The 61,505-nt window shown below is 33.0% G+C and overlaps 2 protein-coding genes and 1 pseudogene across 2 annotated transcripts; 2 read left to right on the top strand and 1 right to left on the bottom strand.

The window, feature by feature from the left end:
- Positions 1 to 812: 812 nt before the first annotated feature.
- Positions 813 to 7,886, bottom strand: LOC125064303 (cytochrome P450 6B2-like). Its single transcript, XM_047671268.1, is given in 3 exon segments — positions 813 to 985; positions 2,586 to 3,984; positions 7,845 to 7,886. Coding segments are annotated over 3 exon segments (1,614 nt in total).
- Positions 7,887 to 8,108: 222 nt separating this feature from the next.
- LOC125064023 (dual specificity protein phosphatase 14) lies at positions 8,109 to 10,995 on the top strand. The gene is made up of 4 exons (XM_047670788.1): positions 8,109 to 8,481; positions 9,098 to 9,326; positions 9,608 to 9,744; positions 10,057 to 10,995. The coding sequence occupies exons 1-4, from the start codon at positions 8,378 to 8,380 to the stop codon at positions 10,241 to 10,243; spliced, it is 657 nt and encodes a 218-aa protein (XP_047526744.1). The 5' UTR covers positions 8,109 to 8,377; the 3' UTR covers positions 10,244 to 10,995.
- A 48,054-nt stretch (positions 10,996 to 59,049) lies between these two features.
- On the top strand, positions 59,050 to 59,178 carry LOC125064443 (annotated as a pseudogene).
- The last annotated feature ends 2,327 nt before the right edge of the window (positions 59,179 to 61,505 follow it).

Here is a 61,505-nt window from a genome sequence, read left to right as displayed (position 1 = left end):
TGCACCGAACGACAATAATTAACATAAAAATTATTTACACTGAGAGCTTGAATGCATACAAAAAAATGAAAATATGTAAAATGTATTGTCCTTAGCTTATTATAACTGAAGGAACATTATTAGACAAATGAACAACGTTGACATTGAAATCATATCTGTAAGCTTTGTGTTGGCATTCGAGTGTTGGCAGTTGAGTCGAAGGAGATGAATCAAATTGTATAATGCTTTGAAAAACCCATGACCTTATATATATGTTGTGATTTGGTGTTTAGGCTTCTATTTGTACAAGTTATGAACACATCACTTTAATTTGTGGATTGATAGAATCCTTTGAAACGAGTGTTCGATGCTTTAGGGGGAAAATTATTAATGAATTATATTTTGTTAGAAACTGTAATTTGAATTATTAACAAGAACCACATAACTATATGTGTGTCGTCTACCGCAGGAAGAAAGAAAGAGGTTGAAAGATCATCTGGAGAGGGCGAACTTTGTTCCAAAAATTGGAGTTGAGTATGGACTGTTGCAAATATTTATGCGAGGTTCAGATACTGAGTCTATAATATTATTTATGGTAGCGCATTTCGTGACCATTAAAAAAAGTGATAAAACTATCAGCAAGACATTTTTTTGCGCTACCGATTTGACAGGGCCCTTGTTGAGACCTTAAGAAGACCACCTTTGTTTACTTTTAACATATTATTGGTTATATCTATGCTATCGGTTTATGTACGCAAATTAACAAGGTTTAATTTTAGTAGTAATATATTAAAATTAATTTATCAAGTCGATCTTTAATTTTTTTTTTTTTTTTATTTCTTACGTAACTCAAGTTTAAGAGGGATTCCATTTAAAACACCTTGTATTAAATTAAGTCGAGGATTCATTATTAATTTCCTCTTGGATTTCTCTGATGGTACCACTGAGAACTTGTGTAACACAGCCGCAAGTCCAGCTAGAGACTGCATTTGACCCAGCCGAGCGCCTGCAACAATAACATTAGATTAGATACTAGTTGATTATTCGCTGATACCATTTGAGCAGACCGATTGGGCGACACTTATTCATCAGTTATTCTACTTAGAATATAGAAATGAAGTGAAAATCTATACAAAAAAAAGGAATAGGAGTAACTGCAAGTACTTCTACACTAAATCCATATTTTATTTAAACAAATTTATGGTTATATTATTTAGATAAGTTTTATCGTCACCAGTAGGAAATAATTATATTTGGTTATCACTGTCGAAACTGATAGTTTTTGAATTAATTTAACCAGTTAGTTAATATGGTAGAAAATGAAGACGACACGTGAGAGCGTTTTGTCGTTTACTCCCATAGAATACGAGTTGATTTTACCCCCAAAGTGCGCCTAAATTTTTATACATCAAAATTGAAAATATTTAATGATTAATTTAAGGAGGAGAAAATATGTTAATATTTTTAAATAGGATTTTGTTTTAATACACTATTTTTATGTTAAAAACTTACAATCGTTTTCTTTATTAATTCTACAAAAAAAAAAGTCTTAACACGTTGTATGTAAAGCTAAGTAAAATTTCTGCTGTAAACTGTTTAGAATTTTGAAGGCGCAATGCAAATGTAATTTTTATTGTAATAATATTTTCATCATAATTCAGAAAAAAATCGCGCGACAGTATTTCAAAATCGCCAGTTTATATTTCGAAATCAAGCAGTGGAAATAGGTCAGCATTCTTTACATACAGATAATAAATAATAAAACTTTACTAGTTGTTCAAACAATGTTACTGTAGGTAAAAAAAATATATTTAAAATACAACAATACATTCGCAAATCTGTGTCCGTCAATCCTACGTACATGTCTATTGTTAGTTTATCTTTGATTTCTCTAACATACTCAAACCGACAATGACTGAAATCTCATTATCGAGACCGGCGTTTAATATATATATATAAATTATTATACGAGATTTAAAAAAAGTAAATTTACATTGTAATTTTTGTTTTCTTTATAACATTGATAACAATTAAATCGAAATTATATCTCTTACTATTTAAATAGTACGGTCGTACCCTATAACACTAAGGAATAGTGTAGTTATCTATTAGTGAAAAAAAAATGCAGTATTGGATCAACGGAGATTACGCCCTATATATAAGCAAACAAGTCAACTCCTAATATGAGTAGTAGAGATAAGATTTATATGATTAAATGCGCTTATGGCTTGAACATTAAGTCATATTTGAAAAAAATGTTTTCGTATTATATGGTCCTTTTATTGAGGATTGCTGTATAATTTCACATGTCAATGATATACGGTTGCTTAATTGAATCTGGCCGCAAATAAGGGTTGCTGGCTGTTAAAGATAGTAAATATTAAAAGTAGAGTGAAAGAGAGCTAGTGCGTAACATCACTAGTCAGACGAGGATAGCGATTGTCAGATTTAAATTTAAAAATTAAAGTAACAATGAAAAATAAGAAAAAAAAAGTAAATGACAAATTTAAAAGTTACAAAAAAAAATGGTTATTGATTGCAACCGGATGTTAGACTATTACTATTTAATACGATTAATGACAATTATTAATAGAAAAAATAGATACCTATGCACGCTCGTGGACCTTCTCCAAAGGGCATGAAAACATATTTGTTGATTTCATTCGTTCTTAAATTTACAAATCTTTCTGGATCGAACACTTCGGGATTTTCGAAATAAAGCTTGTCATTTTGCAAGGCTTGTATAGGAATTAATATTTTTACACCAGGATCTATGGTTATTCCAAGTTTAGAAATTGTATATTTATAAGCACACATTCTATTCAAGTTCCCCACTGGCGGTAGAATTCTCATCGCCTCTTTAAATGCCATTTCTAAAAGTGTCATTTCTGCAACAGCCTCATAACACAAACGATTATTATACTTTAAAAGTACCCGGTCAATCTCGTCTTGTACCTTTTCCTGTACGTCTATGTTAAACGCAAGTTCATGTAATGTATAGCTAGTACTTGACGAAGATGTTTCAAAGCCAGCTATAAAAAATAGAAATATTTGGGCAATGAGGCACGATAAATCAATTTCTAATTCGATTTGTTTAGGAGAACCGTCTGAATTTCGGTGTTCGACAGAATCACCTACAATTTTTCCCTTCCCAGCTAAATCTAACACAAGATCGACGAAATCATTCCTTCCGGAAGGCTTAAAGTTTCGTTGTTCAAAAATTTTCATCATTATGCTAGTAAACGTTTCTTCTAAATTCTTATCAGTGATTCGGATGAATCTTTTTATCTGTGGAAAAATGTCCAATAGCATTAACAGAAAAACATCCCTCAGTGAACGAGCAAAAAGTTTCTTTCCTAATTTTCTAAAAATTGAATTTTCATTGTTTATTGTGTCCATTTCAATGCCAAAACCACAGCTTCCTATGAATTCTGTTGAGAAACGCGCCATAAGTTCGCGCACATCACACTCTCCACCTGCATCTATAATTTCTTTTCCAACGTGTTCAAGTTTCTCTGCACACTTCACTATAAGTGGAAACATGTTTTTCAATTTAGAAGTTGTAAATGCTGGAGTCAGTCTTTGCCTCAATAATTTCCATAAGTCACCATCAGCGTGGAAAATATTTTTGAACAGTGGCTCTATCTCGGTATTTCTACTTAGTCCACGTGGATGGAAGTATGCGAAGTCTACGCTCAAAATATCTCGAACAATATCTGGATCCCTGATTATTAACTCAGGAGTTGGTCCCCGGAAGTATCCGAACACTTTCTCTTCTGGATATTTGTTGTAAATTCTAGTTGAAATGTCAACTAAACCTTTCATTCCAAAAAGTGTTTTAAAATGATTTCCGAATATTGGTAAGGGTCTTTCATATTTAACATTCCTTTTTTTCCAATAATCGTGATTTCGTGTTGAATAAATATAGATGAAAATAAGTATTAATAGTGTTAATGGTAAAATCATGTCTATGATCCGAAATATGAAACGCAAATGAAATAAAGTCTGAAATAATTTATTTATAAATGATCAACTCATTACAAAATGCAATTACTTCTTTAAATGTTGACTTGTATAAAACTTGTATAAATAAATGTACTGTGTGTATGTATGTAACTTGTAAAAATTACTTCTGTAAATGTAACACGTGTAAATAAATTCGTCGATGAAGTAATTTTATGTCGATAAAAAAGTTGTACGTTTATATCGTGTAAACGTACAACTTGATTATTATTAATTAATGCCAAAATTCCAACTATCATTGATATGGAATATTTACGTCGTAATAAATAATTTTATTCTTAAAATATGATATATATATATTATTATTATTTTATGCAAACGGGGAATAAGTCTGCTGTTATCAGCATTGAGTAAAAGTCAGCTTACCTCGGTAGTATCGAGCCGAATGTGGATAGAAAGCTAGGGCAACGTTCGCGCAATTTAGAACCGGTAATCTAGGTAATCTTGTATTGACTAATATACAAATTAAATAGTATTTGCGGAATTTCAATAAAATAGCGTATGCGTTGCTCACGGAAGATATTTACAGAGTCAAAATCCTGACCTCTGTGAGTTGCTCTTATCCAGGGTATGGGAGTAACTCGTTTTAATTTCGACCTCATCTTCCTGTCACTCTCATTTTTCGAGCTGAGACGTTAAGAGAAGGATGATGATTTTTATAACGCGATTCAGTTTGTATTATAGTATTTTTTTTATAAATAAACAAAGCATATGATAATTATACCTAAAAGTTTTCATATATCAATATTTAACATTTAATTAGAAATATAAATAAATGAATAACATACTTAAGTTAAATTATTTGACGTTATCTTATTGGATATGCAAAATAGAAATAGAAATGAATAATAAAGGATATTCGTGGACTATATTGCCATCAATATAGACCACGAATATCTTTTTTTATTTTTCCATATGCTTCGCTTTTGCTTTATAATAATACGATATTTAATACGCGACTATAAGATTATACTTATATTTTTATTTTTCCTTATGAGTAACTTTCGTCCATAGAAGCATTACGTGATGTGTTATCCATCCTTATAAAAAAATACTCTTATTTATTTCCTCACTCAACCTTAAAATTAAATTAGCGTGAACTATATCACTCTATCTTTTCTTAAGCGAGCTCAGCTGCTATACAAATTATATAAGTTATACAAGTCAGAGCTATACAAGTGGGATACGGCAAGGGATATGTATGATAGAATATTTTTTATTATTGTATAAATGGCATGTAAATAAAACTAGCTTATTTCTTTCGCAGGTTTCCGAACCGGTTTTAGTTTTAATGCCAATAAATAAGCAAGTGTAATGTTTCTATATTGAATAAATATTTGGTATTTTGACTTTAACTTCGAAGAGGGAAATAACACGTTAAAACTGTATTATATCTGTCAACGCATACCTCCTAACCATTAATCCAGCCCAGTGATTGGAACGCGTGCATCTCAACCGATGATTTCGGGTTCAAACCGAGTCAAGTACCACTGAATTTTCATGTGCTTAATTTGTGTTTATAATTCATCTCGTGCTCGGCGGTGAAGGAAAATATCGTGAAGAAAGCTGCATGTGTCTTTCTTGAATTTCAACGAAATTCTGCCACATGTGTATTCCCCTAACCCGCAATGGAGCAGCGTGGTGGAATATGATCCAAACCTCCTCCTCAAATGGAGAGGAGGCCTAAGCCCAGCAGTGGGAACTTTACAGGCTGTTAATGTAAATGTAGTGTGATTAAAGCTTTTATACTCGCCTGTACTGTTATGTATGACGTTTATCGAACACACGTGTCAACGTGTGAATGAAATAATTTGCGCGCATCCTTGAGCGTGTGTAAGTATATATTGGCCTGGTTTGGAATTTAACATCTTACATGACTCAGAATATTTATGGTTTCATCATGAGTTTCCAGTCGAGTCAGGGAGGAGGTCACAGCGTCAAGGCTAATCGGTTAGATATTTTCGATTAGGATGTTTTTTGTGGTTCTGGTGCTTGTAAAATAAACAGCTTAAGCATTAGAACAAACGTTTGCTATTAAAAACTGTCAGGAGTTATAATAAAATAAAAAAAATATACATTATAATTACATTCGCACATTACATCGTTTTCACTACTGCCTTAAAATTACATTTTTTTATTTATAAGTGCGGACGTGTGTCATTAAAATAATTAATAATCATATAGAATTCGGTGTCGCAAAATTCTGATTCTGAAGGTTGATTATGGGGAAAATTTATGAAATAATTCTTATGAAAAATACAAATACAGTTCTTTTAATGCTATACGGTAAAGTAGAATATATATTTTTGAAATTAAAAATGGGGTACAGTAGGACGCTGACTTATATTCATACTACGAAATTTAGTTCAATGTCCAGTTTTTGTATTTTCTTTTAATGACTTGTCGGGTTTGTTAGCTTTTTATAAATAAAAACAAAGAAAAAAAAGACTTTTCTTAGCATTATTGATTTGTTTTATGCGAATGAAAACAAATACTGACTTCACGTGTTAGTATGTGCTGGTAAAATGTTTAATGATAATAAAAAAAAATGAATTAAAAAATAAATTAGTAATAATTATGTATATGGCACAAATAAAATCGAAGGTGACGTTTGACGTGTTCTTATTTTTTTTACTTCAGTATTATAATTTTATTATTTTCGTTTTTATATCACACTAGCGACCCGCCCTGCTTCGCACGAGTCCAATACTAAATATTCTACAGAATGTCTTTATATAAAACGTTCACAGCTTTTTTTGTCATTAGACAATGCAATCAGCTATATCCCTGCATTTTTAATCTGTAATATGTTCGTATATATTGATTTAAATTTTTATGCTGTAAAGATATTGGTATATATTAAATGCAACATGTATTTGAGTTACTTAATTGGATAAGGATAAATGCTGTATTGCTTAAAATTGCTTCGTAATTGAGTCATTATTTATCGTAAAAAGTAAAAGATAAAAAATATCTATAGTGGGTTCTATACTAAGAGATAGACATATATATACCATCGCGGACTTTTTTGTAGACCTTTTTAATGTCTACAATACTGTATTACATTATTCTAATCTATCTCATAAGGTACAGCCAGCGTTTGCAATGCAATTCTCTTAATAGCGCCTAACTATCAACTTTTTCTTTTTTAATTTAGCACCGTTACTTTTGGGTAACTATAAAGGAACTAATGATATTTAGTTTTGATTTTGTCGCAGTTGGTAGAGATTAGACGGAAAGAGATTCTCTTCCTTATTAACAATACTATGCCACCTATTCAATTTTCCTTCTCTGTCTGTTAGACTTTGTGATTCCTTTCTTCGAATGATAGTTACTTTCGAATTTTTTATCTAATTTAAGTTATTGACTACTGTTTATTTTCAACTTACCAAAGTCTTAATAAAGTAATATCTGAATCTATTTCTATCCTGATTTAGGTTAGGCGTCAGTATATCTTGTATAATCTATGATGATTTTGTGACAATGACTCTGTTACGATGGTATAATGTTGATCTCCTAGATTTTTCGAATGTTCTTAACATCAAACACTTTCATATGTTCTGGTTTTATAGACTTGACTTGATTTGACGTTGACATATATTAAATCGAGAGCAATTTAATGAGAGAATGTAGTTAATAGTAGGTATTTATCTCAGTAAGGACAAAAATTGTGACTTCCCACTGGGTAATGTCTTTTCTCATCTTTAACACTTTCTCCATGATTTTTCTCCCCTTATCATAAATATTTATGTGTCGATCTCTAAGTGAACCCAATTTTAGTTACTTTTTAGGGTTTAGGCGTAAATATTTTGAAATTACCAAAAAAAGGGTCGAATATAAACTTAAAGTGCTGTAATAATTTAATGTACATAAACAATAAACATGTCGTTTGTGGATAAGACGTTAACAATATGTTTTTTAATTGCATACATTGTATAATTTTTAATTTTATTATGGGACACCCAAAATAAATGCACGAACCTTCGTCCAGGGACCAAAAACAGTAATTTTCGTATTGTAAACAAAATAAGTCACCGTCGTCCGAGAATAGCCCTGGAATGCCGGATATTGCAGGCGCGAGCGCTGAGAAATCACAGGTGAACAAGCGCGCGCTGGCGTTTCAGTGCGCGTTGTAGCCATCGACGCGTGCGCACGCATCTTCCCAATATAAAGCCGCGTATCGACGTACGAGACTACGAAATATTAAAAGAATTGTTATCAATGAAAATATGCGAAATTTTCATTCTATATGCTCTTATAAATATTGTTGTTGATTAATTTACGATAAGCAAAAGCTTCCCTTTAGTGAAGTGGTAAAAATTTTTATTAGTGGAGTGATATTAATTTCGAAACAGTGTCCATTGTTTTGGAGAAAATGAAGGTCTTGACAGTTGAAGATAAAGTTGCATGTGTTGGAATTGAAAACGAACCGAGAGTTGATGTTACAGAAGCGAAATCAACGAAGGAGGAGTTAAATAGGTTGGTGATAATAAAGAAGCATTTAATGAAACAAAATAAATAGTCAACAGGTGGATTTATAAAGAAATTTTATTACTTACAGATTCACGCGAATGTCTTTACATACATATATTTTATTTAGGTGTTTTTTTCTGTTTTATTACCAGAGTTTATATTTTTTTTTTAAATTTTAATGACATTTTATTCTGTAATATAAACGTACCAGCTTTTATATTTGGTAAATTTTATCAGTGTTGATTCGGTAATGATAACTTGATTGAAATGTTCGTTAGCTTGTCTTAAAAATATTTAGAGTTAGAATTTTGCTTCCAAATCTGAAATTACGCGGAGTACGCAAGTTCGCGCTAGGTCAGACGTGCTGGCTGCCCGCCAGAATGACACAACAGCGTGGTATGCTGTTTACGCGCTGGATTGTTGACGTTTTTTCAGGACACTTCCAAACGCATTCCTGTAACATACGAAAGAACTCTTCAAATACAAAAATACGAAAGAAATTTTCTTGGATATTTTCTGTGTTGGTGTCTGTTTGCATTTCTCTCAGCTGTGAATTTATTTCTTGTTATTGTATAATTTATAGATAAACACAATTCATTAAACAATTATCTGTTGTCAACAGAGGCTGCCCTCTCGGAGTATCTCGCGTCATCAACTCGGTATACATATGCGGTGCCCATGCCTTGCCTGGAGCTGTGAAGGCGTTACGACCAGGACTTGTAATAAATGCCGCACCTGAACTGCCACCTCCACCGGAAGATTATGTTCCAAGACAATACATACCACTGCTGGATACCCCAAACTCTGATATGTATCCATTCATGGAACGGGTCGCTGACCTTGTAAATGAGGTAATTGAAGAGAATTTATTTTAATATAGTCAAACACTACATTACATTGTATCATAGTTAAAAATGTAGTAGTGTAGAAACAGTTATATATACATGGCATATATTGGCGCACTGTTAAATTGGCCACCTGATGCTGCCGTAAAAAATACAACCATTCCTTACATCACCAAGCACCACCGAACTAGGTTATTGAAATGTCATATCCCTGTAGTTATACTGTATTAACATAAAACGAATATATGAACTTTAGAATACGTCTTTTAAACGATTTTCTTATGCAGGTCGTGTCAAGAAACGAAGTGGTGTTGGTACATTGCGTGGCGGGTGTTTCGAGATCTGTCACTCTCTGCTTAGCTTACCTTGTCAAATGGCACAAGATGACTTTGTGCGAAGCTTATCATCACATGAAGCTTAGAAGGTTAGTAATATTCATATGCATTCAACGCAGGCTAGATCTAAATTTTTTAAATATAGCTCAAATACTTTTTAAATAACTTAAGCCTGAATAGAAGATACCATCATATTTATAAGTAAAATTACAATATTTGTATTCCGAAAATATTTTATAAATATTTTATTACAAACTTGTTTGATAGCAGTTGTAGTCGAGTCAGTAAAACATTAAAAATATATAGATTGGATTTTTGTTTGTTAAAATGAGCTGCTATAGTTCAGTGAGTTAAAGCAAAACTTTTGTGAATCGAAAATTAAACGTGATTTAATTTTTTAGGCCACAAATTCGACCGAACACGGGTTTCTTCAAGCAATTAATAAAATTCGAAGAGAGACTTTTTGGTGAAGCGTCTGTGAAGATGGTTTATTGTGAAGCTATTGACAAAGAGATTCCTGATGTATACGAAGCTGACTACAGTGGAATGACGTGGTTTAGACAAAGATATGGTCCAATAGAAAAATGAAATGAGATCATAATTAAAATGTTAAGTAAAGTTTAATATTAATATACGTTAGTTATATATAATTGCAAAGGTTTGCTCCGATTTATAGTTTATATTAGGAGAGATCTCAAAAAAACAGGAGATAATAATGATATTCTGTCATTTGTATTCTAGAAACTCAGACTCAAATTTTTCAAACTCAAATTCCTTTATTCAATAGAAAACCATTACACTTACGTATTGATTGTCAAATTAAAAACTAATAACGGTTCGGAAAAGAAAATATCCTGACCTGAGAAGAACCGGGGAAAGAAACTGTAACTGGTTAAAAAAATGTTTAAACAGTTACAAAAACAAAATATGCACGCTAAAATTAAATAAGGCATCTGTTATGCTAATGATATAATATAGATGTTTATGTATGTTGATTAAGACTGAGATACGAATGAAATAGTTTAAGTTACCTGTTGAAGAAAATCAGCGTCTCATGTTATTTGCAGAAGCGAAAATTAGAACTGATTTCTGAATTCAGTATGATTGTATTAAGTAAATAATTGTGATTATTATTCATAAAGCTAACGATTCATTTCTTATTGCATGTATTTTAAATATCTTTACGACTGGCTCGCACAAAGCGAATGTAGATATCAATTATATGAAAAATTACAATTTTAATTACATAAAAAGTATTTTATAAATGCAGATAGCTCATCATCTTCTAAGTTTCTAGATGTTCTTAGTATTGTGATAAATTATGAAAAATGTTAGTTATAATTTTAATGAATATGGGACCAAATAAACATATTTTAATTAAAACGCCTTGTTTCATTATGTTAGCTGATATAATTAATTTTAAATATAATGTTTGACCTAAAATACATCCCTGAGGAACTCCATCTTCAATATTTGCCTTGGACTAAAAAACATGCAGATTTCATATTAAGTAATTGCGAAGTACGCAATGACTATTTTCATTAAAGAGGAGATGTTGTTGGCCTCGTGGCATTGAGCGGCTGAACTAAAATACATTTGAGTTTTTCTACTCGTCCGACATATGGGTGATAACAATTTGTTGAATAGACAATACGCGTTCGCTTCCTGGTTCTGATGTAACAAAATCGAAAATAGACGAGCATTATGGCGCTAATTGAAAATGTATTTCTTTACACCGTGAATTTATTATTTTAAATTGAATTATTTACACGGAATTTTATAATTTTCATTCAAAGTTTTATGCGCACTAAGCAATCGAGTGGGTGTAACAAATTCCATAATTTAAACGGTGTTAAAGCTTTTTATTGCAATTAATTTTTTTTACATTGTTATTTTTTAAATAGTGTCACATTTTTCTTTATATATTTTTTATTTTTTTATGGCATAGTTTGGTGGACGAGCATATGGGCCACCTGATGGTAAGTGGTCACCACCGCCCATAGACAAAGGCGCTGTAAGAAATATTAACCAGCCACCAACCTCGGGAACTAAGATGTTATGTCCCTTGTGCCTGTGCCGGCTCACTCACTCTTCTAATCGGAACACAACAATACAGAGTAGTGTTATTTGGCGGTAGAATATCTAATGAGTGGGTGGTACCTACCCAGACGGGCTCGCACAAAGCCCTACCACCAAGTAAATTTAAATTTACTTTTTACATAAAAGCCAGTATTGTTTGGTTTTAAGTTATAGGTAATATTTTTGACATTAAGTGCTGAATTTGAGATAATTGTTAAGCGTTAATTATTAAAGCCGAGATCTTAAGTATAATTAAATTATTTATATAAGCCAATTTTCAATCAACACCGCTCTTAAGATGATTAGAATATCGATCATTCATCAATTAGCGGGCAGGTCATCGACATTATGTTTTTATATTTGGTGCTATGATATAAATACGCATTTTTGGCTTAAGCTTGGCATATTTTTGCCAAATGCCTAATGACTGCAGGTGGTCAAAATTTGGCAGTAATATGTGTTCAAGTTCAATGTTTATGTTAATTACCTCCATCGTCTACTAAAATTAGAATTGGCAAGATCTTTTTATATTTGCGTAGTCACGACATAGAAAAGAGTATCTCAAGTAAGATTAACACAAAATATGAACTTCATAATAATATATTTTAATTTTTTAATCTATTCTATATTTAAATTGCAAAATGGAACAAATGTACGAATTTTATTTACAAACAGGAATTATTTCTTGGCAATTACTGCTATCACCTTGACGAAGGTACTCAAATGAATTTGGATTAGACCCAAGCCTTTGACCTTCTATTATCATAAAAAAAAAAAAAAATAACATTAAATGCCAACATTGTCATGTGATCTGTTATTAAGGTACTTATATTTGATATACTTACACAAAAATATATATCATGATCTTTGTCTTTAGTAAACATTTTGTAACTACTGCGAAATTATAAAACCGGATAAGTGCGTTTCCGACTCGCGCACCGGGTTTCGTACTACCAGACAAATAAAAAAATATACACTGATGTAAAAACAAATTTACGGTTTTCGTAAACAATATTGCTTCTAGTCCGATTTCTTGATTCTAGGTTAACGGAAACTCCCGTATAGGTTTTCCAAAATATATTTTGTTTGCGTAGACGCATTCCACAGAAAAAGGATCCTGATGGACAGACGGATAGACAGACAGACGGACAGACCTTTTTCATTGAGAGGTAGGGAACTCAAAAAAAAAATTATACTGTCAGATCATTTTCTCTTATCTTTAAATAATATCAAGACCGGCTTTTTGACACGCGCTTATTGTTTTCAAATTTTTTAAACAGTTATATGAGCTCGACACGATTAAAAAATTAGAAAACAATTCCGTTCTAAATACGTTGCAATGAATATTTCGCCAATGAGAAGACATACAAGACGTCCTCCTATATAATATATTTAAAATAATATTTTTGTATAAAATGTAATGGATAGCAAATAATTAAAATTATAATAAAAAATATGAGCCGAACATAGTTTTTCCGAATCTGAATAGTTCGGATCTATAGTTATCCAACTTCAAAGTATGCAGATATCATTGCCATAAAATGGCACTAATTCAACAATCCAAGACTGTAAGCGTACTTTATAATAATGTAATAGCCGGCTACAAAAACGTGTTTGGCTATTTGTGACGATATTAATACCAAGCATACCGCTTGTATCATCTGATAACGCATTTCAGTATCGAATAATGCAATTAAAGTTTCTTAATTCAAATGCCAAGAATAGTTGATGAATCGTCAAAATTTAGCATTGAAACTATTTAATTCAAATTTAGTTTTTCGTATATATCATTTATTTGACATACTATAACTAAGAATATATCGATATACGTATTGAATTTAAATATTATAAGGTAAAATTCAATGCATATTTTAAATGATTAATTGAACCTCCTATAATTAAAATCAACAAATCTTGCATAAGTTGCAATAGAAATAAAAAAAAATTTAAAGATAAATAAATTATAAGATAATTTATTTAATTCTCACATACACACGTGAGATCATCTTATATACAATATACACATAGATGTGACAAACATTGACTTATATTTATTTAAATAACATAAATGTCATCCTTTTCCTACCGATAGTCTGTTTTAAATTCTTCTTTTCTTTCAGTCGCGTCAAATGTACTTTTGTCCAAATTAGAATTATATTTGAGGTTGGACCTCGTTGATGAGATTGTACAGACTAGCTACAAGGCTGCAGTTCCATGGGCTCCTGATCCCTTGTTATTCCGTCAAGATATTCTCAGCCCGAAGTATGGAAATTGCGGCAATGTTTACACACTTCCGTTCCTTGATAAGCAATTAAACCGTTGGTCCTGTCGGATCATACGTTCCGTGGGATTATAAGAGTGCACCAGTTATTGCACATTCACTTGTGCGTTATCCTGCGCAATTCTAGACTAGTCTCTCTTGAGAAATAGGTCAGAATCAAAATCGTCTCTATCAAATTTAACCCCAATATTTGATCTTTATTTAAATTTAAATAAAAAAAACACTCTAAAAATGAGAGTCTGAGTTATATGTCATTTTCTTTTTTGAAACAATATTAAACATTCGTATGACACAAAAAAGTCGACCTAAAATAATAATTGAATTTATTTCCTTGAAATCGGCCTTGAATGAATCAACCATTTTATTATAGTAGATATTTTGGAAATTCTGGTCGCATTTGATTAAACTAAAGTACGCAACTGAAATATCATGACCTCCATTTTGCAAGCGTTCTTCACTATTCACATCCCATTTTATGACAACGACCTTTAGAATAGTTAATCATAATTTAGTTTTATAAAAAATAGTATAATGAATAAAGAATTTGTTTAGGATGTCTTTATTATACTTTCTTATATAGAACTCCATCGAATTTCTAAAGTGTTTTCTGGTAATCTGCATTACCTGAAGTCATATTTGGAATTTTAAAAATTTCAAACCTTACACCGTGAATTTTAATCTTTTGAGAGAAATTTTCAAAAACTATCTTTTTCTCATTAACATAAACCTAAATCCCAATTTTCGTATTCCTAATATCAGATATCAAGATATCATTTCCATACAAATTTTACGATCCTACTTTATCTCCCGTAGTGATAACCTACATTATTTAAAGGATTCCAAGGGAGTGCAAAATTCTTTCAATCTGACATTTTATAATTTTATTAAGTAGATAACTTATAACACTCGATTGATTATCTTCATCGGATGACCATTGTCATCATTTCGTCCAGATAAATTCGGAATTGCGCTTCAATGTTGCTGCTAGCATTCTTGCCACCATTCCACGCGGTCATGATTTTTACTCTATTTTTAATCTGGGACTGTATATATATATATATATATATATATATAATTAATATGTAAAGCATGTTGTAGTAAATATACGCAATGACTCCAAGTCACAGTAAAACGGTTTTAATAAAGTATTCCAGCTTTGTTCCAAATACCATGGAGTTTCAAGTTTCCAGATAGGAAATAGCAAGAACTATTTCAATAGTAAAAGTTTGTATGTCTGCAGCATTATCTCGAAGTAATATACCATACTCACAGATGCTGTCTATCTTATGGTATCTAAAAAAGTAATATAAATATACAAAGTATATGAATCAAACTGACTTTCATTGTTTTAGGTGGTAGGAATGCAAGAGATATTACAACCGCTGTTAAAATTTAAAAATTTAGTTAATTTGTTTGATTGGAGTTCGTTCATATCGTGTTATATTTTTCAGTATGAATATTATTTACCTTCAACAAACTCATTTACCTGCATATGAATAGTTCTACCGTATAACAAAGATCCAGAAGAAGAAAGTCTAAGTCAAAGACGGCCTATTGCTATGGTCCGGTTTGAAGACTAAGTGAGACAGTTTGATGACAGGCGTAATTTATAAAGGTGATACACGTCTTTTAGTAGCAATCTATCTGAGGAAAGGAACAATTTTCATCTCCAAACCCGTTTCTTCGTCTGCATTTCTAAAAGATATAACATATAATCTAAAAATTGTAGATCGTATTTTCAATGAAAATTTCTTCAATTTAGTTTAGATGTTTTAGTGCCCAAAACAGGATCAAAATTTTAAACAGCTTTGTGCTGTGTTATATTTATTTATGCATGTAAGAAGTTGAGCTAGTAGAGTCTAATATAAATACGCAAACCTAACCTACATAACAAATTAATGTTAAAAAAGTTGAATTGAGTTCAAGAGAACAAAGAGATTGAATGTTTATAAAAAGGTCATGATATTTAGACCACGTTCAAAACATTTAGATAGATTAGTATGCATTTCGCGAGTTTATAATCAAATACTAGTTTGCAGTTCTATTATTCATACGTAGAGAGTTTACATTTTGTTTTCATAGGGTATTTTAAAATTAAATTCGGATCATTTATAATAGAAATTTAACTGTCCACCAAGTGGCCGGCATACCTCGCTGGATACCATTCTATTTATAATAAACAAGCACTTAGGTCGGCTCATTCCGACTGTCGTAGAGACATTCCCGAATATTTTCATATAAGAGACCGCCATTTATACGTGACACGATTGTTCTAGAAAAACTGAAGTATTAATTTTAATTTATAATGTTATACAAAATGTTTGCTGATGGCGATAATATAATATAATCTCAGGAAACTGTATAGAGTTTCGAGTATTTAATAATCTGTGACGTTGTTGACGTGTTCTGATGAAAGACAATCATGAAAACGATTCAGTAAGTCATATTTTAGTTTCAAATGGCGACAAAGCATAATACTAATGTGGTTGTCATTTTGTAAATAAAACGTAACATAAAAAAGATTATATTTACATTCAAGGTAACATTCCCGAGACCAATGTGTTAATTATAGTTCTAATGACTATTTGCAGTTGATTCCTTGTAATTTACATTTGACTTGGTGGCATTGTGCAAGTATCCACTCATCAGATATTCTACCAAACAGTAATAATTAGTATTGATGGGTTTCGAAGGAGGAGTTAGGAAATGTAACCACAGGCACAAGTAACATAACATCTTAGCTCCCAAATTAAGGAATAGTTAATACTTCTTATAGCAATAATGTGGCTTCGGTAGTGGCTCATTTGAAAGCCAAGCCCTATATCATAAAAAACCCTAAATATTAAGATATTAATATTACGCTTAGCAACGTACGCTTGTACCCATTAGAAATATTTAAAACATAAACAGAAATCATTATAATAATAGTAAATAAGCGTCGAGTTAGCATTTACGTATATTTTTATCTGTACTATCTTTTTATATTCTTCTTTCAAACATTGATTTCTGTCACGAGGTCCAATCCAAATTTTCCAACCTATCATCGTTACACCTTATTAATCTTACAAAAGCGAAATTTTGGATAGATGGATGCTGGTTACTCAATTGAGGCAAAATGGCTGAACGGAACTGAATGAAATTTGGTACAGAGATGTTTTATCCCCTTTTTATCCTTACCACTCGCAGCTCCTCCTCACACTCGGGCGTAAATTACTAAAGCACATAATATAATTGTAATGTGTACGAAAAAGAGTGCTTCTGAGCTTCTTACCGATTCTTCTGGTTTGTATAATCATATCAATGATTAAACAGTGTCCGTAAGAGCGTATTAAAAATAAATCAAGTTTTTTTTTTTTTTGAAGCATACTTCTTATATTGTAAACTTTTTTGTTAAATTAATCTGATAATTATTGTTGGCACTGGACGTAAATAATAATATCTGTATGAACTTGGATCTTTTTTAAAAAACGAATTAAATTATGATACACACTCGTACCTGTTCGAAGATAGATTTGTTAGATTTAGTGGCAGCCCTGAGGAATTGGTATGTTGGCAGCTTGCCAAAATGACACGAGCCGTAGGAATGCCCGAGTTATATCGACATTACAAGCTGAAATGTTAATGATAATGTTGAAATAGGAGCATTTTTTGGAGGAAGGCTACTGGAATGTGGATGTTAATGAATTATGTGGATACATTGAAAACTTGGTGCGGACGTGCTTAGCCTCGGTTGTCTAGACGTCAATATTTTATTGTAAAACAATTACTAACCTTACCCGGTCAGTGACCTCATAACTATCGCGTTTAAAGATTTTGCTAGTGACGAAAGATTGTTTGACATTTTGAATTTTTTCGGTGTTTTAGATATTAATTAGTAGTACAGCAACTGTTCCACTTTATTGTGAGTTAAAGTGTTCATATTACTGTTTTTTTTTTGTGTATTAACTTATTTAGATGTTAATTTTCTTGAAAAGTTTCGTTCGTTTTCCTTTAAAGCAACTGTTTGACGTGATCATATCGTACAAGATTTTGAAGAATGGGATTAGTTTTATGCCAATGTCTTAGGCAAAACTTTGCTGTTAATAAAACTATGCTCTTTGCAAGAACCAAATTTTATGTTAATAATAATAAATATTTTTATTTGAAAAAAACCACAATTTTAAATTACGATTTTAATCTAATCAATATTTGATATATTTTAAAGTTTTTGAAAATAAGACAAACATAAATTTATATATCGGTACATCATGCTTTAATTTAAAAACTCTCAAAACTTTATAAATGTTTATATAACCTTTATTAATAAATATACAAAGTAATTGAAGTATTCAAAATATACCATGTAATTAATAAATAAACTTAAAATAGTTTTGGACGTTAAAATATCACACATACATGGATTTTTACATTAGAAAAAAGAAAACTTCTTAAACTGAATATTCAGTGTTTTCAGTTCAATTAACTTTATTAAAATTTAATACTCCAAGTGTTACAAAAATAGCTTAAATTAACACTATGAATTTGTTATAGTTAGGAATTACCTAAACTATCTCATAGGTAAACACTATGAAATTGTTTAGATCATGTTATACCAGTTGATAATTGCCATACCTACCCATTGCTGAAAGAGGGCTTACGATCTGTAACAGTCGAATCTTGAGTGCTAAGTGAAATAAATAAACAATACGTTTTCATCGAATTTATCGAAATAGTTTATTGGAATTTCAAATATTTTGTCATTAGAAGGATTACTTCAGGTTTATGGGTTCATGAATCTTGAAACTAGGTATAGGAAATGATGAATGAATGAAAAGTAAATGTTTAAAAATGATTATTGTGGATTATCCCTAAGAGATAGACATTTTTAAGGAATACAATACTGTAGTACATGATTTCGATCTATTTATTTTCAGCCAGTTTATACAATTTTGGCGCAAATCATCACATTGGAAACCTCTAAAAGTATCAGTGTTTCTCTAATATATTATGCATCTAATATACATATAACGCTTCTTCTCGAAATCCATTGTGTAAATTTAAAGATCTGATCATACACCGGGACAGACAGGCAGCGGTAAGTGACTTTGTTTTATACTATCATAAATATCTTGCAGTTCTTCTAATTTATTCAATCTTTTTCCCACATTACTAGTGTAGTTATAATTTGGGACTTTTTAACCTTTTCTTGCAGTTGTCCACATAGATCTGGGCAATTTTTGTTCTTTCCAAAGTACGATGTTGAGTAAGTCTTTTCTCTTCTTCTTGAGGAAAATATACAAGAATATGATCAATTCAAACGACTTTTTAATAATTAAATCCATTGAAAATTAATATATGTATATGAGACCTGTTCCAAAAGCAATACGAATCGAAAGACAACATCCTTTTAAAAGTGAATTAGCAAAATGTTGATTAAACTAACGGAATATCCTGATTGTCAATCTTTGGGGAATCAAGGATAAATAACTTGAATTTGACATTCTCTTTTTTTTTTAATAAAAAATCATACAATTTCGATGCAAATTTGTAAAAAACCCGAATAGTATTGAGTACTAACTTTTCGGCCAAAAATGGAGATTCAGTAGCAAAGTCCAATCATAGAACATTCTTAAGCGATACCACATCAACCAAAAGCGCCACCTACCTTGGGAACTGAGATGGTACGTCTCTTTTGCCTGTAGTTAAGCTGGTTCACTCGCCCTCCAAACCGGGACATAACAATACAGAGCATTGCTATTTTGCGTTAAAATATGAGGGCGTGGTATGTACTGAGACGGGTTTACACAAAACCCTACTACCAAGTTTTTCAATATAATCATCAACAAGCTGTATTATTCAAGCAAAATTTGTTTGGCTAAAATAATTCCAAGTAACTGTACTAACCATATATTTAGAAATTTATGACATAACCTTGGTTGTCTAGCATGCAATTTAAATGTAGGTCAGGCTGATAAGAAACATGCGTTAAAACGACCTGCTCGTATGTCTGGTGCCGTCAAAATGGGTCGTTATTTCCTCCAGTCTAGCATTCTACACTGTTACGGTCCTTCAGACTTGATTCCCGAACGCCTGTTCAGTAATGACGATAACGGAACGCACTCTGTGTTGTGTGAAGATGTCGTTTAATATACATAGATACATACAATCGAGCTATATTTTATAATTAGTAGTTCTTCGATTCTTTTTGATATAATTATAATACTTACTTATTTTTTAATGTTCATAGAATGTTATAATCACGAGTGAAGAAATAAACAAATTACATTTTTTTTAAATATAAAAAAAATAATGTATTATATTAATTAATTTAGAAATAAGTCCTGCCATTATACACGTTTCGTTTTATTGTGTATGTGTCAGTGTATGAAGGTTTTGTATACGCCGACATGCGCATGTGTGCCTTAAACTTTATTAAATAAAATTATGTTAGCCAGAATCCATGTCCCTGTATGCTGAGTGAATACACAGCGATCTGTTCTCTCTATCGTAGATTGTTAGCGTGAAAAAGCTTTTAGTAATATATTAGGTTTCATTGCTTCATATTTTATTTGCATATCTCGTGTTCATCTCCTGACATAGATGTATTTAAGACATTACATATTTAAACGCCCTCAAGGCATTATTTAAGTCTTCTTAATTTTGGTTTAGCCCTCTCATTGTTATTAGTACGAGAAACTTAAGAATTGTTAATTTTTGTTTGGCTCGTTTATTCTATTGTATGACGTTTAATTTTTTAATTTTGATTGAATTTCTTGAATTTTCTGCTAAAGGTCATGATGATATATCCTGGGAGTGGTGAGCAGAATCGAGGGTGAATTTTCAAAGTTCCATTAAGTTGTAAATTATGCGTTATTAATATTTTTAATAGTTCCATAACATTGCGCTGTCCCTGTATTGATTACCAATGTTAAAGTAACATATGTTTTAATTCTAAATTAATTAGTTCTTCAGCTTTATTTGTATTACATATAAATTTATCTACATACACAAACTACATAATAAATAGTAATTTCCATAAGCTTAACACTTTTTTACAGGTCAAAATGAGCTTTGTTAAAAAAGTTTCCGTATCCATGTCCACGACAGAATTTACTACTTGGGTGGATTTAAAATAGATTTAACTGTATAGTTTTGACAAATATTCACATTTATAAAATTAGTGAAATTAGAAGGAAGTTATTTAATTAAAATTAACGCCGTGACAAAATAATCTAGCAATGTTTGGACATAAGTGGGTCGCAGTTCGCTTGGTATGCGTCCGTATAGATATATTTTTGTTTAATAAAATAACACACGCAACAGTCTATGAAATATTTAGTTCAAGAATTTGAGTTTCATTTTTGTCTTGTATTTGTGTGTTGTCTTTCTAAAATATATACAACTTAGATTTTGCTACTGGATTATTTGTAATTCGCTTTTTTTAGTTTGAAAAATAATCTCGAAAATACTAAATTCATTTAAAGATTCATCTACTCTTACGTGTTATTTTTATGTTAGGAAGAATTTAGACTTTACGAAAATAGTTCTTAAATTATAAACATAACGTAAAGTTCATTTAAAAATGCGTAGAAAATAAACAAATGAAAATTGTGTAAACAATCAGAAAATATATACGCACATTTAATTCTATTTCGATTAAAGAAGTAAAAAGAGAAGAGTAAATATACGTTGTTGATCATATTTAACAGATTCTACGTTAGAACATTTATAAGGTATATCAATAATACAAATAAAAATCATGAATAATAAATAATAAATAAATATCGGACAACATCACATACATTACTCTGATCCCAATATAAGTAGCTAAAGCACTTGTGTAATGGAAAATCAGAAGTAACGACGGTACCACTAATATCCAGACCCAAGACAACATAGAAAACTAGTGAACTTTTTCTACATCGACTCGGCCGGGAATCGAACCCGGGACCTCGGAGTAATGTACCCATGAAAACCGGTGTAAACACTAATAGACCACGGAAGTCGTCATTATTATTAATTATGTTGTAAGAAATTTATAATATTCATTTTGTGTATCGCCATTGTAAGGTATCCCGAAGACATCAACATATGTGTTTTTTGGAAGAAATATTTGTGTCGTTTATAACTGTTCGGCTGCGGTTGCATTTTTATTAGTCTGTCTAGCAGTTTAAAATTAACCTAACCCTAACTAAACCGATGCATTTCACAATACTTCCACTAATAGTTTCTAGCTTTTCATAATTATTATCATTGATAAAAAAAATATTGTATATTTTAAAAGTGTCTCATAAAAATAAACGATATTGATCATGAAATTAACCAGTTTTTTTGGTAAATAATCACAAGCGTCTGCGTAGTGTGAACGTTATGTCTTATAAACAAAAAACGGGAACATTTTCATAGCATTCCGACTGAATATAGCGAGGCATGTATCACAAGTTATATTCGTCCGTTGGCGCCATACCACATAAACAATATACGTTTATTAATAACACAGAAAAAGTCTTTTGTCGCTTTAAAATATTAATTTTATAATTATGACGCACATATGTACGTGTCTATTTTTACTTAAAAAATGCATTCGTGCTGGAAAATTGTTAAGATAGAGGATTTTAAGCTATGTAGGGCTTCAGGTCGATTGTCATCCGTTCTAGTAGGACGCCGCGATGTCGCTTGCGTACGCTTCGATGGTCTACGTATGCAGGCCACAAATGCCATGAGTGTGGATTAGGTACTGAGATCCAGCTTTTATGGTGGCTCAGAAAGTACGTGTAAGGTCAATAATAATATTTACATGCATAATGTAGAATCATGATTATTATTAATATTTCATTATTTTTTAAGTAGTTTGTGTTTTCATAGCCATTAGCACTTGTTTTATTGCATTATATATTTATTGTATCTACTGATTCGACACACTTAAGTTGCTATTTCAACTCAGTCAACGTTTGATATATATAAATTATACATATCACAGTAAAATTTTAAATACCGTTTGATTATAATCAATCTCGCGAGATTGTCAAACCTTTTAGAGGACCAAATATTTTTAAACATTTTAGAAAAGCAGACGATCGAAATTGTACATCGAGAGGAGTCACGTTCGCCTATATTCGTTGTCACTGAGTTATAAACATCTCGATGCTTTTTCTTGTAAATATAAATATTTACTGACTCTACAAATCGTAACACAACAAAACAAGGTACTGATGTTTGGCGGTAGAATAATGGATGACTCGTCTCACTGTACGGCACAGTACTCGACCTCCGGGAAAATTATTCGTTGAGGGCAATTTCCTGTTGCTTTACAGTCATGAATAACACAAAAATAAATAATTAAACAGAGTTGGGAAAACAGAGAAATGTTTTTAGTCATAACCCTGTATTTGCCTTCGGATGCGAAAATTAGGTACCGAAAATAAAGTTCTTAATCATCCAAGGTCGCGGGAATTCGTGAAATATTTAAATTATATCGTAACAACCATCGTGACGAGAGAAAGCGCGTGTGGACTTTTACGAGTATCAAGTATTTCTACGTGGGCCATAATTACTATTTGTAAATTGTTTCGTTTTCTCACTAAAGTTACGGGTACTTATTAAAATCTCGGTGACAAACGAGTTATTTATTTTATTTATTATCGGTGAGTGTTCGGAACTCTTTTGTATCACTTAAATGATTGTAGCAAAGCAGACATTTTATTTTAATTTATAGGATTTTCTTGCTATAACTGCGCACGTTTACAATTAAGGTTTTATTCTAGATGTGCAAACTCTTTTCAGTGGAGAGAATCTGTCGATCCGGAGTTCATCAGCAGAAAAAATGTTGAGCGTGGTCGGTCCTTTTCCGTTTCTTTAGTAATGACGACTATCTATTCTAATATTATGAAGCTGAAGGGTTTCTTTGGTTGAACGAAGAATTTTTCAAATAGAACCGGCAGTAACGGATCTTTTAGTTTTAGATAACGCATTTCTCGAGAAAGGCTACGACCAATGGGAGCGGAGTATGTGAAAAATGTTGCAATAATGGGGTAAATTATTCATTTTGATCGCTTTTGTTACGTGCGTTGCATAAACAGTTAAAGTTTCGCAAAAAACATCTACGACACAATCTGTAATATAGCAAAATCGAAACGAGTAGCTAGTATTTAATATTTTTAGCAACGGGTGGTAGCCATCATTCACTAACACGTATTAAATTAAAACGTAAAATTATAGTGAGTAATTCAAGTTGATAATTATGAGTAAGGGCGATATTTTTGGATTAGCAAATACATATTTCAACAGCACTAAAAATATGCTCAATAAAACTACCAATTCGCCAAAAAGTGTATTGCTCTGATTTAGTTCATTGTCAAGATACCAATCTCCCTTGCCTTTTAAATACGGTGAGACACAAAAATACTTTTTATTAAAGGCATGCTCATAAATTACGGCTCGGTCATGAGAGTAAAATAAATGACGAGATATTTTAATCCTGCCACGCTTTTTATATGAGACCGTTATTAAGCAGAACCATAAATATTGTCTTGTTAATGTTTTTTGTATTAAAGTAAAATGTCTTTAAAAGCTGTTATTTATCCAGAGGATCAAACTTATCGTAACTCGGCGAAACTGAGACCTCAATCAAACGTTACCTAATTCTACTAAAGGTTAACAGCTATGAATTTGTACTGCGCTTAATATTTTCCTGTTATTCATCTCACGGTTAATGATAAAAGGGAATATTATGACGAAACGATGTAGACCTTCGTTTTGAATACAATAATATACTTTATTAATAATATTCTGACATAAGAGAATGCATCCAAAACTGATTTCCATACCAACCAATCTATCTTGTATGGATTTGGAATGTAAACACATACCTACGTCTCTTATCTTGCACACTGTAAAATGAAGTAGGATTGACGTCATCGATGCAATGGAGTTGTTTGAGTGCTTTAATTTCGTAGTATCTCTTGTAATCTCTTACACAATTTAACGACGTTTTGGTTACCAATAACCAAAGCTATTGGTAGTCATAGTTATTGAAACTTTGATTGCTAGCGAAACTTACTTTACTTGGTGGTAAAGTTCTGTGATGGCTCATTTGGGTAGGTATTACGCAGCCAGAATAAGTTCTACCGCCAAACAGCAATACTTAATATTGATGTATCCCGGTCTGAAGGGTGTCAGTGATTAACACTGGCTCACTTACAGTTGCCAAGGTTGGTGACGCATTATTGATAATAAATACAGTGTAAGGAATGGTTATTTTTATTTACGGCGCCAATGTCTGCAAGTAGTGGGGATTGCTTAATATCAAATCTAATTGCAAGTCCGTCTACTTAAGCCATAAAATCATCATCATCGTTGTGATGACTCCTTATAATTATGACTTTTAAATCTTCTATTCTATACTTTCCCCCAATCTGTAATGAAGCCTGCCTAATAAAAGACATGGAATTCTTAACTGTTGGTCGAATTAAATGCTTATTATTATTTAACCAATAGTTGGGCATGTAACAACTTCATTACAAAATACAACACGCAAAAAAGATTTCGTACAGCTAAAAATATTTTTTTTATATCTTTGGAAATAAGATTATCAAAAATAAATGTGAAATTAGCGACGTATTTTAACTAAAAATATTGGTATTATTGTGAGAAGCATTTCTTAAAGTTCATCAATAATGGGAACTCAAATAATACAAGCTTTCGTGAAATGTCAGCACTGCCCTCAGTGCTGTTTATGAAGACGTAATTTGTTACTTTTCAGGCGGACTTGTACATTGACTAAGCAGTATTAATTCTTGTTTCGTTCAGTATATTTAGATTTTAATATTCTCTTATATTATCCACCTTGACCTCTCGTCCCATCAATAGAATTATTTCTCCGAATATTCTCAGTGTTTGTGACTAATTTTGACTGATTTAATATTCTGTAAATAACCTTTTAAGACCTTGGACCAATTTGATCGAGTAAAGGATAATCTGATTGGCAGAGGATTTACCAACAAAATTATACAATGTAGTATAATGCGCTGTTCTTCTAACAAGGACGTTAAAAACATATGGAACCATTCAACCGAATCCTTCATACACAAAATAATGATTTTACTCGTAATTGTTATGCTATTATTATACATTATATATAAGTAAAAATATTGAGTTTAGTCGCTTCAAAATTCCATAATAAATAATAGGCTAAAGATAATATTGTACCCGTACATAACAAGGAGCTATATTTAATGTATGTGCAATTTTAAGAAGAGCCGTTTGTTCCACTTCAAGAGCGCAACGTTGCAATGTGAGTCACTGAGCAGGAATAGTAGCTCTGAAGTTCATGTATTGCGATCACATTCGATGTTACTTTGGAAACGATCTCTGGTTTATACAGCCGTTATATGTTTGATAAATCTTATGAAATTGCTCTTGACCGTTTTAATTAATAAAGTAGTTTAAATTTAGTAATTAACAGCTTATAAATTTGTTACTACTAGAAGTGACAGTGACAGTAAAGACCGGCAACGCAAATGCACCGGGGGGCTTCCCCGGTGTTGCAGATGTCCATGGGCGGGCTTACTTTCCATCAGGTGAGCCTTCTGCTCATTTGCCATATATCACGTTAAATAAAGAGAACCTCGTCTCCTCTTGAGGAGAAGGTTTACTGCTCCAATGTGTACGTGATACCTGTGTGGAAGACCTGAAATAGTCGCATGCAGGTTTTCTCGCGATATTTTTCTTTACCGCTGAACAAAAGATGATTTATAAACCCGGATTGGTACTTATAATCATTAGTTTAAATTATATATTTTAGAAGACAGCTCTTTTAATCAACTAATGATGTGGAATAATGGAACTTTGCTGAGTCTTGCACAGTTAGAGTCGCTGAATTTATCGTATTTCTTTTTATAAATAGCTATTTATATCTCCGTATTTATCTAAGTTAAACTAAGGTCATACTTGGCCTTTTCGTATACATGGCGATAGTTGCCCACAGTTTGGCAAAATTGGTATTCATAATTACTGTATTCCGTATTCGTAAAGTTAAATAGATTTTAACTACGACATAGCCCTAATGAGCATTAGAAAATTATGATGTCGTAGTTAATTGCTTAGGCTGGCTAATGCAAGAATATTTTCAAATTGAGCAAGCAGTTCCATAATGTGTTTAATAGTAGAGGGATTGACGTTTCTCCATAGAAATACCCTAGTTATACATGAGAAATATCTCCTTGGTGGTAAGCCTTTGTGCAAGCCCCTCTGGGTGGGTATCTACAAGCCATTCATCATATATTCTCCTTCCAAACAGCAATACTTAGTATTGTCGTTCTCCAGTTGGAAGGCTGATGGTCATGAGGTCAGCCATTGTAACTAGTTTTCATAGTTGGTGGAGCATTGGTAATGTAAGGGCTAGTTATATTTGTTACAGCGCAAATGTCTATGGGTGGTGGTGACTACTTACCATTAGGTGGCTGATTTGTCAGTCCGACTACTCATATCATACAAAAAATCCCTTTTGTATTAGTAGTCTGCACACTGCTTCAAATATTGATCACTTCCTGAATGATTCCAGACCCGACAAATATTTTCGATGGAACGCCAACTGCGCAAAGAGATATTATAGTTCTCAAGTGTGTACGCAAACATATGTACACTGTTTATTCTCTCACTCTTATAATGTGTGATGATCGGAGAGAGAGAGGTGCCTTCCAAGGCACGAACTTGACAGTTCCATCTTCCAGATCTCGGGCTATTGGAACAGAAAATATAAGTATCATTTTATTGGATTGGAATTCTGGGCTTCAGAATTTGTTGGTGAAGGAAAACACCGTGAGGAAACCTGTATGTGTCTAATTTCAAGGAAATTCTGCCACATGTCTATTCCGCTAACCCGCATTGGAGCAGCGTAGTGAAATATGCTCCAAACCTTTTCCTCAAAGGGAGAGGAGGCCTTTAGCCCAGCAGTGGGAAATGTACAGACTGCTAATGCTAATGCTAATGCTTCAGAATTTGCAGCCTTATAAAAAAACATCTAGATCAACGAGGCAGAATATACATATATGCCAAATATTGTATAATGTGTCCATGGCCTATTAAAAGTTTTGTAAAGGTTATTTGCGAAAATTTAAATGCAGTATCGTATTGTTAGTCAGCGGACAGGAATAGGTTATTAGGCCCTGAAGTTCATGTGCCGAGAAATCTCTCAACGGAAATGACTTCATCACCTTTCACAATACTGCTGTGGTATGCATTCTTATTTAACACTTCGGTTAAATTTAAATTTTGAAATATCAAAATTTAAATCAGTTCTAGATAATTGAAATAAATTTCTGGTAAATTAGTGCTGGGCGGTGGAATTAGCTATCTTTTTAGCAGAGGAACTCCTCTAAGATTTAGTCATAACTATGACTAAATCTTTGAATTCATCATTTGCCTTTTGCAGCTGGTTAATATTATATAAAAAATATATAAAGATACGTGAGTTGTAAGGATAGCTTTCAATAATAAATATATACCTACTGTATGGTATGGTATGGATTTTTTTTTGTATATACCCACTGGTAAGTGGTCCCCACCGCCCATAGACATAATCGCTGTTAGATATATTAAACATTACTCACAACAAAATTGCCAATGTGCCACCGATCTTGGGGGCTAAGATTTTATGTTCCATGTGCCTGTAGTTACACTAGCTCACTAAAATTTTAAACAGGAACACAACGATACTAAGTATTGCTGTTTAGCATTTAGGTTAGAATACTGGCTTGTTTTGGATAGCTTGGTTGACACAGATCGTTTTAAAATATATTCCTCGGATTGATTTTATGTCTAAAGAAAGGTAAATAAGGTAAGGTATAAGCGTCATATAGAAAAACATGGAACGGTTTTACAGATAAAAACAATTTGAACTTGTAAAAATTAAACAAATTCACGAGAAAATCGCAGGTTCTATCGCAGTCGCGGGAACTGCTATGTAACTCCAATACCTTGAGAGAAATGCTAGTTGTTTCTTAAAAATTTGAATTAACTGGGTTGAAGAGCATCATTCGAGAATCGTACCCAAGGTCCTTTATGATTAAAATAATAAATCTCTAAAAGCTAGATATTTGCTGTTTAATCATATTCGGTTGCCTTGAGAGAACATTATAACATACGGACACGCTTGATTACCACTTCAATATTTTATTTATAACTCATAACTCTAAGCCCGCTTTGAAAATGACCTCATTTCGTTTTAGCTGAAGCCAATTATGGTTAATTTATTTAAATAATTTATTATGAACAGCAATTGTCTCTTTCTGGTAATTATGTTATTGAGGTTCAGAAAACATTATTCAAGTATTTTTTTAATTTAAATAGGTAGGACAGCGAATCGAGGTACATGGCGGTAAGTGGCTACCACTAGCCATAGATATTGATATTGAAAGAACTATTAGCCCAGGAGTAGCATTAATAGTCCCACGACTGGTCTAGAAGCTTTTCTCCTTTAGAGGAAAAGGCTTGGTTGGTTAATAAACATATGGGATATCTTCAACCTACACATATAGGCTTCCACACGATTTAACACAAATTAAACACAAGGAATATTACTGGTACCTTGCCCGGATTTGACGTCGCAATCATCGGTTAAGATACACTAGGGCATTTCAGCTCATTTCCTAATAAGTAATAAAAAATAACTTTAAACCAACGTCTATATGAAGCAAATAGCTGATCATTCGTATCCTTCCCAAATTTAAGAAAAAAAAAGATGAAAAAACATACTTAAGAATTCCAATCTAACAATTTCAAAAACATCAAAGCATCTTACATCAGCGTGAAGGCGGAAGATTGCAGGAAACATTACATACCATCAAAGAAATGAAGTCGGTCAACTGCATAGCAATGCACCGGTACTTTACCGTCGTTAATTATCATAACTGGCAACATTCATCTGTCATTGTCTACGTTATATGCGTTCATAATTTTAATAAATGGTCCCAAAGCCGCTGAGCGCAGACAATCATTTAGAATCTTATGACTTGCTATGAAAGCGATTTTAATTTTACGATATTATTCATGAAATTTATACGATGTATTTAATTTAATTGGTTTAACTATTTGCTAAAAATAATGAGATTTGAATAAACTTAATTGAGTAGCTGTCCCGTATTGAATGTCTTTATAATTGATGTTACGCCAAATATGTTTACAGTGATATTTATACGAGTATAAACATTTGAACTATAAGTATGTCGGAATGCTAATTGTAAATATAGTATATTGCAATATTTTAGCTGCTCTATTATATTGTGTTAGGTTTATATTATAAAATGAGGTATTATATTATAGACCTCATTAACAAAATGGCTTGTTGATACATTCGATTCGAGAATTATTCTTATTAATTTATAAGAAAATACAGATAAAATTATATATTTTCGAAATTAAATACATGTTCAGCATACAAATAAGGCGTGTTGACCTTTTAGATCAAATTTGTGATTCAAATAATTGTAGACCAGTATAGGCATTCTTTAAGAAGAAAGTCGAAACTCAAATGTCAGAATCTGATATGCGTCATTACTATATCAATTGTAAAGTTTATAGGATACATGTAAAATGGCGTATCATTGTAAGTTGTTTGTCAAAAGATCACGAGTGAGATACAAAATAGATGCTTTCAAAATATTGACTATTCGCGCTCATGACTCAATGCCTGCACATCTCATTTTAGTGCAGGTGGGAAGACACCATCTAGTGCAGCAACAATTTAACAAATATTAAAAAACAACAATAAAAAAAAATGTAAACAGGGTAATACTGCGGCCAGATTAAATTTAATTTTGTTTTATTTTATCGTCAACAATTAAATCGAGGCTTACGTTAATACCGTTTTAAAATTTATTTGTTTTGATATCTGTCGGTCGATCCAAGGGTGTTTAGAGCATGAAGCGTTCAGGAATAGTCTCCAGAAACAAAGTATACATTTTTTCGCAACCATTAAACTTGTTTACAGCGTAGGTATCTTCTGAAAAGGTATTTACGAATTTTATACGCTTTAAATAACATTTAAAGATTTTGAAATTATTTTTGAATCTGTGATTTTTATCGTTATTTTGTGTTTTAGTCAAAAACAAAGTTGTAAATTATTTCATTATTTTTAAATTCGAATCACAATAGGTAGATGAAATGTTAAATACGAATACTTCATTTTTTAAAGCGATGTTATCGACACTAACTGGTAGGTACATCATAAAATGTAATGTATTTTAGTACAGTATGGACAAATTAGAACGATTGTCAAACCAATGTTACTACGTTAAAAAACTATTTATTCAAAACGTTAGAAAATATTCTAACGTCATTAATAACTAATGTATTTATTTTTTAATTTTAAATACATATTTTATTTACGTCCAGTTCTAAATTTAAACATATTTTTTTTCTATAACGTACGGACAGCTAAGGTGTAAGGAATTTGGCATGGACGCAAGGACGTACAAATTGGACATGGTCGACAATTGGTGTAATTGAATATGTTCCACGAGTCTGTGATGAATGATGTAATCATATTTGAAGTGTACTATACATTTGTATAATGGCGGAAAAATTTAAAGATCGTTGGTTTATAATAAATCTAGCTAGACAATAAACTGTCTGAAAGTTATGCATGTTGAGATTTATTTTAATATAACGCGCCTATTTCAGGTTAATTATAAAAACAGTAAACTAACTTAACTATCGAAATGTATACGTTTTACGTTAAATTGAATGCTGCGTTTACAATTTATATACTACACAATATTTGTTTATTATAAACAATTCCTTACAATTTTAATTCATAACATACATACTAAGAAATTCTAAGTCTAGTCTAGTACTAGGTTTTAATTTCCTTGGAATCATTCAGTGACAATATGAACAATCCTATTTATTATGATTACACTTAATAATTATAGTAAATTGCATTGAAGATAACAGGAACGTATGCCTTTAAAATTAAAAAAAAATATGCGACAATTTTTTTTCTTTAAACGGAAATGGGACTAAACCCTTCTTATTGGCTATCAATTTGAATTTGAAAAATATCCCCAAACGAAAATTAATTTTCTAAATCGTTTCGTTACTAACAGAGTTCAAAAATTAAACTGTATCCTCCTTTATTGAAGTTGATTAAAAATGATAAGGTTCTATGCGATTACAATGTCTTAGAACATCAGGTCAAAATGAATCGTATGTTTATATAAAGTTTGTCTGTGTTGTTTGTTGTTTTTATATGTTTACGTCTGGGTTTTCTTTATTCTCCAACGCCTTGTGAATGGCATGCTCGTCACAATATGATAATCATAAACAAAATATACTTTATTCCTACCTTTGAGTCGTCATGTTACATAACTGTATTAAGCGTGAAGCTATCACCGGTTCTGAATAGATTCTATCGAGAAGAACCGGCAAGTAACTCTTAGTAATATGATTTTCGCTGTGTTCTTTCCGTATTTGCCACATCGCGTCATGACATGATGATATTTTTTTCAGGAGCCATAACACAAATTACGCGACGTGAACGTTTACAGTGACCACAACGCGTTAAGATATATTTTTTTACTAGCTTACTACAGTTGTAAAAGTGAATTAATTGAATCTTTTTTTTACTATTGTTTTAGTTAAATGAAGTATTCTAATAAAATATAGCAAAAATATATAGAAAAAACGCGCGCGCCTCATTGTTAAATTATTATCGATGTACATTAGTATGAGTGAGTGACGATCGTGCTTACAAGATGTCTTAGTGTGCGTGAGACGTTAAGAGTAAAGACAGCAAAAAAATTAAATGTTTTAAGTTTATTTTATTAAAAATTAATTTATTCAACGTAAAGATGCTAGTTTTCCATAATGAATAGCTGTCTATGTCCGAGACCAGGTTCTGGAGACCTACAGCTAACAGACAAACGAAGCAATCAAAAAGACATATTTCATAAAAATATTATCTAATTTCATTGATGGAAAATGTAACTACATAGAGCCTTGCCGCTTATTCGCGACAGAATCTACAATCTGAATTTTGTGCGCGTGTGTGTGTGTGTACATAAAAACTTACAATATAAATAAATATATTAATTAAAATTATTTTCAATCTTAAATCATACAAGTGAAATAGTTAATGTTAGTTATACGTCAGCGTTGTAAATACTGATTTAGATTTTCTCTTTGTCACATGATTTGAGAAAATTTATAAAGTGGTTTGCACACTTGATGTAAAGAAGTACCATAGTGTGTACAATTTTAAATACATTTCTTTTATATAAATATAACATTTGTATTATAAATATTGATCTAGATTTGTATTTCAAGTTTATAATTATGTGTATAGTTTACTTTATAAACTAATATTGTTCCTTTTTTGTCAATTTTCAATACATTATCTTGTATGCTTTAATATATTATATTATACATACATATTTTTCATTTCATTTTCAGTTCAAATGTATATAAGGACGTAATACGTCACGTGTCTTTAGTATCTTCACTTTTATATATACATAGATAGTCGGTCCCCCTACCACCTTTTACAGGTCATTGTCCACCTGGCTGGCGATCACACGACGTTGGGTGGATTCTCTAAATAATTCCAGTCGTGTCGGATTATGAGATTGAGGGAATTAAGGTTCCTTTGTTTGGGCAAACACTTGAGCATATGGTGACCTATTTGGTGTGGTAGGGCTTTTTGCAAGCCCGTCTGGGTAGATAACACTCACTCATCAGATATTCTACCGCCATACAACAGTACTCAGCATTGATGTGTTCCGGTTTGAAGGGTGAGTGCGCCAGTGTAACTACAGGTACAAGGGATATAACATCTTAGTTCCCGAGGTTGGTGGCCCATTGGCGATGTAAAGAATGGTTAATATTTCTTACAGCGCCATTGTCTATGGGCGGTGGTGCCCACTTAACATCGAGTGAGCCATATACTCGTCCACCAACCTATACCATATAAAAAAAGAAAATATTTCCTGCACAGCTGGAAACCTCAGCCTCAGAAGGAAATCATTATGGCAAAGTATAACATTATAACAATTACCGTCACAGTGGTGTTATTTCTTAAGTTATTAAAATAGTTTATTGGTAGAATAAGTGATTAGTGAGTTCCCAAATGAGTTTTCACAAAGTCATATCACCAACAAACGGATATATTTAAAAACAACCGACTAAATCAATATTTATAAAATAATCCGCGACCTTCCAAGTAGTAAACATCGATTGCCGCCAGTGAATGCCTTCAATGTAGGCTCAGAGTTATGAATAGCTAATTTCTATCGTTCGTATGTACATTTCATTCATGGATAGTACTCCCACACTGTGTAGTGTGTAGTCTCACTTATGTGACGTCAGCGGGCTCGCCTACGAGGCGGAAAAAAAGACTCGCTGAAAACGCGTTTGAAATTAAAATAGCCGCTTGCTGCGAAAACAGTTGGTTGCGTGCTGTTGCTCATAATGATGCGATGGGTGTGTCTCCATTGTTTTTATATAAGATTTAATAATAAACTGAAGCTCGTTTATGAATACGGGCTAGAAGTAATTGAAGGTCGTTGGTTATTTTGATCTAATTTGAATTAAAACAGCAATACCTTTTACGATTGACAGTTGTCACTCTATTTTTTTAATAAATATTTTGCTTTTGGAATATTCAAATAAAAATTGTTACGGATTATTTTGAAGTTTAGTCATTATGTAACAGTCAAATTACCTAATTTATTTAACATGTTGACCTAATTATTAGATTAACAGTATGTTGGAAAGAAGTTTTAGTATTTTAAGAATTATTTAGGAATTATTTTCTATGTCCGTCTAAACAATTCTGACCACGGTAGTCTATCAATTATTTTTTTTTATTTATCGACGATCAAGCCCTTTCCGATCTGCTTGATCCATTGGCTCTACGCAAGTAGAGATGTTGGATCGCTCTGCATCTTCTACAGAATTTATTACGGGGAATGTTCCGAGGAATTGTTTGGATTAATCCTGGCTGCTGAATTTCACCTTCGGACATCTCGTCAAAATTCCAAATATCACCCCAATCCACAACAGCGCGATTTTTAAGACATTTTCTGCCTCGCACAACCACTTTGTGGAACCAGCTTTCGCCGGCGGTTTTTCCGAACCGATACGACTTGGGAACCTTTAAGAAAAGAGCGTACTCTTTCCTGAAAGGCCGGCAACGCACCTGCAAGCCCCCCGGTGTTGCAGATGTCCATAGGCGGTGGTAGTCACTTTCTATCAGGTGAGCCTCCTGCTCGTTTGCCACCTATGCCATAAAAAAAAAAAAGATATCTGCGCAGAAGATATAATTGTCCAAGTGTGGGTAGGATCTAAAATTAATATCTCATTTACGTAGTCCAAAAGTGAATTCAACAGTTATGGTGACAGATGAGGCAGGACTGAAGCGTTATTTGACGAAGCGCTCTGCGACGCCGCTAACTTTTTGACCCTGGACTAATGCCATTATATTATAATATTAATAATAATAGTAATCATCTAAATATTTATTAATAATAATAGTAATAATCTGAAATAAGATTTGATACGAGGATAGGATATTGTTCAATGTGCTCAGCCAATTAACCAACGAGGCTTATAAAAAGAAAATCCTGCTTTATTTTATTTTCTTTTATTCAGTCACCGTTAGACTGTTTATAGTCTTATACTTTTATTATTAGCTTAAGAAAAAAAAGATGCTTTCTTTACTATTTATTTATTTTTATTGTATAAATATGATATTGTTATTTTATGTTTAAGTATGTATATTAAATATTAACATAGTTAGATTTCAATGGTACATGGGGTAGCATTGAAAATCAGCGTTGGCTTTTGGAATCCAACTTGGAAGCTGAATGGTACACCTACTTAGGACACGATTCCCGTTAAATCTCTTTTTTTAAATCCTCTTTTGTGTTTTTTTTTTATATTAATTAGTGTATACTTTAATAATTTTTTATATTTTTATTTATACCTTTTATGATTGTGCCGTGTCCTGAATAAACTTTGCTTTATTTATTTCTTAGTAATATAATTTGAATTTTACGAAATAAATTTAAAAAAATCAAACATCATCATTATCCTCCTGCCCTTATCCCAATTTTACTTGGGGTCGGCGCAGCATGTCTTCTTTTTCCATACTTCTATGTCGGACGTCATCTCACACAATCCATCCATAGTTTCTTGTGTCGTCCCCTACAAATAAATAAAAAAAATCAAACATGACAATTTATTTCTTGTTCGATTTTTTTGTAAGTTCAAAAAAAATAAACCTTTAGTATCATCAATGGAACAATGGAAACGAAAATACACTACGCATTCCTTCCAGTGATGTCTGACGCTACACATTACAGCTATCACGAAAACACGTCGTTTTAGAGCCAATAAACCGTTTTAGATGAATGGAATTTACATCATGAGTGACTAATATTACGTACACTTTTGCTTAATATATTTATTTATGATTGACGGTTTCTTAGATGTTATAGGCGACCGGAAGTATTGAATTTTACTTTACAGTTGAACGACGATAATATTGGTCATATGATTTTTTCATGTGTCATTCTTCGGGACCTTGCTCAAGATTTATTGTGAATTATTTTAATTTTTATCAGTCCGGACGTGTAATAAATTTACCCGCAAAACTTAAATAGTTTTGTTTGAATTTCTATAGTGTTTCATAATATGTTGTATCGCTATATCCGTGGTTTTATGATATAGGGTTACTCGGCGCTGTTATACAAGAATAACAATAATGTAATACAATATGAGCTCGGCTTAAAAATAAAGCAATTTTTTTACAGTCAAGTCATAAAATACGGATATATTTTTGTGTTCGTACATCTATTTTTATGGACACAGCTTTTTAATATTCGATATAGATTTTACTCTTATTGTGCGCGCTGCATTCGCCCTCGCCTTCACTATAAAGTCCGGACTGATAAATATTTCGCTGGACTGTAAAAAGCCAAACATTTTTTAAAACCGAACTGACAACCCTAAAACGATAATTAGGTACGTTTATAAGTACATTACATCATATATATTACCGGATAATTGTGAGGAACGTTAGTTTATAATAAATCTAGCCGGATTGTAAACGATCGAAAAATTATGAACGGAGAATTCAATTAACAATAAAACGCGTAAAAGATGGTTTTAGAGAATAGGATGCAAAATGCGTGATGCAAACATTGTGTCATGCAAATAAAATAACAAGTATCGCTGCGCAAATAAGCTGGAACTGATTTTAAATGTATTTGATATATGTCACCTTGAGACAATTCAAGAAAATGTATTTTTACAGCTTCGTGATATCACTTTGTTGCCACCTGTAAAAGATAAAAATCAAGATTCAAAGTGCTAGATTAACACATGCTTGAAGTCGAACAAACACTTATAAATATGAGCGAATGTTTTACCTGTAAAAAATAAATGCATTGAATTTTATATATTAAATATATTTTTTAAAGTAAATTTAGGTAATAACGTCAATAGCGTATTGGTTTACGGGTCGCCAAGCGATGTAAAAAATCGCAGGATCGATCCTGACCAAGCTCAAGGGGGGCTATTGCCATCTCTGCTCCTAATAAGCGATAAGCTTTAAATAAGGGGTAAATAGGAATAGTACTAATTCCTTCATTTATTTGGGGCATTGCTAATATTCTTAAAAAAAAAAAAACTAGTTCAATAATATTGCAAAAAATATTACAATACATGTTCGTTTATAATTTTTATAAATAAATAAATATTTTTTCAGTTAAACTACTTGTAAGGCCATCTGACGACGAGGGTTATATTTATATAATATCACCATAATACCATTTCTGAAATCTTTCATGGCCTCATATTAACAAACACGTTCGCTAGATGGCGTTATTAAAAATTAAATTTCTACCGTTTGCTTCCCATTCATTTATGTCTATTATATATGATTTTGTAATTTTCTTACTCTGTATCACATGATATGGTATAAATTGTATTTTTGTGCAAAAATTAGAGACTTTGATTTTGCATTTTTCATTGAAATTTGCCTTCGTGCCCAAAACTCATTGTATAAAACGCAGATTGACTCACTTTAAATATTTTTAACCGTTAAATATTCACTTGCAGACTTTTTTTTTAGACCCCACTTAGAACCTCCGACATAAAGAGCAATGTCATTAGCCCATAAGACCGTCACATGAGCCGTCTAAAGTCGAAATACCTTACTAGATTGAATGGTGTTTGACAAAGATTATGAAAACTCAGAATTTAAGATGCGATTATAATGGTTGAATCTACATAATCACTTACCCCGGGAGAATTCATTAGGTCGTCTGCATACATAAATATATTTGGTTACCCCGACCACCTCACAATGGACAATTTATTATTTAGATTTTCCGCATTTGCTCGCAATTCTTTATGCAAAACGATTGGGTTTCATTTCTTTTTTAATGATTAATTGAGCTTAAGTTTAGTATTTTTAATCTGTGGCAAATGATGATATCTTTGTGTATACTATACAGACAGGACAGAAAGATTGGATAAATTGTATATATTTTTAATACGTAACAAAAATAAATTTGGCCAAAGTCACAATAGACTAGTATCTAAAAGAACGTAAGCGTACTGGAAAAATAAAAGTTAGGGAGATGACCGAAAATTGTGGAAGAATCCTATTGGTGGCCTACGCTAAATGCAATACAATTAAGCATGTACTAATGTATGTCTAGTACTACCACGTGTAAATTAAATGCCAGATTGGCTTATAATAAAGTGTAGTTCCAGTGTTCTTACCAAAACATGTTGTTATATTTATTGCCTATTAACCTTGGAAAATGACAAGATTAGATGAGATTGTGAACAGCGTGGAGAGGTAGACTGGTATACGAGGTCAGGTGCTCCCTGCTCCAAGCGAGCAATCGTACCGCCGATGCTTCACAAGGAATCGACATAGAGGGCCATATCTACCTTCTGTAAGACCATGATGGTTCAGAAGGAAACAATGGAGCGGGAACGGAAAAGAGTCAATCCCGCTCGACGGAGACGACGGAGGTATCTTCAGTCAGTCTTTCCACAGTACCGATTCCCGGGGCTTAAATGATAGGGCGTGATCCTGGGGAACTGGACACGTGAGATGATGGCATTCAGTTTTAGAGTACACTGAGGAGGATGCCGCCGGAGGAGCCTTATGCATTAGCGAGGAATGCGGAGGAGGCAAGATGATCTTCCCTCCTTGAGGAGAGCTAAGCCGAACCACGAGCGGATCACAGCATGGGAGGGTCTGCAGATACGTTATATTCCGCAGTCTCTCCGATCTTTGTTGAGGACGGCCATCGCAGTGGTTTTAGAGGGCAAGAAACTCATATCATCCGGTTACTCCCCACCTTACTGGTACCGGAGACGGACCTGGGTACCTTTCAGACGATTTCCATTGCGTGTAAAACCTAAGACTGTGATAAGATCATAGTCCTTTTTTTTCGCCTTTATCATTAAGACTAATTTGACAGTGGCAACTATTTGCTTTCACGATAAAAAGTCTAATTTGCTTTGCAAAACAAACACGGAGCTTATTTGCATTTGCTTAATTAATTACAAATCGATGTTTTGTTAATTCACAGGGAAATAAAACATGTTAGATTTTATACAATATTTATTTTAAGTAAGAGAATTTTTTTGAGTCACTTTTTTGAAAGCGACTGAAGATGATGGAATGAAAAAAATATTTGGAAATTGTCATTGGAAGGTTACTCTAATGTGTACTCTGATTTTTAAATAATTATTAACATTTGAGATTTTCATGCGGGTATGAACATACATATGGCAGACTTTCATCCAAATTAGGTATTTTTAAGGTATTCCTTCAACGATGAGTACATGCAGCCATACTGGTGCTTTTTCTAAAAAAAATTGTTATATCGTAATAAAATATATTATTATTTTTTCCTTAGACGGCAATATGGCATATAATGAAAACATCAGTATAATACCTCGCCTTATTGCCTCCACTGGTGACAGGAGAGCTGGTTCGTTTTTTGCCCAGAAGATCGGAATTGCTGCTAGAATTATTGCCACCATTCCACGCGGTCAGGATTAGTACAGTAACAATTTTAATTAATATTTATGTATATTTAAGGACTTAATGTTATTGGTAAGCCTCTATGGACATAAAGGGATATATAAATATGCCAGGTCCTAAGATAATTTAGGTCAAAACGTCCACGAGGATCATTTTGCTGTAATAGGCACCTGTCTAGCTCCATATTTACGTCATAAAATTAACAAATTATTTATAATATTGTTCTATATTTTGAAAATGAAAAACAATAACATTATTAATTAAAATGAACAAAAATATACTTTACACATACACTGTAATTGAATGGCTGGAAGTCTGTAAATAACTCTTTAGATAACTAATAGAGTGTTTTCGAAGAAAAATCGTTTACAATTCCGGACCTACGCACCTGCATGTCGGTCCCAACTTACTCGTTAACTTGACGGTCCAACTCTAAATAAACACAGTGCGCCTAAGCATTGTTTAGACAGGACAAAAGTGTGCGGGAAACATTAACGGTACGAATTGTTAATCTTCGTATTGACGTGGAACATGTTCCAATTTCGTTTGAAGGTTTGCAAAAATCATATGTATAAAAAAATTATGGAATGGTCGTGCATATTTCAACTATAGTACCTGCTTGCATTATTTTATTATCATTGCCTAAAACTCTTAGAAGAAGTCATTACTCGATATACTTTTAAGTCTTAAACTTAAGGCTTAAATGCATAGGCTGAAGACGCGTTTTTTATGGTATAGGTACGCGGACGAGCAAATGAGCCACCTGATGGTTAGTGGTCACCACCGTCCATAGACGTCGGCGATGTAAGAAACAATAGCCATACTTTACATCACATCAACCTTGAGAACTTCAAACCGGAACAGAACAATACCGAGTACTACTTTTTGGCGGTAAAATATCTGATAAGTGGGTGGTTACCTACCCATACGGGCTTACACAAAGCATTACCGTCAAAAAATGTGCAACACTGTGTATCTGCAGTTCCCAGGCCAATTCTACTAACATATAACGGAATTGATTCTATTGCGATCCAACTTCGACTATTCCTAACAAAAATTGACAACAGTTTAATCGTAACTGAGCACCGAATCTGATTATTTATATCGTATCGTACGATCACTAGTATATTCCGATCCAACCGTAACTGAAGCACTGCGTTAGTATTTGCGGTTGAAGAGCATATTAGAGAGCATATTACGTTTCGATTTGATTGCTTTAAAGTGTCAATTTCTTAGTGTCGAGGCCCTGAGTAACAATGATCATGGTTGATAGAGCTCACTATGCTAATGAGGTTTTGATCTTTATACTCGTAATTAAGCTCTGACTTAATCATGAGATATATTTTGCTTTTCGTTACGGATTATTTTATACCTTCCATTTTTATTGTTTGTGTCAGTGTTCTTTCTAATCTTGTTGAATATAACGATTTATTTCGTCCTTTTCTGGTAAGCATTTTGTATGTTTTGTCTCAAAAAGTTGCTTGAATGACGTCTGCATGTGTGCTGTTTTCGCCTACAGGTTTTATTTGTACACGGAAAAGATAATTCTGATGTCACTGCTTAATGTTATACTAGCAACCCTTCAAAAGAAAATTACAAGCGCACTTATTAAGTTGGTATATTTATTTGAAAGCATTACTTTATTTATTACTTAAGTTTTAATTTTAAGTTATTTTTGTTTTAAAAATCTTTGATTTATATTTACGTGGCTTTTCTGTTACTTTTTATATCTATGGTGTATTTTCTCAGTGTAGGACGCTATTTGTCTTTACGGAGATTAGCGTAAGTGTTTTCTGTGCGTCTCGCACCTGCGTCCGTAACCCGTACGCGTACACGCGTCACTTATACTACACGGGTTTGACGTGAAAACGTTTTTTGGCGAACATACAATTTATAGTTCGCACGTTGTTCTGATAGTGTTTATATTATTTACAATTTCGTTGTACCTCTCCATATTTTTTACCGTTGATTACGTATAAATAGTATAATATCAGTATATAGGCACCTAACAACCACTGATAGAGACTAAACGTACCTGTTAATAATTATTTAGTTGAATATAAAAAAATACGAAAATGTATCCGGAATGTTCATTTTAAAATAAAAAACAGATAACAGGATTTGTATAACCGACATTCCACGATGAATAATCTTTACAAACATATATTACATTTAAATAAATTAAGTACTATTGTACTTATATGCAACAAAAACTTCTCCCAGATATATAATAAATAAATAAATTTATTTCATTAATTAATAAATAATATTTTAAAAAATTTTAAGATTTTTACTAAGAAAAATAAAATCGATACTTCTCTATAGAACATAACATAACACTTGCATATCCAAGCAATGCATAAGTGTGCGTAAAAACATTGGTGCTTTTTATTCTGTTATTCCAAAAGGACGGGACTGCCATAGCGCACGATCAGAGATATATCAGGAGTAGGACGACCGCAGGACCAACAAATGTTAAGAGTCATTTATTAGTAGAATGAAGATCAATGAGTAATTGCTGTACAATTTAGTCATAATAGCTCTAAATTACAGAAACAACGAGCTGGCGGTTACGTAAAAAAATAACAGCATAAAAATGTTACCAATGGTACTTCCATAACAAAAACAAAAACAGTAATAATTATTATATACGAGTATTGATATTATAAATGATTTTTTTTTATAAAACATTAAAATCGATTCGTTTCAATCTGAACATAAACTTAAAACTTACTTTAGTTTAGAGTTAAGCTTACAATCCTAAGAGTGATTAATTATAATTAACGCCGACTACGCAATTAATCACAGAATTGTGTTGTGACAATTCCTTGAGCGTATAAGGCTCGGCACAGAAGGCTCAATGAAAACTTAAGATGGATTTATTACCTGATGTGTTCGCAATAGATCTTTGTCTTCACGCATTGCAATTAATGGTTATAGAGCTCTGTAGAACTGATTAGGTAATACCTACTGATCGCTTAGAATATTATGTCTTGGAAAAGAGTGTCGGCACGGTGGTTGCTCTACATTCCATACAATCTTATGATAACGTTTTGAAATTGCTTGCAATGGAATATTTTAATGGTGAAAATGAGACGATGGATGTTTGCAATTATTAGGTCACAGGATTGATATCATACAATATATGCAACCCAAAATGTTTTGATGGAATCTTATTGTACTATGATGATATGATGATATATATATGTTAGTATATGTATGTACTTATATAGTAATATTATCGTACTTATAACGAACAAACGAATCTCGTGCTCGGCGGTGAAGGAAAACATCGTGAGGAAACCTGCATGTGTCTAATTTCAACGAAATTCTGCCACATGTGTATTCCGCCAACCCTTCTCCTCAAAGGGAGAGGAGGCCTTTATCCCAGCAGTGGGACATTTACGGGCTGCTAATGTAATGTAATGTAAAACGAACAAAAACACAATAAACATTTTGAGTTTAACAACTATTTCATGAGAAGTAAACGTATACAAGAACATTTTAATAATTAATTAATCATGAAAATATATTAGTATTAGTTAGTATACATAGGTAAAGGCTGTCTTAAGTAATACTTGTTTCAAGATTATAACGTGAAGACTTTTTTTTTTTTTTTTTTTTTTTTTCTCGCTGGAAAAACGCTTTACGCGCTTCCCCCACGTGATGGTAAGTGGGGGGGTGTGTGGGACTCCCCGGAGCCCTGGACGCGGAGTGCGCCCAGGTACGCCGGGTTTACCCACTAAAAAACCAGCGGTACCCTCTCCGCCTTTCGGCGAGCGCCACGGGATCGCTTACGCATGCTACCATGACGCCCTGACGGTCGGCCTCCAACACCTAGAAGGGGTTCTCAGGGTACTGAGACCCTCCTAGTCCCTGCGACGCCTATTGAGGCGGGGGGAGAAGGTGCGCGTAGCGCTTCTTCCTCCTCCCTGGTCGTCTTCGGCGGAGCGGGTCTGCAGCGGCATCCTTTTCCCGCTCCCGCTCTGCGGCTTCCTTCTGCGACATCACGTTTTCGCAGAAGGACCGCATCGCCGACCAGCACGTCTCGCTACTGAGCATTTCGTTGACGATGCTCGGCAGCGAGAGGTCTCCGCCCATAGTCGCCGCCAGGGTGTGCCTCTGGGGCCCCCACGCAGCACACTCACTCACGTGTCGACTGGCGCACCACACTCGTGGCAGGAGGGTGACACCTCCCGCCGCGCTATTCCGTGCAGGTACTTACCAAAGCACCCGTGCCCGGTAAGTACCTGTGTCATCCTGAAGGTGAGTGTGCCCTTCTTTCTCTCGACCCAGCGACTCAAGTGGGGACGGATCGCCTCCACTGTCGCCAGGCCCGCCGTGGGTGACCCCAGATCCTCCTGCCATCGGACGATCAGGGCTTTCTGGGCTAGAGCCCTGATCCGCCCGACCTCCGCCGACCCTGGACAGTCGCCGCGGTTCCTCGATTCGACCCGGAACCGGTACACCTCCGCGAGCACCTCCGCCTGGAGCTCCCAGGGAGGATCGCCCGCGAGAAGTGTCGCCGCAGTCCATGACACCGTACGGTACCCTCTGATGCCTCTCACCGCTATGACCCTCTGCGGCTTCCGCAGCAGGGCCCGATTGTGAGCGGTGAGGGCGTCAACCCAGATCGGAGCACCGTACAGCGCCATCGACCTCACTACGCCGGAATAAAGACGCCGGCATAGCGATCCCGGTCCTCCCACATTCGGAAGGAGGCGGCCGAGAGCGGCGGCGGCGTTGATGAGCCTCGGGCCGAGATGGACAAAATGCTGCCCGAAGCTCCATCGACCGTCCAGGATGAGGCCCAGATACTTCATCTGGGCCTGCACCTTGATCACCGTCCCCCGGACGGTGATACTCGCCCCTCGTGGGGGTCCTTTCCGTGGACCGTGGAATAGAAGGGCCTCCGTTTTATTTATGGAGACCCTCAAGCCCAGCATTCCCATACGGTCCATAACGTGAAGACTTGGGAAAACAGTTTAATTGGATTAGTATTATCTTAATATTAATATATATATATATATATATATATATATACGAATTATATATATATATATTATAAATGTAAAAGTTGTGTCTGATGCCTGTTTCTGAATTGATAAAAACAAACAAGTCTAGTAGGTTAGTGGTAGGTCTCTTTGTGCTGACCTGCCTGGGTACCACTCAAAATTGTTATACCAATATTTGTATTGCTGCGTTTGATTTTAAAGCGATAATTTGCTATTATCGCATTTATAATGGAAGTAAGTATATAAACAACTTTTGTACATGTATATGAGTATGATGGCTTCCTGGTTGATTTCGACCAGGGATTCTATTTTCAAAATTACCTAACTACGCAGGACATATTGTAGTGTAAAAATGTGTGTGTTCAAACACAGGTGCACTCTTTAATCCCACAGTCTTATAAATATAATCCAATGGAACGATTCATCTGAGCCGACAGGACGACACACTTCCCAAATTCCAGACTCCATGTGGCTATTGACATTTGTTTGATAAAAAAAAACGAATAAATTATTATTGACCTCGAGATCTTCGGTCATATAGCTCGCCACAAAAATAACAAGACAGTAACCTACATACATATATAAACATCATACATAAGTGAAGTCTATGCATAGTACTGATTGCAAATTCAAATTATTTTCAGAAATATTGAAGTGTAATTAATCATTCTTGAACGTAAATAAAGCAAGGAGGTTGTTCCACTCGATACCAATTAAAAATTTTACAAATTCTCAATAAAAGACTGCTCAGGCTCAGTGACGTTATTATAACCGGCTATTGAATGTTTTAAAACTTTTCAGCGTTTGAATAAAGTAAACTCCATAATTTTTAAAGGTAAATTCATTTTCATAAATATTTTGCATTACAACGATTTAACATTTTTAAATAATCTGTAGAAATCACCGGTGATGAATATTAGGCTGAATAAATGAGATCATTGATAAAAAAACAACGTATCCAACAGATCATTCACAATGCGCGATTCGTGTGCTCTAAAAAACGTCAAAAACGAGCCAAAAATGACACAACACATTTATACACTGTACGCGGGAAGGTTCAATAAGATGTAATATTTTCTCTTTTAATTTCACTAATTTCACATGATTATTTATATAAGATGAGACGTCAATGGTTAGAAGTTTTAACGATGTTACTTTATCGCGGTCTTTTGGTCTTTCTCTTGTATGTTCTAAGTCGAATGGAAATAGTTAAGAGTTCAATCGCTACGAATATATTGAGCTTTGGAATTAACTTTTTCTTTTGCCTTCTTTCCGCGTACGGAATCCGGATCCAGATTAACGGTTGTTGCATATATGTTTATCCGGAAGAGACTAAAAAAATAAATATTTCAGACGAAAACAAAGAAAATAAATATTATGATAAATGTAATTTATTTTGTTTGCACACGCATAAAAACATTCAGAATTTGAATTTGTAACAAAATAAATATTATAAAATAAAGTGAAGTTGTCTATTTCGAGCGATTGCCACTTAATTTTCGGTAAACTTCATCATAAAGTTTTCATGTTACCCTTTGCGTGCGCATCCTAAAAAATCACTATATTTATTTTTGCATGACGCGCCAAAAGAAGTAACTTCAAAAATGTCCTTTACACTCGTTGGGCTACAAGATCAACACGCGCAGGGGACATCGTTTACGTAATGCTAATTACTAGATCAACATTCCACGCTTCAAAGACATAGCATCCTGTCCCTTTGTACCGCTGAACAGTCAAACTTTGCTCTTTGTCTCGCTATAATTATGAAATTACACGCCCTTAATGTTGTTGGTATTTAGTCCAGTTCAAATTTAGAACTTGTTCTTAACTACATATATAGGTTTGCGAAATAATCAGAGTAAGTTATCATACCTTTTTACCGAACTGTATGTAGTTTACTATAAAAAACGATACGCCAATACAAGGAATATCCTTGAGATTTTTACTAACCAAGATATAAGAAATCGCTATTTGATCTGTTCTGTTTGTTTATTGTACTAATATTTATTAGAGATTCCCTCGTAAGCAATCATGACGGGCAGCTAGTCAAATACATATTAAAAAGCGAGAATCAATATTTTAATTTCTTTATTTAATTAACCTTCCAGATTTTTGTTTTGAATTACGTGGCTATTTTAGGCAGAGTAGAGTTTGTTAGCTACAGGAGATTATCCTGTTAATACTATATCAATCGGCTAAGCAGTTTTGGTATGAATCTTGAAACACAAAGACACAAATCTTACAATTTGATATTAATATGATAAAAATAGTTTCGTGATGAAATTTGTTTCAACTGCGTTACAAAAGTGGTACTCAATTGCTAAAATAGTGTTATATAGATATATTAAACTATAAGCGTGTATCCCACAGGGCAGCTATACCTGCGAGCGACACTACGCCATAAATCCGAGGCACTCGCAACTGTCGTCGAAGCTGCAATATATGAGAGTTATAGGCCAGGAAATTAATTCTGTCGACGCAAGTAGGGTTAGACGGAAAGCTTGTAGGGTGACTACCACGTGGGACGCGTTGTACATTTAAAAACAATACATTATTTATTTTAACAGGCTGTACGAACTTCCATGAAATTTTTCCCTAGGTATCTTTTGGATATCGAGCAGTTCCCGATACGCTGTGAAATCCATATTCAAGATGGCGGACTCTTTACGGTGACTAAGACTTGCTTCCGAATTAGCCATAACGATACATTCAGACTTTCTGTTTTTATAAATAATTAGTGTGAGCTAAATTAGTATAAACTAAAGCATGAGTTACCGATGAAATAGTCAACTTTGTTTATATATAAACTGGTACTGCAAACTATTTGTTTAGACTCCACCGCGCGTTATTAAATCCTATAAAAGAGGACATTGACAGTTACGACGAAGACGATCTGTAAAATTTTACAAAATTAATTATTTGTAGCGCAACACTGAATTAGAATGACAATATTTTCTCCTGTAAACTTTTCAAAACCAATCTCGGTATCTCAATTCAAACCCAATTTTTACATAAATTTAAACGTATTATTTTGGCCCGCTTTTGAAATATGTATATGATCAGTGGTACTACGACAGAACACAACACTTCCGTTGGACATTAAGAAATCTTAGAGGATTTATTTACTAAAATTAATTCTTCCGATAAATAAACCAATAATGTAATTAAATACTCGAAATATTTCTTCAGATTCATGGTAACTGTAATAAATACGACAAAACTGAATCGATTTTTCTCATAAGCAGCTTAGATAGCGAGCGCCCGGATATAATAACTAGTCCTATAGCTATAGCGACTGAGTGGGAAAAAATATGAAAAGGTAATTAAGGGTCCAGTTTCGCTGTAGTCGAGTTTAATCATTTTCAACAAATAGTTTATACGTGTAGACTTATTATGCTATTTAATTGACATTTTATTAATAGGTAAATAAACTTTAATAGCATTGAATTCCCTATCTCCTTACGAAAGTTTGAAGAGTATTCCACCACATTGCAAAACTGGAATTGAAAAATACACATCATATAGCAGAAACTAACACATGCAGTTTTCCTCGTGGTGTTTATCTTCACTAATGAACAAGATATAAATTGTTAACAAGTAATTGGCTGTCTCGTTGGTGGTTGGCTTCAGATCCTGAGATTCTGGGTCGAGCCCAGCTAAGTTATTAGGTTTTCATTTCGAAAAATTCTGAATAATAACTCGGAGTCTGATAGTTGGTGCTTAAACTCTCTTGCCTCTGAAAGCACGTAAATTTATTGGTCCTGAGCCTGAATATTTATTTAATATAGTGCAAACACTAATGCACTTCTATCCTGCGTAGTCGGCTGTTCTCCCAAGAGATTGGCCGTCGTGACCAAAACCGTTCAGAACGGAATAATCATGAAAACTCATCGGCGCTTACCTGCGTTCCAACTGACAGTCATCATTATAGATTTATTTATTCTAATCACTTGGACCATTATATATTTTTAACTAAGGAAGGAAAGGCCCACGAAAGTTGAACCACAAATGTAGGAGGTCTCAAACTTAATATTTTAATTGCCACGCGAGCAAAACCGCGCGCAACAGCTAGTAATTTATATAATATCAGCATATTATTTATTTATTAAAACGTGTAATACACGATTTATCATCGTATTAATTTATTGTAAAAATAATGAATATAAAAAAAAATATTTAGTACTTGTGAACTACACAAACTTCAAAGTCGTAGCACATATGTACTCATAACACTTTCCTTACACTGCTTGAGCTTACGGAAGTGTGTCCACACTAGACTCCGTGCAGGAAGACTTAGGTCTTAAAGTCTAAGTACCGTTTTAGTGACGTCTTAAATAACGTTCTGTCGTCAACGTAAGGATGTGGGGACAAAAGTGAAGTGGCTGTCGACGCGGTCATTAGGGATATGTCACAACTTTGCACGGTAGCACAAGTATTGTAAAATTTTAGGTGTATGTACATTGGAGAAACAGTTTCATGCCTTTCTATTTATATTTAATTGTGTATTGGAAAATATTATACGGACAGAAATATTCATATCTGTATTTTATTATATACCTGCAGCAGCGCGCAGTTAAACCCACGTTAAATATTCTCGCTTCGTATTTAAGGGATGAATCGTGGTATTAATAATTTAACCTACCACAAAAATTGGATTATCTAATTTAAAAATTATAGTAAGAAGTAATAGTTCCATCTAGTAAATATTAGCGAGTAAAATAAAATAAAAAAACAAACAAAGAAACTATAGGGTTTACGGTCGTTTGGGTATCAGTACTCCTCAATTAGATCGCTGAACAGGAATAGTTATTATTTCCTACAGTGCCAAATGTTTATGGACGGTGGTTATTTAAAGTTATTATTTATTCCATACGCCGTCTTCTTAATATAGATAAAGAACTGCGTTAGTAAAACATATCCTAGAATCAACGGCTCAAACTATTTAAATATCTGGTATATATAAGGCTTTAGTAGGATATATTAGGTTGAACTGTTATAAAGTGAATAGTTTCAATGTTTTACCTGTTACATGATTCGGGCGTGAACGTTGTACGAGTAACTCAGGATATATCGACGGCATGAATCATGTTCCTCGCTGATTGTACTGTTCAGTTCTAAGCTGCCTCTGACACGTATTCAATTGATTTCAGATACATTTAATTACGTTACGTTACCTTACAATTTTGATTGAATTGATCAATAGCTCAACGGAGTATTGAATAACTAGTTTTAGGGGTTGGTTTTCAGGTATTATTCACAAAATGTCTTTATAAATTACTGCCTATGTGTTATTCTTATGTAAGGGCTATATCATTGTAAACTTTTATTAAATTAATTCATTAGTTTGTGCGTGAAAGAGTAATAAACAAATAAACTTAAGCTTTTGCTTGAGTTGAACGATGCACCCTAACGTCTTTGTGGCGTATATAAGCGTTAGAATTGCTTATTTTTCCAAAAATAATACCGCCCGTTCGGAAAAAATACGGTATCTGAGAAGAACCGGTGAAAGAAATTCAACATGCCTTTTGTACCTCAAGAGATTGAGTTAAAATTATATTTTCCGATTTGTATTTATTCGACAAAGACGCCTCTAGATTGTCCAGCGGCAATTGTTTCACTAACAAGATGTGTTCTACGGTCTGAAAGTGTATATATAATAAAATCTAAAAAGATTATATAAAAAATTCATGGTTATGTAATATTCTTTAGGACATGAACAACTTTTAACCAATTTCTTAATTTTAAAATAGTAAATTTTTTGGTATACTAGTTCCTGTGGCAAAAAGTTGTAGATTGACTATAAAGGGTTTCTAAATCTATATTCTTGCCATTAATATAAAAAGTTAATATAGAAGATCAAATTTTATTTTCTTAGTCCACGAATTAGCATTATTAGCATTAGCAGCCCGTAAATGTCCCACTGCTGGGATAAAGGCCTCCTCTCCCTTTGAGGAGAAGGTTTGGAGCATATTCCACCACGCTGCTCCAATGCGGGTTGGCGGAAGGAATACAATTGGATAAATGATTTAGAAATTCATAAAGGACACTTACAATGATTCATTTTTATTTATTTAGAAGACGTTTTTGTCCTTTATTTTTTCACTAATCTTATAAAAAAAATAGCAACCGTTCATTCGCATAAACTTATTTCTTACAAACTGTTTTAGCTAAACTCTTCTATATTTAAATCTTATTTCGAAGAGGATAGAGGTCATAATGCAATAAAGTATTAATGATCGTCTTTGTAAACAGGGGATATAGGGGGAGACAGTTGAAGGAAATATCAATCGCTTCAAATTCTACTCCCTGAGGGGAACCTTGAATGCCAAACTCACAACTTGCCTAATGATGCATTACTCTCATTCATGCTTCCCTATAGATAATTCTCTGCGAAGTATTTCTCAACAAAATTCTGTCAATAATTATTTGACTCTATTTGTATTAGCTTAAGCTTTCATATAGATTGTCCTGTTTTCGGCTTCTACGATATTTTGGAACTGAGTGTAATTGTCAAAGACAGGTGGACGTCGAATGCTAACTATTCATTCTTATCATAATGTCAAATTCAATTCTGGCGCCAAGTGACGTCTTGTCGTTAAAGCTGTGATAGAGTGATTTTTTATATTCAACTAGCGATCCGCCCCGGCTTCGCATGAGTGAAATTCTGATACTAAATATACTATAGAATATCTTTATATACTGCTTTCATAGTTTTTTGTTATTAGACAATACTAAGCGCTATGTAAATTAGTTGTAAAATAAATACAATAAATGCACAATGTATTTAAGATTAATTGGATAAGGTTTAATGCTTTATTGCTTAACATCGCTTCGTAAATAAGCCATTATTTCTCGTAAAAAAGCAAAGGGATAAAAAATGGTTATTGTGGATTATCCCTTATAGGACATATACCATCGCGGACTTTTTTGTAGACCTTTCACATGCGTATAGTATTGTAGTACATTATTTTGATCTATCTTGTAGCCAGCGTTTGCAATATAAACGCAAAAAAAGTGTTGATTTACGAAATTACTTTAGAAATCTCTAAAATTGTTAGTATTTATTTTAAAACACTCTATCTATTAAAAAAAGCCGCATCAAAATCCGTTGCGTAGTTTTAAATATCTAAGCATACACAGGGACAGACAGACAGCGGGAAGCGACTTTATTTTATACTATGTAGTAATTGTTTAAAAAGACAAAAATTAGTATACACAGACACTACAAACTAATTTGGAAAAAAATATATTGCTTTATTCAAGTTAACCGAAAATTTGGTTTCAGTAAAAAAATATGATTTTCCGTAAACGCTTTTCGTTATGTTCGCTTCGATTACATTTAAAATTGAATTCCACAAGCATATTTAAATCGTCTTCGTAAATAAATTTAAAACTGCTAATGGTACAGAACGTCAGCCTTACCGGGATGAACCGGCAGATGACTTGGTTACTCTCTTTCATCAATCAAATACATACATAATAATAATCAGCACATTTGCATGAAAAACAAAGAATGACAATCAAAAACAAAAATATAATACCAAGTACAAGGTTTTTTATGGTCCATTTAATCTTATATTAATATTTTTTAACATTAATGCTATCATACATCATATATTTTTTTATGTAACCTTATATTCCGAAATGAAACTTTTACATAATTCTAGTCCGAAAATGCCAGAAACAATGGCAGAGGAATATCTCTGTAAATTACGCAGAGATATCAAGTACACGGTACGAATATATTATATAGATATAAATAAAATCTCCGGTGGATCTTTGTTCCTCTCAGCTATTAGGCTTTAAGAGTACAACAGTATCCATGAATCACACGTGTAGTGTTAGCCTAACATGCATTCTAATCTCAACATTTACAAAAATAGGCACCCGTGAATATAATCCGTATTTGGATGCGTCGAAGGTAGAATTTTGCTTGGGCTTATTCTAATTTTAGTTGCAGTTTCTTCAGAGTTTGCCGCTTTAGTTGGTAATGTTGGAAGCGGTAAAGTTTAGTTCTTTACTGCTCAGGTTTAGTATCCAAGTGGCTGTTATTTATTACACTTCTGCAAAGGTCCGTAAAAATATCTAATGGAGTTGATTTTTATCGTCGCTTAAAACAACTTCCATTTAAGTGACCTGAAGAGATTTTTGTGAAATATAAATATTTTATATAGGTTTTAATAAATTAGAAGATTGTCCTTTCCGGAGTAATAAGGTAGAGACTATTTTAAAAAAAAATAATGTAAAATTATTATTAAAAATCGTTTTGTTAAGTCAGGAATAAGACTCGACCGATTATTAAATCTGGAGGTATTGTTTATCAGATATTTTAGATGTCACAAATACTTTTACAGGATTTTTGTTTCCACCCATCTCATTTGTATTACATCGAATTCGTAGCGAATTTAGATTTTATAGTTTTTTTTTGTATAACTAACAGTTCTTGCTTCCCCTACTTAGGAAACTGCCCTGAAGTTTTATAGGTAAACTTGCGGTTTTTTTTAATAGAACTTTTAGTTCGTGAGATTAGCGCGCTCAGCATACAAACTCTCCTAGCTCTCTTGAATATTCTAATCGTTTCAAGCCGTACATTGCGCTTTTGAAATTATTAAAATATGAAATATTTTTTTATAACCAAGTGTGTTTATTTGCATGAAATATTAGTTACAAAGACAAAAAATGTGATATCATTCCTTTATTCATTGCAAAAACATTTCAATAGGGGCTGATAGCAAACAACGACAAAGGGCCGTCTCACAATTCGTCCCTTGATTGGGTATCGCGCACCTGTCACCCGCGACTAAGTGCAAGGCCCGATAAAAGGGCCTCTGTGGTACAAGTGGGTAGCGCAAGAGATTTCAATACCTGTGTCTGTTTGTGTGTATAACTATAAACAAAATGACCCAGAATACCTCTTTGTACTTTACTATCTTCTAGTCTCAACGTTTTTAATCAAACGTCAATGGTATATAAGCATTCACCAATCGTACAACACGTTCTGAGATTATTTAAATATTATCTCCTAACAGGTAAAATTATATATTATTTATTTTGATGGTTTTGTGACACTCTAGATAAACTGAATTGGTCGTTAATTTTTTTTCATTTATATTTTAATTTGTCATTTTTATAAATTATAATGATGTGTATACGTATATAGAACTTTTAATTTTTAGAATAAACATTCTGTTTGTTTCCGTCTAGGAAAATTAAAAGTCTTGTCTTTTCGCTGCTATAATATGCATGTATTATACATATAAAACTTCCTCTAGAATCACTATGTATTTATTAATGAAAATCCGTTGAGTAGCTTAAAAGACCGAATGGCGGGAAGCGTCTTCATTTTATATATTATGTAGAGAATAATTATAGTATATAAGACGACTATCATGAATACATTTTAAAACTCTGCAAGAAAAGATTTGCCAAACTCCCAAAGTCAGTATCTGCATAACGTAAAATTCTTGGTAATGCATTGTCTTTTTTGGGTTGGTTCCCTGTACCATGTAAGTTATTGGTGCGCTTTGTTATTTATGGATGTAAGTCAGGCCTATAGACAAAAAATTTACAATTTAATTTCCGTCAAATGTCAAAATAACTTTGTACCATAAGCAAAGTCGACAGGTGTATGGGATTGTCGATGGCGTCACTTGAATTCTTGATGCTAGAGATTGAGTTTTGAGCTTTTAGTGCTGAGCATCTAGCAAACTAATCGAGTGCTCAGCTGAGAGTACTGTTTAAGTGTTGGTTGTTCATTGAACACGACGTGTCGCGTGGGGTGCTGGCTTTAAGATAAAGTATTTCAATTCCATTTTTAAAATGAATACGTGGTACGTGTTTTCGATCACTATGAGATCTGTATGGCCAGTTACATTTATTTTCGACCATTTTTTTTAAATATATTTTTTTAAATTTTTATTATTACTATTTGTTGATATAAAATAAACACAAATTACATCTTTATAAAAGAGAAAACAAGACGAGTTCACTGATTCCAGTTAACCGATTAGCGGTATTTTAAGCATTTAAATAAAAATAATTTAGGATTTTCATTATTATTTTTTTATTTATTGTATGTCACAAGCGGGTGGACTGCCCATATTCATTAGTACTGTAAGAAATTTTAACTATCTCTTTACAACATGAATGCGCGACCAATCTACGGACCTTATATGTTCTGCCCATTGTACTGGTAGTTGCACCGGCTTACTCACACGTCAAACCAGAATACAATAATACTAGGTATAATAAGTATTTTTGTTTGACGGTACAATGTATTATGAGTGGATACCGAGTTAATGTATACGTTTGAATGCACATAAAATGTATATTTAAAAATGCATGACATATAGCTTCAAAAGAAGGAATTAAATCTTGAGTGTAGTTAATAATTAGGACAGAATTATATATGAGTAAAATGTCAAGTATCTTTCTGTATATTTCGGTTAAATTATGCAGGTAATTCGTAGCAGGGTATTCACTGAGATTGCGTTTATATATCATGTGTTGATACTGGGAACGTTATTCCGCAGGCCTCTTAGATCTGTCACAGAGTAATGATTAAATTAATACATAGCTAATTGTTTTCTCTGATGCATTTTCCTCTAGGTTGATAAAAATTTAAGAACGATGATGGATATGGTAATCATTAAATAATGTTGCTAAAAATGAAATAATAAGGTACTAAAGTAATTTGATTTGTAAATAAACATGAAATAAAAACAAATTGAATTGTTTGATTATAATTTTCAAACAGAATAATGGACTTGAAGAAAAAACAGCAATCGTTTACAGAATTTAGGGTTGAATTATAGGTAAATATTTAAAATTGATACATTCAAAGTATTAAAATAGCTTAAAATTAGTCTAATAAACTTTATTAGCCCAGATCTTGATAATGTAATTATGTTGCCTCTAGACAGTTAATTAATCTATGTCTCAAACATACTCTGTACTCCACATACCCTGTTCCTCGCTTTTATGGTAATTGTTTGGAACGGAGTCGTGTTGAGCGCAGATGTTGCCATCTGTGTTACAACTTAACCCCTTACCTTATCGAACTGTGTTGTTCACTTTTTCTCTAGTGCTTTTCAAGATTTATGGCGAGTTCTCGTTCCGCGACTTATTTATAGCATACGTTTAGTTTCAATTTATAGTTCTATCGCTTCATATATCATATAAGCCTTCTAGAAGTGCAAAAATTTATAATAAAATTAAGTCTCAATTGAATTCTATAAAAAGTCGTATGTCTTTTTGAAATTATAGTTCTTTTAGCGCGATACGAAAAAACTATGAGAGTGAATTTTTATGATGCGCGCGCACAAGATGACATCGAAACTACACGATAAAAGTGCTCGCTGAACCGCCTGTTAATATAGCTCGAAACAATAATTTTAATTTTATTGTATGCATTAAAGCAGTAGAACTTCTCACGTGCGTACTACGTAACTATTTTGATATAGGAAATAAATGCAATGGAAAAAATTAAAAGAAGCGATATTAATATTATTAGATATTAATATCGATCTAAAGTCAATTGGTTAATCATATAATATATTATTAATGTTTAAGAAGACAAATCATGTTCGCACAGTCCAGACAATGATATTAAAATATTACAATGATCGATGATTATGATTATTATGTCGGCGGCCAATCTTAAGGGAGACCAATTAACCATGCAGGTCATATTATAGTGAACTGCCCTTACTCTCCTAATCCAAAGGGTTCAGGCACAACACCAATACTTTTATGTGCCTTCCAAGGCACATAAAAGTATTGGTACAGTTGTACACATTTCAAATATCCAGACTCCAGGCTGTTACTGAGAAATTTTTTTTTAGCCACAAGACCAATGAGTTAACCGTTGATAATAACTTGCATGTAAGACCCAATGTCAAAAATATAAAAATATATTAGGAATGTAACAAGTTTGAGTGTTATATAATATATAAATAAAACACCTAAATATATTCAAGTTCAGCCAATATTAATTATTGCAGGACATAGATTTAATTTTTTTATATGATGATCTCGTACATAACGGTTAAGAACTTCGTCCAGTAAATTCATTATCATTAAATAAAAGCGATTTTTTACCTACGTCAGTAGAAATTGGTTCCACCGGGTTGTAGAGCAAATTCCTTCCTTTGTAGGAATCCCTTGCTGTTCTGTATGTGATAGGACAATGTTCAAACCTACTTCAAATGTACAAAGATATAATTACAATCATCATAATAAATTTAGATCTTTATTTACCTGCTTATAATGAAAATTTCCAACTGAAATATGATTTAAATATAAAGTCAAAACTATGTATAACATTTCAGTAAATTATCAAATTTAAAATCTCGCTTGCTTTAGTCTGTGACTGTTTTGGACTATGGACATGAAAAACCTATTTTAATCTTCCATTACTGAAGTAGTAAAAGCAATGTATATATTATACAATCTGTGTCCCGTGGCTTCAGTCGCGTTTAATTTCTATTTAACATGGCCATCTACATATTCTTTTATAAAAAATAATAATTATTGTCATACAATATATACCTAAATAATAATGTGTTCGAGTAAATCGTGCTGAGTGGAATAGAGTTACGTCACAAAACTGGTTCTTTGAAAGCTTACGTCTATTAAGTCGGTTTTTTAGATTCCTTTTTTTAAAACTATAATACCACAAAATTGAAGAGTAAGTAAAACCCTGATAATCATAATTAAATAGCGTACATATTATAAGCTGTACATTTTAAGATGTTTAAACTAAGTAATCCATAATATAAAATTGATTTTTTAAAAATGCGGCTTACAAAAATATCACCCAAACGAATAGCTAAATCACCTCTAGAAAATATCATTATCTATTAGGCAATCAAGGAACTTCGTAGAAATGTTCATGACGGGTTCTAGTGGGTTTGTCTATCTGTGCATTTCCATAATCCACCAATACATGCCAAATATCCACACTGCTATTTCCTGCGCCTCAAAGTGCGATTAGGCCTTAGCCCAGTAGTGGCACATTTACTGAATTTACTTTTTTACTCTATGCAGTACTAAGTATACACTATGATTTCAAATAAATCGGACAAGCGATGATACAGTCATCATGAACATAATTTTTGTATCACTATAGGAAAATTAATTATAAAAAAGCTAATTAAAACATTTTCTTAAAAGTCTTCCAATGTTTTCGAGTTATTTTGTCCCTAAGGTCTCTCGTCTTTCCATCGATCTCGTCCCTGACCAGTTCCATCCAATTTAAGCTGAAGGCATTGAGATGGCCGCACCACCGCTTACTTGATTGACCGCAAGGTCTTCGTCCGTCACTAGAGACCTAATTTGCGACAATAGCTGCCAATCTCTCGTGGTGACTTCTAATGTAACTCGCCTTTACATTTTAGTCTAACAGTATTTTTGTCAACATTAGCAATTTATATTTTGTTATAAAAAATGTTTACGTACAAACATCCTTCCATTAGAATTTTGTTATATACAGATATAAACGAAGGTAGAACATGCAGAAACTACCTTCAAAGCTTGTCTTTGCCATCCGAGGGGAAAATTAAGTAATCCGATAACAGCTCTCAACTTTAATTGAGTTAGGGGATACATTTTTAAGCTGAGACACAGAAGCAGAATTAAAATACGTATAGTTAATGAGAAAATAAATATTTTGTGTATGCAATTAAAGTTTAGTATAATTTGAACTACATCATATTCGTTTTATATACATCTATGGAAATTATGTTTATATATTTATTTAAATTAACATACCTCAAAATAACTGATTATCCTAAAAGTTAGAAGATTGATTTTTATAAGTAGAAGTGATGCTTCCTCCTGTTTGACCTACGCCAAGCGGGGTACGGGCCTCGAGGCATATCTCCTTGCCCGGGCATGTACTCAACAGTAGCCCGCAGCTACCGTGTTTGTTTGTATACGTGTTTGCAACGTATTTTGACCCGGTGGGTCAGGGCCAGCTTCTCGGCCTTTTGGCTAAGATCAAAGTGTAGTATAAGTAGAACATTTTATACAACCCGTTTTGTTGTAACTAATCGCTAGTTGGCGCTGCGGTACATTTTCTATACCGTTCAACGAAACGCCATCACAATCACTATATCATTAATATAGTAACAACCTGCCTTTTTTCAAAACTTTCGAACGTAGCTTTCTATAAGTGAAAATCATTAGTTCCGGAGATTACACACACACAGGTTAATTTTCTATTTTTATAATATTAATATAAATACAAAGGCTATCGATTGTCGGATTTTGTTAGTAAATGTACATATATGTACATTTACATCCCATCACATCACATCCCTGTATCACCTGTTTACATATATATCTATATGAAACCTTAATATTTGTTTTTGTTTCGTGTGCATTCTGTCTTATAGCCATAGACAATGCACCACCAACCTTGAGAACTAAGATGTTATGTCCCTTTGTGCCTTAAGTTACACTGGCTTACTCCCCCTTCAAACCGGAACACAACAATATCAAGTATTGTTGCTTGGAGGCAGAATATCTGATGAGTGGATAGTACCTACCCAGACGGGATTGTACAAAGTCCTAAAACCAAATATTGCTATTTGCGTAAAGGTTTTTGTCATATTATAATCGTCGTAAAATATGTTTAATGATCAGGAGGATTTGTACAAAAGCACCATGAATTAGTCTTTATGTATTGAGTCAAGTATTAATATTAACGAAGGAAAATAAAACTTTAAAAAGAGTTTACATCGAACTATGCTCCGTTTAAAAAAAAACACAACAAGGATAGACAACACAAATCCAAACACATTATGGATTAGTTCCTACTAAGTGGCTTCTAACATAAGTAAAAATAAACGTCGAGACAAATAAGGACAAATCAACAAAAATTGGCGCTATATCATAAATATTTAAACACATTTATTCTATCTTCTGAGGCAACGACTTCATTTCTTCCTGAAAACTTATTTGTTCGTGAGACGTGGTATAAGTTTAATCCGGATAAAGTTGTTGACTACGCATAAAGATAATACTTGTGTAATGTTTTCTTTGTTGTTTTTCAGCGGTACTATTCTGTAAAACCTCACTTTGTAACTCTCGATGGTAATATTATTTAAGCATTCAAATAGTGTACGCATCAAAATAGCGGGGTGAAGTGTGATGAGAGTGAGTGTGAGAAGTATGTTTTCAGAATAGCACTGCATTTAATTGAGTCTTATAATTGTTGTTAAATGAATAATTCATTCGTCCGATCCATATCTTTGAATTTAAACGATTATAGAAATCAATATTTAAAGTGTTTATGTTAAAAAGGCCGTGGCATTACTTAATACATTTTACATTAACAGCCTGTAAATTTTCCACTGCTGGGCTAAGGCCTCCTCTCCCTTTGAGGAGAAAGTTTGGAACATATTCCACCACGCTGCTCCAATGCGGGTTGGTGGAATAGATATGTGGCAGAATTTCGTTGAAATTAGGCACATGCAGGTTTCCTCACGATGTTTTCCATTACCGCTTCCTTCTTCTTTCCTACCTTTACTTCATGAGCATGAGATGAATTATAAACGCAAAATTAAGAACATGAAAATTCAGGTTCTTGTCTGGGTTTGAACCCAAAATCATCGGTTAAGGTGTACACGTTCTAACCACTGAGCCAGCTCGGATTTCTTAATAATTAAGTCATATCCACGCAAATTCTGTTTTGTTCTGTTCTATTTAGATTTTTTTCATAAATACTGAAAAAAAAATACAATTTATTTCAATAATTAGGTTGAATAAGAGCATGTTTTTTTTCATACAAGGTTTAATAATGATAATGACTTTTTATACATACACGTTTTCAGTAAATAGAGAACAAGGACTCAGATAGAAAACTCAGCATCGAAGTCTGTCCCCTTACAGACTTTTGTTGAATGATGTTCTTTTAACTGTAGGGGTTCGTTCCCATTGACTGTTCCGATATTAATCTACATATTACTTTTATAAAAAATCTTATATGCGGGTATTTTTTAAGTATAAGTATACTTGAGCAAGGAGGCTCACTGTTAATGACAGGAGCTAAACAATTTTGCTCGTGCTCATATGATCAACACCTCAGTTTGGTAAAAAGTAATATAGAAAGAAAAACGTATGTACGTATGTGTGTGTCTATGGGCGTGTGCACGTGCAAGCTCGTCATGTACTCGAATACATGATGTAAGAACATAAATGTGTTATTATAGCGGATAGTTATGTGTCCGGCTCAGCACTTGATGCTTTGTGTGCAAATATTTTTAAGACTACGATTTTTATATGGTCAAAAAGTTTTATTTATATTTTCTAGTACTATTCTGTATACAAATAAATATAGCAGCAGGCTAATTTCGTATCCATTGTATTTAATTAATTAGCGAATTGGACCAATGTCCAATTCGCTAATTAATTAAATTCCGATCG

This window comes from Vanessa atalanta, chromosome 5, assembly GCF_905147765.1.
Source record: "Vanessa atalanta chromosome 5, ilVanAtal1.2, whole genome shotgun sequence".
NCBI classification, from domain to species: domain Eukaryota; kingdom Metazoa; phylum Arthropoda; class Insecta; order Lepidoptera; family Nymphalidae; genus Vanessa; species Vanessa atalanta.
The sequence above is the reverse complement of the archived record's forward strand: the minus strand, read 5'-3'. Positions and strand labels throughout refer to the sequence as shown.

What these genes read in the sequence shown, in the direction of transcription:
- LOC125064023 (XM_047670788.1), top strand. Translation starts at nt 8,378, where the DNA reads ATGAAGGTCTTGACAGTTGAAGATAAAGTTGCATGTGTTGGAATTGAA. An exon ending in ACGAAGGAGGAGTTAAATAG is followed by an intron (nt 8,482 to 9,097) that starts GTTGGTGATAAT and finishes TGTTGTCAACAG; the next exon opens with AGGCTGCCCTCTCGGAGTAT. An exon ending in CATCACATGAAGCTTAGAAG is followed by an intron (nt 9,745 to 10,056) that starts GTTAGTAATATT and finishes TTAATTTTTTAG; the next exon opens with GCCACAAATTCGACCGAACA.